Source organism: Macaca fascicularis, chromosome 19 (genome assembly GCF_037993035.2).
Source record: "Macaca fascicularis isolate 582-1 chromosome 19, T2T-MFA8v1.1".
Taxonomy (NCBI): Eukaryota; Metazoa; Chordata; class Mammalia; order Primates; family Cercopithecidae; genus Macaca; species Macaca fascicularis.
In genome coordinates, this window is record NC_088393.1 from 52,577,153 (window position 1) to 52,648,579 (window position 71,427).

At 47.4% G+C, this 71,427-nt stretch overlaps 1 protein-coding gene across 9 annotated transcripts; it reads left to right on the top strand.

Annotated features, from left to right (window-relative positions):
- Positions 1-16,600: 16,600 nt before the first annotated feature.
- On the top strand, positions 16,601-43,827 carry LOC102131217 (poliovirus receptor homolog). 9 transcript variants are annotated; one of them, XR_012427673.1, is made up of 11 exons: positions 16,601-16,852; positions 19,610-19,957; positions 21,947-22,243; positions 26,007-26,124; positions 30,021-30,169; positions 30,998-31,120; positions 33,517-33,548; positions 33,946-34,592; positions 36,350-36,927; positions 37,020-37,364; positions 41,808-43,827. XR_012427673.1 is itself a non-coding variant. In XM_065534586.1 (8 exons), the coding sequence occupies exons 1-8, from the start codon at positions 16,786-16,788 to the stop codon at positions 34,015-34,017; spliced, it is 1,206 nt and encodes a 401-aa protein (XP_065390658.1). In that variant the 5' UTR covers positions 16,601-16,785; the 3' UTR covers positions 34,018-35,755. The 9 variants fall into 9 exon arrangements, 2 of the variants coding, with proteins under 2 accessions (XP_065390658.1, XP_065390660.1); XR_012427674.1 differs by lacking the exons at positions 36,350-36,927; positions 37,020-37,364 and having other exon boundaries at positions 43,331-43,827; XR_006694257.2 differs by lacking the exons at positions 36,350-36,927; positions 37,020-37,364; positions 41,808-43,827 and adding an exon at positions 35,035-35,755.
- The last annotated feature ends 27,600 nt before the right edge of the window (positions 43,828-71,427 follow it).

A 71,427-nucleotide genomic window follows, 5' to 3' on the forward strand; every position in this document is an offset into this window, starting at 1 on the left:
CCAATGTGCAAGGGAGACCAGACCGACTCCACTCTAGCCGAGGAGCCCCTGGCTGGGCTGCCTCTGGTCCATAATATGTAGCTCCTTATATCAAGTCTGAGCATTATCTTCCAACCCACAGAGTTCTTGAATGATGGAGCCCAGCCTCTTGATGGGTATTGGCACTCAAGTTGGGCTCCTGGGAATCCCACATGCCCACACCCCTCTCCCATGATGGGGGAGAATCTCCTCCCTGGACCCTCTCTGTGGAGGCATCGGAATCTCTGGAGCAGCAACAGGGCTGCAAGAGAAGCTTGGACTTCTCCGGAAACTGTGTCTGCATGGCCAGTACATGTTTTCACTTCCCATGGGTGTTTATATGAGTGAAGGGCAGAAGTAGAGTATTAAGAGAATAAGCATCCTAAAAGCCTCCCTGAATCACCAATGTCCTCCACAGTCCCTATGACCTTTAACTCCTCAGCTCCCCTCACCCAGGGAAATTCCAGTCAAGTGGACTGAACCACACGAGTTGCCAAATGACTTCAGGGAAGTTTAAGCCCCTTTCAGATGCACTAGTTAATCATGTATTGCCAGTTATCCTCAAGCTCCCCAAGCCTTCCAGCCATCTCCAATAACTTCATAGAAACCATTGGTTGCTAATGATCACGGAGTCCGGGACTCCCTTGAAAATGCAGTGAAAGTTGTGTGATCCTGGACTGAAGCTTCAGGCCCTTCCTCAGAATATGCAGATGCATGCACAACTCTTCACCCAATGTCAGGGATCCTTTCCAAGGAAATTTATACCCAGACACATCATCATCCAACTGTGGAAAATCAAACACAAAGAAAAATCTTGAAAGCATCCAGAGAAAACTAAACACATGACTTATACCAAAACAACAATTCAGATGATGGCAGATTTCTCATCAGGAACCACAGTGGCCAGAAAAAAAGTGGCACTTTTTTTTTTTAAGTGAAAGTAAATTTATTAAGAAAGAAAAGGAATAGGCCAGGTGCAGTGGCTCACGCCTGTAATCCCAGCACTTTGGGAGGCCAAGGCAGACAGATCTCTTGAGGCCAGGAGTTCGAGAGCAGCCTGGGTAACATGGAGAAACCTCATCTCTACAAAAAATACAAAAATTAGCTGAGCATGGTGGGGCATGCCTGTAATCTCAGCCACTTGGGAGGCTAAGGCAGGAGAATTAGGAGGCAGAAGTTGCAGTGAGTCAAGACTGTTCCACTGTAATCCAGCCTGGGCCACAGCGTAAGACTCTGTCTCAAAAAAGAAAGAAGAAAGAAAGAGAGGAAGAAAGGAAAAAAGAAAAGAAAAGAGAGAGAGAGAGAGAGAGAAAGAAAGAAAGAAAGAAAGAAAGAAAGAAAGAAAGAAAGAAAGAAAGAAAGAAAGAAGAAAGAAAAGAAAAGAGAAAGGGAGAAAGAGAAAAAGAGAAGAAAGAAAGAAAGGAGAAAAGAAAGAATGAATGAAGGAAGGAAGGAAGGAAGGAAAGAAAGAAAGAAAGAGAGAGAGAGAGAGAAAGAAAGAAAGAAAGAAAGAAAGGGCCGGGCGCGGTGGCTCAAGCCTGTAATCCCAGCACTTTGGGAGGCCGAGACGGGCGGATCACGAGGTCAGAACATCGAGACCATCCTGGCTAACACGGTGAAACCCCGTCTCTACTAAAACTACAAAAAAACTAGCCGGGCGAGGTAGCGGGCGCCTGTAGTCCCAGCTACTCGGGAGGCTGAGGCAGGAGAATGGCGTGAACCCGGGAGGCGGAGCTTGCAGTGAGCTGAGATCCGGCCACTGCACTCCAGCCCCGGCGACAGAGCGAGACTCTGTCTCAAAAAAAAAAAAAAAAAAAAAGGAAGAAAGAAAAGAAAGAAAGAAAGAAAGAAAGAAAGAAAGAAAGAAAGAAAGAAAGAAAGAAAGAAGGAAAGAGAGAGAGAGAGAAGGGAAGGGAGGGGAGAGGAGAGGAGAGGAGAGGAGAGGAAAGGAAAGGAAGAAAAGGAATAAAAGAATGGCTTACTAGGCCGGGCGCCGTGGCTCAAGCCTGTAATCCCAGCACTTTGGGAGGCCGAGGCGGGCGGATCACGAGGTCAGGAGATTGAGACCATCCTGGTCAACACGGTGAAACCCCGTCTCTACTAAAAAATACAAAAAACTAGCCGGGCGAGGTGGCCTGCGCCTGTAGTCTCAGCTACTCAGGAGGCTGAGGCAGGAGAATGGCGTAAACCCAGGAGGCGGAGCTTGCAGTGAGCCGAGATCCGGCCACCGCACTCCAGCCTGGGCGACAGAGTGAGACTCCGTCTCAAAAAAATTAAAAAATTTAAAAAAAGAATGGCTACTCTATAGGCAGAGCAATGGCATGGGCTGCTCAACTGAGCACTTTGGGAGGCCGAGACGGGCGGATCACGAGGTCAGGAGATCGAGACCATCCTGGCTAACACGGTGAAACCCCGTCTCTACTAAAATACAAAAAAAAACTAGCCGGGCGAGGTGGCGGGCGCCTGTACTCCCAGCTACTTGGGAGGCTGAGGCAGGAGAATGGCGTGAACCCGGGAGGCGGGGCTTGCAGTGAGCTGAGATCCGGCCACTGCACTCCAGCCTGGGCAACAGAGCCAGACTCCGTCTCAAAAAAAAAAAAAAGAAAAGGATGGCTACTCTATAGGCAAAGCAATGGCATGGGCTGCTCAACTGAGTATATTTACAGTTACTTCTTGATTATATGCCAAACAAAGGGTGGATTATTCATGAGTTTTCCTGGAAAGGGGTGGGCAATTCCTGGAACTGAGGGTTCCTCCCCACTTTAGACCATATGAGGTAACTGCTAGATGTTGCCATGGCATTTCTAAACTGTCATGGTGCTTGTGGGCGTATCTTTTTGCACGCTAATGTATTATAATTAGCACATAATGAGCAATGAGCATGACCAGAGGTCACTTTTGTTACCATCTTGCTTTTGGTGGGGTTTGGCTGGTTTCTTTACCACATCCTGTATCATCAGCGAAGTCTTTATGATCTGCATCTTGGTGGCATATTTTTTAAGTGCTGAAAGGAAAGAACTGTCAACCAGAATTCTGAATCAAGTGAAAGCATTCTTTGGGTTTAGGAGTGAAGGCGAACATTGTGGTTAGCTCAATTTCACCTTGAATATTGCTTAAATCCCATATGCATGCAGTGAATGTGGTTTTATATATAAAATGTTGTACAGCAGTAGCTGTGTGCATATAGTGTGTACAGAGATGCTCAGTACCCAACAGGACAAATCTGCAAAATACAGCTTCACCACTGAGCCATAGATGGAGCTGCTGCCTCAAATTAGAGCTCTCTTTCCACCTGTTTCTATAGTTAAAATTTCGTGAATTAAATGTGTGTATGATGCAAGTCTACTGCATTTCCTTTACTAAAGAGAAGCTGCAAGAACCAGTGATCCTGTCTCTTTATACTCATGCCCTCATCTAATTCCTTCCCCCTGAGTTGTGGGCTGCACCCAGTGACTCATTTCTAAGGAATGAAGTACAGCAGAAAGTGATGGCTGTCACTTCTCAGATCGGGTCACAAAATGGCTGTTGCTTCTATTTTCAACTTCTCTCTCACTCTGTCTTGAATCACTTTCTGAGGGGAAACCTACCTGCCAGTAGCCAATGCCATCTGAGTGAGCTTGGGAGCAGAACAATCACCCCATACCCTCATCTCAAGTTGAGCTTTTGAATGACACTGCGGCCCCCGTCCAGTAGCTTGATTGCATCAGAGGGAAGAGACATGGCTAAGCTGAGCCCAGATTCTTGACTCAAAGAGACTATAAAATAACAAATATTTTATTGTTTTAAGCCACTACATTTTGGAGTAATTAGTCATACATCAATAAATAACTAAAACAGGTGGCCTCCTGGGACACAGAGGAGGATGGAGAAGGTTGAATATCAGAGAGCATATCGTAGGGACAAAAGCACAGAGTCCCCATCACAGGTTATCATGTGAGCCCAGAAACACAAGCATCTAACATCTCATCAATAATACGTTCCCACACACCACCAATACTTTTACCAAAAAAAGTCCTAATAGCTAATAGGACTATTAGCTTGCATTTTCTAAAATTGACTCCATATGGCTCTCCTTTGGTGGGAAAGGAAAAAGAAAAGTTGTCTCTGTCATTAACTTAATGTGATGTGTCCAATTTTATTTTATATTTTATTTTATTTTATTTATTTTTTGGAGCAGGGTTTCACTCTGTCACCCAGGCTGGAGTGCAGTGGCACAATCTCAGCTCACTGCAACTACTACCTCCTGGGTTGAAGCAATTCTCATGCCTCACCCTCCTGAGTAGCTAGGATTATAGGCACAAGCCACCATGCCCAGGTCATTTTTTTGTATTTTTAGTAGAGATAGGGTTTTACCATGTTGGCCAGGCTGGTCTCGAACTCCTGACCTCAAATGATCCACCCGCCTCAGCCTCCCAAAGTGCTGGGATTACAGGCGTGAGCCATCACGCCTGGCTGATGTGTCAAATTTTAGATGAGGACACAGAGAACAGGGTAGAGGAGCTGAACTTTAATAATCATTCTCATATCAAATAGAGAAACCACATCATTACGGTTTAAATGCTTGTCTCCTTCAAAATTCATGTTGAAACATAATAGGCAATGTGGCAGTATAGAAAGGTGAAACCTTCGGGGCGATTGGGTCATGTGGGTTCTGCTCTGATGAATGGATTAATCCATTTATGGATTAATGGGTTAATATATTAATAGGTTATTATGAGAGTGGCATTAGTAGCTTAAAAGAAGAGGAAGAGAGACCTGAGCTAGCGTGGCCCCTTGTCATGTGATGCCCTGTGCTCTAAAGACTGCAGGGAGTCCACACCAGCAAGAAGGCTCCCACGAGATGTGGCCCCTTAACCTTGGATTTCTCAGCCTCTATGACTGTAAGAAATAAGTTTCTTTTCAGATATTATGTTATAAGCAACAATTAGAAAATCTTTACATCCACCTAGGACCTGGCAGCCCACTCTGTGGCTTCAAAATGTCCCGCCTTTCTGAGCTAAACCAGTGTATACCTTACATGTACCAATTTATGTCTTTGCCTATAATTTCTGTCTCCCTAAAATGTATAAAACTAAGTTATAACCCAACTGCTTGGGCACATGTTCTCAGGATTTCTTGAAGCTGTGTCATGGATCATGATCCTTAACTGTGGCAAAATGAAATTCTAAATTGATTGAGACCTGTCTTAGATACTTCTTGGTTTGCAGCTGCAACCAAACGTCAGTCAGAGTTGCCTCTCATCTGAGGCTCAACTGGGGAAGTATCTGCCTGGAAACCAGGGTGTTGGTAAGGGAGGAGACCACTCCTCTGTAAAGAAAAGAAAGAGAGATCAGACTATTACTGTGTCTATGTAGAAAAGGAAGATATAAGAAATTCCATTTTGATCTGTACTAAGAAAATTGTTTTGCCTTGAGATGCTGTTAATCTGTAACTTTAGCTCCAACCCTGTGCTCACAGAAACATGTGCTGTATGGAATCAAGGTTTAAGGGATCTAGGACTGTGCAGGATGTGCCTTGTTAACAATATGTTTGCAGGCAGTATGCTTGGTAAAGTCATCGCCATTCTCCTTTCTCGATTAACCAGGGACACAATGCACTGCGGAAAGCCGCAGGGACCTCTGCCCAAGAAAGCCTGGGTATTGTCCAAGGTTTCTCCCCACTGAGACAGCCTGAGATATGGCCTCGTGGGAAGGGAAAGAACTGACCGTCCCCCAGTCCGACACCCATACAGGGTCTACGCTGAGGAGGATTAGTAAAAGAGGAAGGCCTCTTGTGGTTGAGGTAAGAGGAAGGCCTCCATCTCCTGCATGCCCCTGGGAACAGAACGTCTCAGGGTAAAACCCCATTGTACATTCGTTCTATTCTGAGATAGGAGAAAACTGCCCTGTGGCTGGAGGCGAGATATGGTGGTAGCAATGCTGCTATGCTACTCCTTACTACACTGAGATGTTTGGGTGGACAGTAGCATAAATCTGGCCCACATGCACATCCAGGCACAGTACCTTCCCATGAACTTATTTGTGATACAGATTCTTTTGCTCACATGTTTTCCTACTGACCTTCTCCCCACTATCACCCTGTCCTCCTGCAGCATTCCTCTTGCCAAGATAGTGAAAATAGTAATCAATAAATACTGAGGGAACTCAGAGACCAGGGCTGGTGCGGGTCCTCTGTATGCTGAGTGCTGGTGCCCTGGGCCCACTGTTCTTTCTCTATACTTTGTCTCTGTGCCTTATTTTTTTTCTCAGTCTCTCGTCCCACCTGACGAGAAATACCCACAGGTGGGGGGGCGCTGGCCCCCTTCAGACAATAACCCAACCGCTTAGGCACATGTTCTCAGGAATTCCTGAGGCCGTGTCATGGATCATGATCCTTAACCATGGCAAAATAAAATGCTAAATTGACTGAGACCTGTCTTAGATACTTTTTGGTTTGCAGCTGCAACCAAATGTCAGCCAGAGTTGCTGTCTCATCTGAGGCTCAACTGGGGAAGGATCTGCTTGGAAACCAGGGTGTTGGTAAGTGAGGAGACCACCCCTCATATTGTCTTATGCCCAATTTCTGCCTCTAAAGAAAGAAGAAGTAAAAACTAAAAGGCAGAAAGGAAATCCACAGGCAGACAGCCCAGCACCACACACTGGGCCTGGTAGTTAAAGATCGACCCCTGACCTAACTGGTTATGTTACCTATAGATTGCAGACATTGTATGGAAAAGCATTGTTAAAATCCCTGTCCATGACAGGCCCCTCATGGCATCTCCCAGAATCCGGTTCCCATCTTTATCAAACTTAGAGTGACACTGATTAGCCCAATGCTTTTCTTTTTTACCTTTTGGACATATTTCAGACTCACCAGTTTTCTTTTTTCCCCTATCTGGCAGCCTGACTCGCTGATTATTTCTACATTCTTTTTCAATATGAATAGCTTATTTAAATTCTTTGAGCAATTTAAAAGGAAAAGGCTCAAATGTAGCTATATTTCCCTGTTGATCTGTGGGGTGTATTCTAACAGGGAACTGCCAAGCCTCTAAATCACCTTCTCTTCTAGCTTGCTGGATTCCTGCCTAAATAGAACTGATAGTGGTTGCTCAAGGCACTGCTCAAACAGTCACTGGGGCGACTACTTTTCGCCCAGTGTCCTCCAGAATAGAAAGATCTGGAGGGTCAGGCCACTGTTTATGGCCAGTTTTGGGGTCGGTTTATGGCCAGATTTTCGGGGGCCTGGTACCAACAGAATCACTTGAACCTGGGAGGTGGAGGTTGCAGTGAGCCAAAATAGTGCCACTGCACTCTAGCCTGGGCAACAGAGTCAGACTGTCTCCATAAAAAAGAAAAAAAAAAGAAAACCAGGGATATGATTATACTTCCCTCCAAAGACAGGAGTGAGGATTAAGTAAAATGGTGAGAGTTATAAGCTATTAACAGTGCCTGGAATATGATGAGCCTTCAATAAACCTCAGCCATGTGATGATGATGATTGTATCAGTTTGCTCCAGCTACTGTAACAAAATGCCACAGACTGGGGGGCTTAAACAACAAAAATTTATTTTCTCACAGTTCTGGAGGCTGGAAGTCCAAGATCAAGGTGGCAGCCAGTTTGATGTCCCATAGTGCCCCTCTCCATGGCTTGCAGAAGGCCACCTTCTTGCTGTGTCATCACGTGACCTTTTGTCTATGTTCATCCCTGATGTCTCTCTTCTTATAAAGACACCAGTCTTATTGGATCAGGACCCCACTCTCATGATCTCATTTAACTTTATTGTGTCTGAAGAATCTATCTCCAAATATAGTCACATTGGAGGGCTAGGAGTACATATTAATTTGGGGAGCAGATAATAATTCAGTCGATGATTCTCATTCTCTCTCTCTTCATCTCTCTCGCTCTCTCTCCACTGCAGGACTGACAGGCAGAGAATAGGAATATGCAGCTGAAATGTGGGCAACTCTCCTGTCAACTGAAGAGGTAATACCAGGAAGGGTGTGAAGGAAATCCTAGGTTTGGGAACAGAATGAGGTTCCCAGGCAGATACTCCATATGTGACTTCCTCCCTCCTGGTTCCCTGTTCATTTGCCTGTGAGATGTTCCACTCCTGTGGAGAGCTCCAGGAGCTGCTTTTCTCTCCATTTGCCGACTGCCAGCACCCCATCTGCCCAGCTCATCTAATTCCTAGAAGCTGCCTAAACAAGCAGCCTATATTTCATAAACCTCTTGGGATCCATGCAAAAGAAACTCACTGAAGTAGCTCAGGAAAAACTAAAATGAACAGTTTCATCTAAGGACCTATGAAATTTTTCAGCAATCCATAGGTGTGACAGTCAGCATTTGCTTTGTAACAAACTACCTCCCTAAAACTCAGTGGCCTGAAACAACAGCCATTTATTTAGCTTGGAATTTCATGAGTTATCCATTTGGGCTGGGCTCAGCTGGATAGTTCTGGTCTCTGTAGGGCTCACTCCTGCATCTGGGGTCAGCTGGCAGATTGCCCCAGGTCTGTCTGGACTAGGATAGCCTCATAGCTGGGACAACTGGCCTCTCCTTCATGTTGTCTCTCATCCTGTAGCAGGGTGACCCAAGCTTGTTCACATGGCAGAGGCAGGATTCTAAGAGTAAGAGCAGAAACTGCAAGGCCCCTTAAGTCTCAAGCTCAAAAGGGACATGCCATCACTTCTGCCACAGAAAGGACTTCATTGGCCAAAGTCACATGACTGGCCAAATTCAAGGGATGGGGAAGTTGACTCCATCTCTTACTAGGAAGGGAAAAATCTGTGGCCATTTTTGCAATCTACCAAGAAATGTGGAAGTACACACAGCTCTCTCTGCCAGCCTCCCTGACCCACACACTTCACCCCCACCTCAAGCCCTTACAATTCCTTTCCTCCTGCACGTGGAATTCACAGTTCTCTGTCTCTCTCTGCAGATGGGCACTTTGTACTTCTCTATCCACGTGGGAAAAGACCCCATCCCACAGCTTCCAAGTCTACAACATCCAACATCTCTGTTCAAGGGAACAACCCAACTTAACCAGACTCCCTTTGCCCTGTTTCTGAAACACTTCAAGAAAGCATCTGATGGGTTGACTCGGTGCCATCCTTGGTCCCATCACTGTGACACGTTGTGCAAGCAAAGCATCAGAGGCTCATCCCTGTCTGTGGGAGCTCAGTGCTCAGCAAACAGGGGGGAGGTTTTACCTTGGAAATTGGCCAGACCCCAAAATATGTCTTTTACACATACTGCTCTTTTTTTTCTCTTTTTCAAAAAGAACCAAAAACTAAATAAAAACACCACCACTTCTGAGTGGTTTCTCATGAAGCCTCTCTTCCTGAGAGTGGGAGAGGCATGTTTGCAAATAAGATCAACCTTTGAGCTTTGCGCTGTTCGAGTTTAATACTTCTCCATATGAGGATGGCAGGCACAGGGCACACAAATATGGCTGAAACTCCTCTGGGGGATATATCTCACATTTGAGGAACATTCGGTACTTCTGTGACCAATGCAGAACCACCTAACATGGCATCTGCTTACCAATAATAGTAGCAGAACTGAGTCCAAGTCTTGTCTGTTGAGGGTTCTCCATGTGCCAGCCACTGACTATTCACCTTACATGATTAATATGTCATGCTAGGCCAGGCACAGTGGCTCACACCTGTAATCCCACTACTTTGGGAGGCCGAGGCAGGTGGATCACCTGAGGTCAGGAGTTCAGACCAGCCTGGCCAACATAGTGAAACCCCGTCTACTTAAAATACAAAAATCAGCCGGGCATGGGGGCACGTGCCTATAATCCCAGCTACCCAGGAGGCTGAGGCAGGAGAATAACTTGAACCCAGGAGGCAGAAGTTTCAGTGAGCCGAGATCATGGCCACTGCGCTCCAGCCTGGGTGAGGGAGTGACACTATCTCAAAAAAATAAAATAAAATAAGTAAGAGATGTTAGCCAGGCACAGTGATTCACGCCTATAATCCCAGCATTTTGGGAGGCCAAGGCAGGCAGATCACCTGAGGTCAGGAATTCAAGACCAGCATGACAACATGATGAAACCCTGCCCCTTGTTATCACAGGAGTGGGGATGTGGCTTGCGTGCTGCCTAATCTTGCCTAGAACTAAGTATACCTGCTGTTCTTTTGCTTCTGGCTTAACCTTTGGTTACCCTAATTCCCTATTCTCCTGCCTCAAGAGGTGGCCACAGCAGCCCTGGACCTGCCCTCCTAGGGCTTATAGTAAAGTGAGGGAGACAGACCTGTTCCCAGTGATGACCCAGAGTCATCACTCCCCTCTGGGAGGCCAGCAGGGGAGTCTTAATCGAGACTGGAGGATCCAGGAGGGCTTCCTGGCAGGGGAGGGGTCAGCTGTACTAGAGAACACATTAAGATCATTAATAATAAGAGCAGCCAGATGGCCAGGCATGGTGCGTCACGCCTGTAATCCCAGCACTTTGGGAGGCCGAGGCGGGCAGATCACAAGGTCAGGAGATCGAGACCATCCTGGCTAACACAGTGAAACCCTGTCTCTACTAAAAATACGAAAAAAAAATTAGCCGGGCATGGTGGCGGGCACCTGTAATCCCAGCTACTCAGGAGGCTGAGGCAGGAGAATGGCATGAACCCGGGAGGCAGAGCTTGCAGTGAGCCAAGATCATGCCACAGCACTGCAGCCTGGGTGTCAGAGCAAGACGAAAGAAAAGAAAAGAAAAGAAAAGAAAAGGAAAGAAAAGAAAAGAAAAGCAAGCAAGCAAGAAAGCAAGCAAGGAAGAAAGCAAGCAAGAAGAAAGCAAGAAAGCAAGCAAGAAAGCAAGCAGGAAAGCAGGAAAGAAGGAAAGAAGGAAAGAGCAGCCAGGTCTCTCTGGTTGGAGTTGGTGCTTAGGAAAAATAAAATTTTAAAATTAAAATTTTTTTTGGCTGGGCGCAGTGGCTCACACCTGTAATTCTAGCACTTTGGGAGGCCGAGGCAGGTGGATTGACTGAGCTCAGGAGTTCAAGACCAGCCTGGCCAACATGGTGAAGCCTTGTCTGCTAAAAATACAAAAAAATTAGCCAGACGTGGTGGTGCGTGCCTATAATCCCAGCTACTTGGGAGACTGAGGCATGAGAATCTCTTGAACCCAGGAGGAAGAGGTTGCAGTGAACCAAGATTACGCCACTGCACTTCAGCCTGGGCAACAGAGCGAGACTTGGCCACAAATAAAAAAATTTTTTTAATTGTTTAAACAGCAGCCAGGTGTCCATAGTGATATTTGTCAGGCATTGCACCAAAGAACTTTAATGCATTGTTCTCAGTCTTCCCACCTCAGCCTGCCGAAGTGCTGAGATTTCAGGTCTGAGCCACTGTGCCATGCTATGCCCATTTTTCAGATGAAGAATCATAAACCCCAGGAGATATCAATAATAATTGCTGCCATTTATTGACCAGCTAAATAAATAACTTTTTAAACCATTTAATTTATTTCTTTTTTCTTTTCTTTTTTTTTTTTTTTTTTCCTGAAACAGGGTCTCACTCTCTCGCCCAGACTGGAGTGCAGTGGCACAACCTTGGCTCACCGCAACCTCCACCTCAAGTGATTCGGCCTCCCAAGTAGCTGGGATTCCAGGTGCGCACCACTACCACCCAGCTAATTTTTGTGTTTTTAGTACAGACGGGGTTTCACCATGTTGGCCAGGCTGGTCTTGAACTTCTGACCTCAAATGTGTGGGGGAAAGAAAGAGATCAGACTGTTACTGTGTCTATGTAGAAAAAGGAAGACATAAGAAACTCCATTTTGATCTGTACGAAGAAAAATTCTTCCGCCTTGAGATGCTGTTAATCCGTAACCCTAGCCCCAACCCTGTGCTCGCAGAAACATGTTCTGTATTGATTCAAGTTTAATGGATTTAGTGCTGTGCAGGATGTGCTTTGTAAAAATGTGTTTGCGGGGAGTATACTTGGTAAAAGTCGCCACCATTCTCCAGTCTCGAGTACTCAGGGACACAATGCATTCTGGAAGGCTGCAGGGACCTCTGCCCAAGAAAGCCTGGGTATTGTCCAAGGTTTCCCCACACTGAGACAGCCTGAGATATGGCCTCGTGGGAAGGGAAAGACCTGACCGTCCCCCAGCCTGACACCCGTAATGGGTCTGTGCTGAGGAGGATTAGTGAAAGAGGAAGGCCTCTTTTCAGTTGAGATAAGAGGAAGGCATCTGTCTCCTGCTCATCCCTGGGAATGGAAGATCTTGGTATAAAACCTGATCACACATTCTGTTTACTGAGATAGGAGAAAACCATCTTACGACTGGAGGTGAGACATGCTGGCAGCAATACTGCTCTTTACTGCACTGAGATGTTTATGTCAAGTCACACATAAATCTGGCCTACGTGCACATCTAGGCACAGCACCTTTTCTTAAACTTATTTATGACACAGAGTCCTTTCTCATATGCTTTCATGCTGACCCCCTCCCCATCATTACCCTATAGTCCTGCCACATGCCCCTCACCAAGTTAGTAGGGATAGTGATCAATAAATACTGAGGGAACTCAGAGACCAGTGCCGGTGCAGGTCCTCACTTGCTGAGCGCCGGTCCCCTGGGCCCACTTTTCTTCCTCTATACTTTGTCTCTGTGCCTTATTTCTTTTCTCAGTCTCTCATCTCCACCTTGGGAGAAACACCCACGGGGTGGAGGGGCAGGCCCCCTTCAAAATGATCCACCCACCTCAGCCTCCCAAAGTGCTGGGATTACAGGCATGAGCCACCACGCCCAGCCACATATAACTTGTTTCTAAATAACTTATTTAACTAACACCACATGTTTTCACGAGCCCGTATTTTGTGGATGAGAAAAAAGAGGCAAGAGAAGCGATACCAGTTACTTAGGATTCCCAGCTACCAATTGGTGGAAGCAGAATTTGAACCAAGGGAGTCTCTGGAGCCCTCGTTCCCCATCTCCTCTTCTTGCTCTCCATGTCTTTCTCTCTTTCTCCCCCTGCTCCAAGTCCTCCTACATCACACCCTTCTGGACAAAGCTTCACATCTGACATTTTCTTTTTTGGGGTGGACAGAGTCTCACTCTGTCACCCAGGCTGGAGTACAGTGGCGCAATCATGGCTCACTGCAGCTTCAAACTCCGGGGCTTGAGCGATCCTCCAGCCTCAGCCTCCCAAGTAGCTGGGACTACAGGTATGTGCCACCACGCCTGGCTAATTTTCTTTTAATTTTTGTAGAGATGCAGGGGGTGGGGGCATATCTGAAATTTTTAAACCTTCCCTGACTGCCGTGAGCATTCCTGGGTAGAAGCCACTCCACGCCCTTACTTTGCTGGCATGGTTGCAGGACAGCAATTTGGCAATATCCTCTAGACCACAAATGTGCATGCCCTTTGGCCCAGGAAATCAGCTTCTGGGAATAAATATGACAGACACTGTCACATACATGGGAAATGCCATGGACATGATGACCCAGGGAAGCACGGTTTGCAAGTACAAAAGGGCGGAAATACCCAAAAGAGGCCATCCCTGGAAGACAGTTTCAAAAATGATGGTGCATTCATGTAATGGAATACTACACATTTGTGAATGAATGAATGAACAAATGAATGAATGAGGTAGCTCAATATATCTGCCTATGGGAAAATCACCAAGATATGTTGCTAAGTGAAAAACAGAAAGAGAACAATGCCACCATTTTATTTTTTTATTGGGAGACGGAAGAATAAGGAAATGGATTCATATTTGTTTAATTATACAAGCTTCTTGATGATCCTTTTGGATCCAGAAGTTTGAAAACCACAGCATCAAGAGGATGTCCATTGGGCATGGTGGCTCACACCTATAATCCCAGCACTTTGGGAGGCTGAGGAAGGTGGATCACCTAAGCTCAGTCTGGCCAACATGGTGAAACCCCATCTCTACTAAAAACACAAAAAAATTAGCTGGCTATGGTGGTGCAGGACTGTAATTCCAGCTACTTGGGAGGCTGAGGCGCAAGAATCACTTGAGCCTGGGAGGCAGAGGCTGCTGTGAACCGAGATCACGCCATTGCACTCCAGCCTGGGAGACAGAGCGAGAGTCTGTCTCAAAACAAACAAACTAACAAACACACAAAAAAATAGGATGCCCATTGGAGATCTCCATTCACTATTTTTTCAGATGATATTTCAGCACTTGAGTGAAGAAAATGTCTGGTCCAAACACTCAAGGAATTTAGACTCTTGACAGAGAAACACACAGAAGCAAGCAGATATGCCCAGAACCAAACTTGCTTTTTCTTCTGAGCCTGCTTCTTCAGAGCAGCCTCTGACCCTCCAGGTCCCTGAGAGGAGGCCCTGGAGACAGGAGCTGGGGAGTCCAGAGAGGTGAGGGAAACCCAGATGGTGATGGCATCGTCCAGAGAAGGAACATAACAATGGCCACAGATTCCCAATTTGGAAATAACTCAGCAGAACGAGAGTGACAGAAAATTCAGAGATTTCCAAGAGACCAGCCTCCATGTTTCCATAGAAATTCACCTATGTACATCCAGGGTGAGAGACCCCAAGCATCAGATATGTCATACACAAGCATCAGATCTAAGTTAGAGAGGGCACCCGGGGACAGAAAGCTTCAAGCCAGCCAAAAGCCGTAAGAGGGATTTTACAGAAAGATAATAATGTGGGGCTGGGCACCGTGGCTCATGCCTGCAACCCCAGCACTTTGGGAAGCTAAGGTGGGAGGATTGCTCTAGGCTAGGAATTCAAGACCAGCCTGAGTAACATAGCGAGACCCTGTCTTTACAATAAATTTAAAAACTAGCTGGGCGTGTTCGCATATGCCCATGGTCCCAACTACCCAGGAGGCTGAGGTGGAGTTGAGCCCAGGAGGTGGAGGCTGCAATGAGCCATGATGGCGCCACTGCACTCCAGCCTCAGTGAAATAGTGAGACCCTGTCTAAAAAAAAATAAAAATAAAAAGGATATAAGGATGTCAGAGAACAGGGACCAGAGCTGTTAGTCGGCCTCACGGAGACCCTGGCCAGGACAGACACCTCTGGGGACCAGGAAGTCTCTCAGGTTCTATCTCTTAGGATTTGGCTCTCTGAATCTCTCACCTCTCATTTCTCTCTCATCTCGCTGTCTATGCTGTGTCTCTATCTCTTTCAATCTTTCTGTCTCCCAGCCCTTATCTCTGAGTGTGTCTGTTTCTCTCTCTCTTTCTCCCTCCCTCTCGCTCTCTCCCTTCTTCCTCCCTCCCTCTCTCTCCCTCTTTCCCTCCCTCCCTCTCTCTCTCTCTCCCTCCTTCCCTTCCTCTCTCTCTCTCCCTCTCCTTCCCTCCCTCCTCTCCTCTCCCTACTGCAGGTTGGTCTATAACCCTTATCTCCCCCAGACCTGCTGGAGTTCTGGTATTAATCTGTTTATGGTCTGTTTCCCTCCACTAGAACATGGTCTTCATTAAAGGCAGAGATTTTTGTGTCTTATTTTCTGCTGTATCCCCAGCGCCTGGGATACTGACTGGCTCAATAAATATACGTTGAGTGAAGAATGAATGAATTACCATTCTCATGAACATTATTATTTGATGGCAACTGTAAAGCAACAATAACAATAATTGTCACTGCCACTGCTGCTATTGTTGGTATATCTGCTTTTTATTTATTACACACTATGTCCCCGAAATTGAGCTAAGCAGTTCCTTGCTAAGCAGTTCCTTTACAGACCACGCTGTATGCCCTTTTTTCTTTCTTTCTTTCTTTTTTTTTTTTGACAGAGTCTCGCTCTGTCACCCAGGCTGGAGTGCAGAGGCCTGATCTTGGCTCACTGCAACCTCCACCTCCCAGGTTCAAGTGATTTTCCTCAGACTCCCTAGTAGCTGGAATTATAGGCATGTGCCACCATGCCAGCTAATTTTTGTATTTTTAGTAAAGATGGGTTTGTGTCATGTTGGCCAGGCTGGCCTTGAACTCCTGACCTCAGCTGATCCTCCTGCCTCGGCCTCCCAAAGTGCTGGAATTACAGGGATCAGCCACTGCGCCTGCGCCCCAGCCCCCAACCTTTTTGTTTTGTTTTGTTTTGTTTGTTTGTTTTTGAGACAGGTCTGGCTCTGTCACCCAAGCTGTAGTGCGGTGGCGCGAGGGTGGCTCACCGCAGCCTCTAACTCCTGGGCTCACACAGTCCTTCCGCCTCAGCCTCCCAAATTGCTGAGCCACCGCGCCCTACTATGCCCATTTTTCAGATAAAGAATCTGAGGGCCCTCGAGGAGAAACCACTTGCTCAACATGAGCCCAGGTCTTGTCTGACCCCAAAGCCCATGGGTTTAGGCTGGGTGGAAGGACAGCCTGGCGGGCTCAGGATCTGTCGCATCACAAGTTGAAACCTCAGCTCTGCCACTTGGCAACCGCGAGTCGTTAGTAAGCTGCTGAATCTCTCCGCGTGCCTCCGTTTCCTCACCTGGGATGTGGGCGTCCTCACACGGGAAGCCACCTCTTCTAGAGCGCGCTGAGGGAGCGAGCGCGCGTCTGTAGCGGGACTGAGCGCCCGGAGAGACCTGCGCAGGCGCACGCGCGCCGGGGCGTGGTGAAGGCGCAGCCTGGGTGACGCCTCCGCGCCTGAGGGGACTCGCCGTCAACTCCCCTCCCCTCCCGTCACTTGTCTGGAACTTGAAGAAGTGGGTATTCTTCTTCCCACCCCAGGCACTGACGGAGCGGCCCCCCGGAGATTCCAGGACCTGAGCTCCGGGAGCTGGACTCGCAGCGGCCGCGGCAGAGCGAGCGGCGCCGGGAAGCGAGAAGGAGACGCCCGCCGGAGGCCCAGCTGCCCGGGGCAACTCATATGGCCGCCGCATGGCCGCCGCTGCTGCTGGCGCTACTGGCGCTGTCCTGGCCACCCCCAGGAACCGGTGAGTGACCCCCGCGCAGTCCGGCGGCCCCTCTCTCGCTCCCAGCTCCGCATCCAGGCCGGGTACTCGGCCCCTGGGTCCCCGAAGATGACGGCGCCACCCACCCCCCATCTCTGCCCCGGGGTTTGAAGGAACACGGGGCGAGGGCAGGACCCTCCTCGTAGCCATCCGGAGAGCGGTCGGAGTTGGGTTTAGAACTTCCTCGAAATTGGCAGCAACACAGGGTGGGCACAAGACCCTCCTCTGGGCCCCTCGGAAAGCGGATGGAGTTGGGTGCGGACATTTCCCAAAAAGGCAAGAGAATCTCGGAAAATCAGCAGATGGTGACTCATGCGGGATTACCTTACCCAGGTTCCTGCTCAGCACACCCAGGCCATAACCCAGCAGCCTGCTGGCGGGCTGGGTCTGGACGGAGAGGATGGTTGAAGTTGGGGAGGCGGACAGTGGGTGACACTTGACACCGTTACCCCTCTGACCCCCAATGTCTGACTCCAGGGGACTGGCCATTCATTCATTCTTTCATTCTTTTTTTTGAGACAGTCTCACTCCATCATCCAGGCTGGAGTGCAGTGTCCTGATCTTGGCTCACTGCAGCCTCCTCCTCCCGGGTTCAAGCGATTCTCCTGCTTCAGTCTCCCGAGTAACTCGGATTACAGACATGTGCCACCATGCCTGGCTAATATTTTTGTATTTTTAGCAGACAGGATTTCACCATGTTGGCCAGGCTGGTCTCAAACTCCTGATGAATATATATATTATATATTATTGTTATATATTATAATAATATATATTATATATTATGTATTATGTATATATATTATAATAATATATATTATATATTATGTATTATATAACAATAATATATAATAATATACAATATATTTCTTAAATATATATTAAATATATTATATATTTATAACATTTATATAATAAATAATATATATTTTGTTATACATTTAATGAGGAAATATTTATTTTATTATTTATTTATATATTTTATGTGTGTGTATATATACGTATATATATAGTGTGGGTGTGTGTATGTGTGTGTATGAGAGAGAGAGACAAGGTCTTGCTCTGTTGCCCAGGCTGGAGTGCAGTGGCACAATCTGGGCTCACTGCAACCTGGACTTCCCAGGCTCAAGCTATCCTCACTGTGGCTTCTGGAGTAGCTGGGATTATAGGTGCTCACCACCACACCTGGCTAATTTTTTTGTATTTTTGGTAGAGATAGGGTTTCGCTATGCTGCCCAGGCTGATTGCAGCCAAACACAGTGGCTCATGCCTGTAATCCCAACACTTTGGGAGGCTGACGTGGGAGGATCACTTGAGCTTAGGAATTCAAAACCAGCCTGGGCAACATAGCAAGACCCCATCTCTATAAAAATAATTAACTAAATAAAAATTTGAAAATAGAAAAGAATACATAGGACTATGTTTATTAGTGTCAATAAGCGCTGACACATGTCAAGGACCTACTATGTGCTAGGGCCCTTAGCAGAAAGATTTTTATATAGGACCTGGGGGGTTAGAGGTCAGTCTCTGACCACCCAAGTTCAAATCCCACCTCTGCCACTAAACCTCTGTATGACTTGGAGGATGCTATACTCTGTGTCGGTTTCCCTGTCTGTAAAGTGATGTTAACAGTAGTGCTGGCCTCAGGGGGCTATTTGAGGATTAAATGCCAAGATATATGTGAAGCACCCAGAATAGCCCCTGATCTGTGTCAGCGCCCTGTGAGTGTGCACTGTTCTAAGTCTCATTGTACAAACTAGGAAAAAGAATCAGACAGGTTAAGTAACCGGCCTGAAGCCTCACTATAATTGCCTTCCTCTTGTGCCACGATCCCCCACATTCTTCCAGCCAGGACCTACCCGGAGTAATAATACAGCTTTTCATGGATTTGAACATCGAGGATTTCTCCCTATTTTCTACATTGAGGGTATTCTAACCCCTAATGGCAATTGTGCTGTAAATAACGACAGTCATGGTATGTGAAAGCTACGACACCGGTGTGATGAAAAAGTTCAGGGCCAGGTGCGGTGGCTCACACCTGTAATCCCAGCACTTTGGGAGGCCGAAGCAGGAGGAACACTTGAGGTCAGGAGTTCAAGACCAGCCTGGCCAACATGGTGAAACCTCATCTCTGCTAAAAATATATAAAAAATTAGCCGGGTGTGGTGGTGGGAGCCTGTCATCCCAGCTACACGGAAAGCTGAGGCAGGAGAACTGCTTGAACTCCGGAGGCAGAGCTTGCAATGAGCAGAGATCGTGCCACTGCACTCCACCTAGGCGACACAGCGAGACTCCATCTCAAAAAAAAGAAAAGAAAAAGTCTGGAGCTATATAGTGGTGACAGTTGCACAACATTGTGAAATGTGTGTAGTGCCACTGAACTGTATGCTTTAAATGGCTTAAATGGTAAATTTAGTTTTTAACCACATATTTACCATAATTTTTAAAATCAGTGATGTTGAGATTGAGGGAAATACGGTAATAACAGAAGAAATATGGTAATAAATAGCCAAAGTGAAGGAGCAAGGCCAAGTTGCAGACCATCCCAGATGCCCTTACCCTCCTCGCCTGCCATGACCCCAACTAGTGCCCCAGTCCCCCCTCCCCCCACACCCCACCGTCCACCAGGGCTCCAGGGCCCCAGCGTGCAATTGCACGCCCAGGTGCCCGGGCTCCCGGAGCCCCTCCCTATCTAGCCCAGGAATGCCCCGGGTCTGACACCTTCTCTTCGGTTCTCCGCAGGGGACATCGTCGTGCAGGCGCCCACCCAGGTGCCCGGCTTCTTGGGCGACTCCGTGACGCTGCCCTGCTACCTACAGGTGCCCGGCATGGAGGAGACTCATGTGTCACAGCTGACTTGGTCGCGGCATGGTGAATCCGGCAGCATGGCCATCTTCCACCCAACGCAGGGCCCCAAGTATTCGGAGCCCAAACGGCTGGAATTCGTGGCCACCAGACTGGGCACGGAGCTGCGGGATGCCTCGCTGAGGATGTTCGGGTTGCGCGTCGAGGATGAAGGCAGCTACACCTGTGTGTTCTTCATCTTCCCGCAGGGCAAAAGGAGCGTGGATATCTGGCTCAGAGTGCTTGGTGAGCAGGGGTTTTGGGGAGGCTGAATGAAAGGCGGAGACTTGGTGGGAGGATCAGGGAAGTCGGCAGAGTGGGGAGGCCAGAGTGGGGAGGCCGGGGAGGCCAGGGAGGGAGGGAGATTCCCTCCACAGCAGATTCCCTGGGGACAAAAGGAGATGGGGGTGGGGTCAGGGGAGCGCATGGGGGGAGGGGCTGCAGGGCAGGAAGGCAGCAGAGATCTCCTGGCGTAAGGACCCCCAATCTTGGGGTCAGAACACCCTGAGGCAGAGGGAGGGGTATATTGGAAAAGGAGTTTGGAGGGAACCCGGAAGGGAGGAGGCCTGGGTGGCCTCTTCTTGGCCCCGCCTTTCCTCATCTGTAAAAGGGTTGGTGACAATAGTATCACCCTTGGAAAGCTGTCCTCAGTGTCCCGGTGCAGCCTTAGAGCTTCACCGCTGGCCCATGTGAGCCCCTTAGAGCTGTCAGTTACTGTTACTTTATTTGGTGAAAAAGGAGAAAGTTGAAACAGACAGACAGGAAAGCAAGGATCCTGATACCCAAAAGAGGAGGGGATCTGCTTTCATTTTCATGAGCTCCATGAGGCCCTCCTCTTGGAACTTGAGCAAGAAATCTCTGTGCCTCAGTTTCCTCATCTGTGGGATGGGGATCACCATGAGGATTCAAGAAAACTGACCCTGTTTTTTTTTGAGCCAGAGTTTAGCTCTGTCGCCCAGGCTGGAGTGCAGTAGTGTGGTCACAGCAGGTCCTCACTGCAGCCTGGAACTCCTGCGCGCAAGGGATGTTCCTGCGCTCCCTGTAGCTGGAATTACAGGAATGTGCCACCACGCCCAACTTGTTTTTGTTTTGTTTTATTTTGTTTTGTTTTGTTTTGTTTAAGCTTATGTGCCAAGAACTATTCCAGGCCTGTGCATGAGAAACTCATGAAATGTCAAGGGCTTGGAATTGTGCCTGGCACACAACACCCGACCACAGGCAGCTGTTGTCACTCCAGCAAGCCTGGGATTCCAGGTATCATGGTTTAGGATGAGGGTAAAACAGAAACAGCGAGTCAAGTTAAGGAGAAATCTTCGGTAAAGAATACAGGTAATGATGGGGAAGCAAGTTCCAGGTTTGGGAATCACCAGGATGATGATTAAGAGATGGTCAAGGTGGTTTTGGAGTCAGACAGACCTTATGTGAAAGCCTAGCTCTGCTGCTTACAGCTGTGTCACCGTGGGCAAGTCACTTCCCTTCTCAACTTCAGGGCTTAGGCTTCCTCTCCTCCACTGAGCCCCAGACTAGGATAATCCCCTTTGGGTTTCCCCTTCCCAGCCCTGCCCTCTCCGAGTCATCACTGCCTAGGAAAGAGTCTGTCTGCCCCCTTGGACTGTACCCATGAGGGCAGAACCAGGGCTATTTTGGTCACTGCTGGGCCCCAGCACTTTCCAGCAAACAGTATTTATGGAGCACTTATTATGTGCCATTCTGACAGCTTCACCTGCATATTCTTATTGCCTATGGTGCCATCACTACCCCTGTCGACAGACAAGGAAACTGAGGCACAGACTTGCCCAAGACCACCCAGCTGCTCAGGGACACAGCAGGGGTTTAAACCATGCCATCCTTTTTTTTTTTCTTTTTCTTTTTTTGAGACAGAATCTCACTCTGTTGCCCAGGCTGGAGAGCAGTGACACAATCTCGGCTCACTGCAACCTCCACCTCTCAAGTTCAAGCAATTCTCCGGCCTCAGCCTCCCAAGTAACTGGGATTACTGGTGTGTGCCACCACACCCTGGCTCATTTTTAGTAGAGACAGTTTCCCCGTGTTGGCCAGGCTGGTCTCGAACTCCTGACCTCAAGTGATCCACCAACCTCAGCCTCCCAAAGTTCTGGGATTATAGGCATGAGCCACCCCGCCCAGCCACCATGCCATCCTGTACCCTTAATGAATGCCTCCTTCTACCACAGAGGGGTTCATTGAATGACCTGTTGCTTTTGTTCCTCTTCCCAGCCAAGCCACAGAACACAGCTGAGGTTCAGAAGGTCCAGCTCACTGGAAAGCCAGTGCCTGTGGCCCGCTGCGTCTCCACAGGGGGTCGCCCGCCGGCCCATATCACCTGGCACTCAGACCTGGGCGGGATGCCCAATACCAGCCAGGCGCCAGGGTTCCTGTCTGGCACAGTCACTGTCACCAGCCTCTGGATTTTGGTGCCCTCAAGCCAGGTGGACGGCAAGAGTGTGACCTGCAAGGTGGAGCACGAGGGCTTTGAGAAGCCTCAGCTGCTGACTGTGAACCTCACCGTCTACTGTGAGTGTGCCCGAGTCAGTGACGGCAAGATCCACTGCCAGGCTGCCCCCACCACTGTCTACACTGACTCCCCAAGGCACTGTAGGCATTGCTTCCTTCATCTGCACTGGCTCCCCTGACTCTTGTCTACACGACCCACCCCCATTGTCTGCACCAGCTCCCCTGGGCCGTAAACAACACTGTCCCTATTGCCTACACCAATTTACTCGGGCCATAGTCAATGCTGGTACCCAGATTGTCTGCCCTGGCTCCTCTAGCCACTGTCTGCACGGATACCCCACACTCTGTTGACTCCCTTGAGCACAGTCTACACTGCCCCCAAACTGCCTACACCTGCTTCCCCAGGCAACTATCCACAATGACCTTCCCCACATTGCTACACTGGTTCTCCTGGCCACAATCAGCACTGCCGCCCTTCTTGTCTACACCCACTCCCTTGTCCATTTCTTTCTTTTTTTCTTTCTTTTTTTTTTTTGAAATAAGTTCTCACTCTGTCACCCAGGCTGAAGTACAGTGGCACAGTCTCGGCTCACTGTAACCTCTGCCTCCCAAGTTCAGGTGGTTCTCCTACCTCAGCCTCCCAAATAGCTGGGATTACAGGTGCATGCCACCACACCTGGCTAATTTTTGTATTTTTAGTAGACAGGGTTTCACCATGTTGGCCAGGCTGTTCTCAAACTCCTGACCTCAGGTGATCTGCCTGCCTCGGCCTCCCAAAGTGTGCTGGAATTATAGGCATGAGCCATCGTGCGTGGCCTTTTTTTTTTTTTTTTCCCTTTGGACAGGTTCTCGCTCTGTCAACCAGGCTGGAGTGTAGGGGCATGATCATGGCTCCTATAGCCTCAACCTTCCAGGCTCAAGCGATCCTCCTCCCTCAGCCTCCCAAGTAACTGGGACTACAGGTACAGCCACCATGCCCAGCTAATTTTACAATTTTTTGTAGAGAGAGTTTTGCTATGTTGCCCAGGCTGGTGTCAAACTCCTAGGCTCAAGTGATCCTCCCACCCCAGTCTCCCGAAGTGCTGAGATTACAGGCGTGAGCCACTGCATCTAGCCTCTTGTCCATTTTCTACACTGCCTTACCATTGTCTACATTGGCTCTTCTGGGCCGCAGACAGCACTATCCCCATTGTCTACACCAGCTATTTCGGCCATCAGCTGTGGGGTGTTTTCACTGTCTCACATGGTGTCTACACTGGCTCCTGTGACCACTGTCTACATAAACACCCCACTTTTTCTACACTGGTTCTCCTAGGCACTCTCTAAAGTGCCCTTCGACACTGTCTACACTGACTCCCTGGAGAACTGTCTGCATTCACCTCCCACATTGTATCAACCAGTTCCCCTGAGCCACGATCGACCATCTCTGCCAGGTGCTGGCTGCATTGATCTTCCCACGTTGTTTGTGCTGGCTCCCCTCAGCAGTGTCTGCAGAGTCCCCCAGTGTAGTCTCCATGCTCCTCTGCCCAATGTTGTCTACACTGGCTCACTTACAGGCTATGGAGTCTCACCCCACATCACCACACTGGCCTCCTTGTGTTCTGTCTGCACGGCCCCTGACAGCATCTGTCCTGGTTCTCCTGCACGGCGTTACTTCCAGCAGCTCCCTCACGGCGTCATCGACATTGACACCCACACGTTTATCTCCACCGACAGCCCCAGGGACTCTCTAACCAGTGCTGTCTAACAGAAATAGCACGCAAGCTGCATATAGGATTTTAAATTCTCCAGCAGCCACCCCATTAAAAAAATTAAAAGAAAGAGGCCAGGCACGGTGGCTCACGCCAGCACTTTGGGAGGCTGAGGCAGGTGGCTCACCTGAGGTCAGGCATTCAAGACCAGCCTGACCAATGTGGTAAAACTCCGTCTTTACTAAAAAATGCAGAAATTAGCCAGGCATGGTGACAGGTGTCTGTGATCCCAGCTACTGGCCAGGCTGAGGCAGGAGAATCACTTGAACCTGGGAGGCAGAGGTTGCAGTGAGCGAGATCGTGCCATTGCACTCCAGCCTGGGCAACAGAGCAAGACTCCATCTCAAAAACAAAAAAAGAAAAAAAAAGAGATGAAATTTATTTGTTTCTTTATTTATCTATTTATTTATTTGAGGCGGGGTCTTACTGTGTCACCCAGACTGGAGTGCGGTGGCACAGCTCACTGCAGCCTCAACCTCCTGGGCTTAAGTGATCCTCCCACTTCAGCCTCAGTCTCCTGAGTAGCTGGGACTACAGGCGTGTGACACCATGCCCAGCTAATTTTGTGTGTGTGTGTGTGTTTGATGGAGTCTTGCTCTGTCACCCAGGCTAGAGTGCAGTGGCGCGATATCAGCTCACTGCAGCCTCCGCCTCTCAGATTCAAGTGATTCTCCTGCCTCAGCCTCCCGAGTAGCTGGGATTACAGGCCCTGGCTACAGTGCCTGGCTAATTTTTGTATTTGTAGTAGAGACGGGGTTTCACCATGTTGGCCAGGCTGGTCTCAAACTCCTGACCTCATGATCCCCATACCTTGGCCTCCCAAAGTGCTGGGATTACAGATGTGAGCCACCACACCTGGCCTTTTAAAATTTTTTTGTAGGGACAGGATATCCCTATGTTGCCCAGGCTGGTCTCGAACTCCTGGGCTCAAGTGATCCTCCTGCTTCAACCCTCCAAGGTACTGGAATTACAGGCATGAGCCACTGTGCCTGGCCAAAGTTAATTTTCATAATTGCCTTTACGTACCCCAATATACCCAAAATATTATTTCAACTTGTAATTTTTTTAAATTATTCTTGAGATCTTTCCCATTTGTTTTGCCCTAGTAAAGCCTTTGAAATTTGGTGTGTATTTTGGCCTGGCTATATTTCGGGTGCTCAGTAGTCACATGTGGCCAGTAAGTGCCACATTGGACAGCTAGACTAAGGTCCCACATCGTCTACACTGGCTCATCCAAATACTGTCTACACACACACACACAGGGCCTGTCTTAATTTCACCAGCTCCCGGGGGCACACTCTATATGTGGGGGTGATCTCACCCCCACCACAACATTTCAACACTGGCCTGACAATATAGCATCTACTGTAATATTCCAACACCCTGTCTACACTGAGCCCATCAGTAATATCTACACAAGCTCTTCTAGGCATCATTCATACTGTTCCTCCCATCATTGTCTATACTGCCTACTCCCCCGCCAGGCAAGTGGTACACAGATTCCCTCAGGTACTGTCTATCCTGGAGTCCCTCAACACTGTCACTGGGTCTGAGCGAGGAGGAGATCTACACTGACTCCTACCCCTCACCCCCCAAAAAACCCTGTCCCATTGGGGCCTGTCCCCTGAGGACATCGAAAGGCCCTCACTGTCAATCACATCGGGGATGGCTGAGCAGCAGCCTAGAGCAGGGTTATCCAGGACTCTTTCCCGCAGGACTTGTCGGAGCCTTGAATACACTGCCGTGTGTTATGAGTGGTCATTGCCTATGAGTGACAAAAGGAGGAGGCCTTTTCCCGCAGGACACCCAAGACATGCCTGGTCCGGGCCACCCAGGAAAGCTAGTGGAGAAAAGCAGGTCCTCAGAAGCCCTCTCCATGTGCCCACTGACCACAGACTCCCAGGCTTCTGCTCTCTGCGGCACCCCATCTCCCTAGACGACTCCTAGGCCTCTGCAGCTCCCGCTGTTTTCCAAATATCCCCAGGCCTTTTCCTGCAGTGATGTGAATCCCACGTAGCCCTCGGCTCCCCAAAGTCTCCCTGTCTCTGAACCTCTGTGTCCATTTCCTGCAGACCCCCCAGAGGTATCCTTCTCTGGCTATGATAACAACTGGTACCTCAGCCAGAATGAGGCCACCCTGACCTGCGACGCTCGCAGCAACCCAGAGCCCACAGGCTACAACTGGAGCACGTGAGTCCTGGGTCTCAGGGAGGAGGGCCTGGGGGTGTGGATTTGTGGGTCTGAGGGAGGAGACGCTGGGGGCCTGGACTCGGGACTGAGGGAGGAGGGGCTGGACCTGGACCCCTGGGTCTGAGGGAGGAGAGGCTAGGGGCCTGGAATCCTGGTCTAAGAGAGCAGGGGGATTCAGAAAAGAAAAAAAGAGGAGGGAAGAGATGCCCAGTGGGGGGCATCTCTGTTTTGCAGTTGAGGCGTTTAGCAGGTGGTTTAATCCTGGCTGGTGGATGCACCTGCTCTTGGGGTGTGCCTGCTCTGTGCCCGGTACTTCCCCCGAATCCCACGTGACCCCATGCTGTGCAGAGTCAGCAGCTGTTGTCATGCCCAGGTTAAAGACCAGCCACGAGAGGGCAGAAGCGGCCCTTGAATCAGCCCTGGCTCCAAAGCTGGTCCTCCGCCTCTTGGCCAAGCTTGTCTAACCTGCAGGCCGCATAATTTGTAAACTTTCTTAAATCATTATGAGATTTTTTGTTTGCAATTTTTTTTTAGCTCATCAGCTATCATTAGTGTTAGTGTATTTTATGTATGGCCCAAGAGAGTTCTTCTTCTTCCAGTGTGGCCCAGGGAAGCCAAAAGATTGGACACCCCCACGCTAGACTGTAACCACCTCACCATCACCTTGTGTAACCTACTTGGTTATCTCTGGATGGAGCAAGTACTATCCCCATTGTCTAGATGAGAAAGTTGAGGCTCACAGCAATAAGATTTCCCCAGATTCATACTGAAGCTGGGGTCAAGAGCAGGGTAAGAGAAAGGCAAAGGGATAATACAAAATTTTATAATGCATAATTTTACATAATTTACATAATTTTACTGAACCACCTTTTGTTTTTTTAAGAAGGGACTCTGTCGCCGAGGCTGGAGTGCAGTGGTGTGATCATAGCTCACTGCAGCCTGGACCTCCCTGGGCTCAGATGATCCTTCTGCCTCAGCCTCCTGAGTAGCTGGGACTACAGGCACACACTACCACACTCAGCTAATTTTGTTGTATTTTTTTGCAGAGACAGGGTTTCGCCACATTGCCCAGGCTGGTCTCCAACTCCTGGGCTCAAGCAATCAACCCACCTCAGCCTCCCAAAGTGCTGGGATTGCAGGTGTGAGCCACCTCGCCCAGCCTTACATCTTTTTCCTTATTACAAAACTAACTTGTATCCACTGTAGAAATATCAAACAATTTAGTTATGAGCAAAAAGAAGAAAGAAGCACCTATAGTCAAGTGTACCCAGCCACCTCCAGAAATAACCAGTGACCCCTTATTATACATCCTTCTGTCTTCTTTCTCTCTGTTTCTAAACAAAGACTGGAATTATGCTATACATATAATTTTGAAACTTTTCCTGTATCTTGTGAATACCTTTCCATGTCAAAGCACAGAGATCCACACTCCATTTTCCCCCACGTTGTATTAGGAAGACTGTCAAACATACCGAAAAGTCAGGAATTTTCCAGTGAGCACCTAAGATTCCACCACGTGGATTCCCCCACTAACATTTTACTGTGCTTGCTTTATCATGTTTCTGTGATTCCTTCAGTCCCTCTATTCATCCATCAATCATATTATGCACTTCAGAGCACCCCCAGCTCCCCTGCTTTTTTTTTTTTTTTTTTTTTTTTTTTTTTTTTTTTTGACACAGGGCCTCACTCTGTTGCTCAGGCTGGAATGCAGTGGCACAATCACAGCTCACTGCAGCCTTGAACTCCTGGGCTCAAGTGATCCTCTAGCTTCAGCCTCCCAGATAGCTGGGACTACAGGCACACACCACCATGCCTGGCTAACCTGGCCCCTTTTTCAATGTTCCTGGGATTCCATCACTTTTTAAAAAAAAAAACAAAAACACAATTTTAAGAATAGAGACAGGATCTCACTATGTTGCCCAGGCTGGTCTTGAACTCCTGTACTCAAGCAGTCCTCTCGCCTGGGCCTCCCAAAGCGCAGGGAAGGGATTCCAACATATGTGGATGACATCAGTTATTTAACCAGTCCCCAGTAGAGGACACAGATGTCATTTTCCATTTTCTTTTCTTTTTTTTTTTTTTTTTGAGACGGAGTCTCACTCTGTAGCCCAGGCTGGAGTGCAGTGGCCGGATCTCACCTCACTGCAAGCTCCGCCTCCCGGGTTCACGCCATTCTCTGGCCTCAGCCTCCCAAGTAGCTGGGACTACAGGCGCCCGCCACCTCGCCCGGCTAGTTTTTTGTATTTCTTAGTAGAGACGGGGTTTCACCGTGTTAGCCAGGATGGTCTCGATCTCCTGACCTCGTGATCCACCCGTCTCGGCCTCCCAAAGTGCTGGGATTACAGGCTTGAGCCACCGCGCCCGGCCCATTTTCCATTTTCTACTCTGCAAACGCCATGGTGGTAACCATCCCCAGTGGTCACTTGTCAGCAGTTGTCAGTGGAAGGAATTGCTGGTCAAAGGTTTCGATTGGTGTGATGGTGCCTTTACTGTCCTGCCTCAGAGTGCCACAATTCAGGCTCTTGAGCCGGATGGCTGCGTTTGCATCCCAGCTCTGCAGAGTGCGCAAAGCCCGATGCTTCCATCTCCTCCACCTCTGTTCATTAAACCAGTGTTCCTTGACTACTTACTGTAGTAAGTAAGCCAGGTGCAACTAACCGACGTACGCGGGTCAATAAAACAGACCAAATTTCTTCCCCCTATGGAGCTTCCATTCTAATGGTGAAAGAAACAAGAAGCAAGATAAAGTCATGAGGTGTGTAGTGTGTGCGCAATGGTGATAAATACCGTGGAAAAGATAAAGCAGAGAAGGGAATGGGACTGGGTGCCATGGCTCATGCCTGTAATCCCAGCAGTTTGGGAGGCAGAGATGGGAGGATCACTTGAGGCTAGGAGTTCGAGGCTAGGAGTTTGAGACCAGCCTGGCCAACATGGCAAAACCCTGTCTCTACCAAAAAACATACAAAAATTGGCCGGGTGTGGTGGCACGCACCTGTAGTCCCAGCTACTCAGGAGGCTGAGGTGGGGAGATTCTGTGCACCCAGAAGATGGAGGTTGCAGTGAGCCAAGATGGCGCCACTGCACTCCAACCTGGGTGACAGAGTGAGACCCTGTCTCAAAAAAAAAGAAAATAAGAAAAGAGAGAAGGGGATGGGAAGGGTGATCATCGCAGTTGAAATAGGGTGGCCAAGTGAGGTGTTACTAAGGTGACATCCCAGCAGAGGCCTGAAGGAGATGAGGGTGAGCTCTGCGGGTACCTGGGGGGAAAGCATTCGGGCAGAGGGAACGGCATGGGCAAACCCGTTTCTATCCATCCTGCATAAGCAAACACACTGGACACCTAACTGGAGAGTTTGAGGACCAACGAGGAGGCCACTGTGGATGCAGAGGCGGGAGCAAAGCGGAAAGTAATGGAAAACATGGGCAGAGGTAGCAGGGACCAGATCATGTGGGGCCTGTGACAGGAGAAGACTTCGGTTTAACTCTGAGCCAGGCTAAGCCGCCAGAGGGTACTGAGCTGAGGGATGGGAACTGACTTAGGGTTCACAGGCGACCTCTGGTGGCCATGTGGGGAAAAGATGAGGGGGCCAGGGCAGAAACAGCCCAGTGTGGAGGCGGCTGCTGGGGGCCCGGATGCACCGCGCCAGAGCAGGGAGGTGGCCCTGGAAGCCCTGAGGAGCGGTGGGATTCTGGGTAGATCTTAAGGTGGGGCCAACAGGATTGGCTAATGGGTTGGGTGTGGGCGTGAGAGGAAGGGAAGAGTTGGGGGGCCTCCAGAGTTGCTCTCCGCTTATGCCATAGAGGGTGTGAGGGTTCCTGGCACGCAGTGAGTGCTCAATCACTGTCACTCCGGACCTGCAGCCGAGGCCACCTCCTCACCTTTCTGTCACTCCCAGGACCATGGGTCCCCTGCCACCCTTCGCTGTGGCCCAGGGCGCCCAGCTCCTGATCCGTCCTGTGGACAAACCAATCAACACAACTTTCATCTGCAACGTCACCAATGCCCTAGGAGCTCGCCAGGCAGAACTGACCATCCAGGTCAAAGGTGAGGAACTCCCTGAGTCGGGAGAACAGGGACCAAAGGAAGAGGTCGAGGCAGGGTTCCCTCTCCAGTGCTCTCTGGCTCCCATCCTTCTCCTAAGCCTTCTCACAAAAGGACCAGTGGGGCCAGTTGTACTCCCCTGTTAACTCCATACCTATACCACTGGTACCGTTGTTCAGCTGCCTGAATACACTCCCTCCACACACACAGGTTGGGATAGATGTGGAATCCCTCTCTCTCAGGGACTCAGGCCTTTCCAAATGTATTAGGCAGACCTCTATCAATTGCAATTGACAGAAACACAAAGTAGTCTAAACAAAAAAACAACACAGGACTTTATTGAAAATTCACCTTCAGTTTATGGTTAGACCCAGGGGCTCCAACCATGTAACCTAGGAACTTTTATTTTATACTTCCCTTGTCTCTGCTTTTTGTTATACTGGCTTTATTCCCAGGCAGCCTTTGAAGCAAGATGGCCCTCAGCAGCAACAGGCTCACATCCTACCAGAATAGCAACAGCAGGAGGAAAAAACACACCACTTTCAATAACTGTAGCCAAAGTCCCAGGGCTGGCTCTCATTAGCTCAGCTTAGGCCACAGCCCACCTATGAACCAATCATAGCAGCCAGGGAGAATAGAATGTTCTGATTGGCCAGGCCTGTGTCAAAGTCCCATTCTAGGAACCAGAGGTTGGGATCCAGTCCACCTGAATTAAATAGACTGAGGCAGGTGGAGTGGCGGCTCTCCAAGGAAATTTGAGATGCCATTTCAAGAATGAGGGATAAACCCCAAGAGTTTTCTTACCTAAATGCCTGTTTCCTTCTCTTTCAGAGCGACCTCCCAGTGAGCACTCAGGCATGTCCAGTAACATCATCATCTTCCTGATTCTGGGAATCGTGATTCTTCTGACCCTCGTGGGGATCGGGCTTTATTTCTGTCAGTCCAGATATTCCTGTGAGTTCCTTTGGCATCATCATCTGTCTCCCTCGAGTGATCATCACCAGAGCTGCCATAATTGAGCACCTACTATGTGCTGGGCTCTGTGCTGAGTCCTTCCCATGTGCTTCTCACTGAATCATCACCCCACTGCCATGAGGTTTGACCGATGAGGGTGCAGAGCCATTCACTGGTTCGTTGATTACATTTACAAATCTTATTTACAGAGTGGGAGAAGAGCATATAGGGCCTTAAGGCCATGGTAGGGACTTTGAAATTTAATTCAGGTGATGTGGGAGTCCCTGCCAGATGGATAGAGGGTGAAATAATGCCTAACCCCTCAGCCTTACTCCATGTGCCTTGTTCAGGAGTGACTCCTAGGAGAAGTTGGCAGGAACTGGCACCTCTGATCCTCAGCTCTAAAAGGGTCTGATGCTGTCACACCTCAAGAGATTTGCACAGGCCGTTCCCCTGCCTGGAGCACCCTCCCATGGCTCCTTCTGGAGAAGTGTGCCAGCTAATTCTGTTATCAAAGGAGCGATACTTTGCTGAGCACCGTCTACGTGCCACTTTGTGTGTGTAACCCCCTCGATTTCAATTTCTACTTTTTTTATTTTTTTATTATTTATTTTATTTTTGAGACAGGCTCTCACTCTGTCGCCCAGGCTGGAGTGCAGTGGTGCGATCTCGGCTTGCTAAAGCCTCCACCTCCCAGGTGCAAGCGATTCTCGTGCCTCAGCCTCCCGAGTAGCTGGGATTACAGGCCTGCACCACTGTGCAGAGCTAATTTTTGTATTTTTAGGAGAGACGGGGTTTTGCCATGTTGGCCAGGGTGGTCTCGACCTCCTGGCCTCATGTGATCTACCTGCCTCAGCCTCCCAAAGAGCTGGGATTACAGGCGTGAGCCACCACACCTGGCCTATACAATCTCCTTGAATGCTCACAAGCACCCAGCAAAGTGGTTCTCCCATGAGCCCCGTTTTACAGAGGAAGAAATATTTGCTTGACAGATGAAGTTACCTGCTAATGGTCAAATAGCTGGAAAGTGGTTGATGGAGAGAAGAAGCCAGATCTTTGACTACCAAGCTTTTCCCTCAACCACTAAACAAAGCTGCTGCCTCACATCCCGGACAGATGCTGCCTGTTCCAGGAAGCCCTCCCTGACCCCCAAGCGTGGGCCAAGCATCTACTAGGCTCTCCCACCCCAGCCTTGCCCATTCTGGGTCATCACTGTGGGGGACTTGTTTGTCTTCCCCAGTGGACTGTGAGCCCCAAGAGAGCAGACCTGAGGCTGTCACTGTCATGACTATGTCCCCAGGACCACCTACCACTGGGCTGGGCATAAAAGAGGCACTCGAGGAAGTGTTTGCTGCGTGATTCAATGTGTCAACTCCAGAGCCAGACTGCCTGTGGGCCCTCGAGCTACTGTTTGATTAGTGATGTCACCATAGGCAAATAGCTTAATCTGTATGACTCAGTTTCCTCATCTGTAAAATCGGGTGATGGTACCTAATAATACAGTAAAACACTTAACACAGCAGGTGCCACATTGTAAGCCACATGCTGGGTATGTATTCACTATGATTGTTATTGCTATTATTACTATTATTGTTATTATTAACATAAACTGCACAAGAGCAGGCTTTTTTTTTTTTTTTTTTCTGAGACAAGATCTCACTCTGTTGCCCGGACTGGAGTAGTGCAGTTGTGTGATCTTGGCTTACTGCAGCCTCAACCTCCCAGGCTCAGGTGATTCTCCCACCTCAGCCTCTCGAGTAGCTGGGATTATAGGCATGCGCTCCCACGCCTGGCTAATTTTTAAATTTTTTTAGTAGAGATGGAGTTTCTCTGTGTTGCCCAAGCTGGTCTCAAACTCCTAGACTCCAGCAATCTGCCCACCTCAGCCTCCCAGAGTGCTGGAATTACAGGCGTGAGCCACCACGCCTGGCCAAGAACAGGCATTTTTATCTCTTTTGTTCACAGCTGTGTCCCCAGCACCTAAAATGTACCTGGCACAAAATAGACATTTACCATTTGCTGAATAATAACTACTATTTGCTAAATACACCCCTGTTGAATAGTCCAGGAAACTGAAACACAGAGAGGTTAAGTCACTTGTCCAAGTTCACACAGCTCCTAAGAAATGGAATTTGAACCCATCCATCTGGTTCTAGAGCCAGGCTCGATATTTATGGATATTTAATAACCAAGTGAATAACTGGATGACCAGATCCTTACAGAGCACCCCCGCCATCCCTGTCTCACACACGTGTATACCATTAAGGGAAATGGCGCCCGCATGTAATAGCAGAGGCAGAACTTGACATTTTCAGGGCCCTGACACCCAGGCATGTCTTCTTCCCATGCTTCCCAGCATTATGCCTTCCTGACGACTTCCCCTCCTATTTCCCCAGGTAAGGAGCATGCCAGCGCCTCGGCTAATGGCGTAAGTGCAGTGCTGGAGCTAAGGAGGGTGTGGGGTCTGCACGAACTACAGACCAGACGTCTCCAGATGCCCGCAAGAGCCTGGGTCTTTTCTCCTGGTGCCCCAAGCAGCATTTCCCAACCCTTCCTGCTGGGCAGAATCCGCTGTAGAGTTTGCTAAGACGCAGCCCCAGACAGTCTGGTCTGTGATAGGGCCAGGGAATCTGCATTTTAATATCCACCGTCCCCCGACCCGGCCTCAATTCCACCCTTGGCCACACCTTGAGAAGCACCGCGCTGGCTTCCAGGGAGAGGGGAGGGGATGGGCCTGCCGTTCTTTGCACATTGGGCTTCCGTGGAAAGATATTTGATTTTGTTCAAAAGAGCCCTGAGGCTAAAGTGTGAAAACCCTCTTCTAGTATATCTCCTATTCAGATGTGAGCAGAGAGGCCAGCTTTTGCCAGGATCCACAGACAGAGGGCACAAGGTGACACCGTCGGGACTGAGCAGGGAGAGAGACTGGAGCTGGCAAGGACATGGGCCTCCGGAGTTGGACCCCGCCCCAATGGATGAAGACCCCCTCCAAAGAGACCAGCCTCCCTCCCTGTGCCAGACCTCAAAACGAGGGGGGCAGGTGCAAGTTCAGAGGTCTCCAAGACCACCCTCTGTTCATTTGCTAGAAGGACTCACTAGACTCAGGAAAGCTGTTAGGCTCACAGTTACAGCTTGTTACAGTAAAAAGATAGGGATTAAGATCAGCACAGGGAGGAGGTGCACAGCCCACACTCCAGGAGAGATGAGGCGCCGGCTACCAGCTGCTGTCTCCCAGTGGAGCCATAGAGGCAGCACCTGATTCTCACAGCAACACACGTGATGACGTGCAAGTACTGCCAACCAGAGCAGCTCACTCGAGATCTTCGTGTCCAGAGTTTTGTTTGTCTTGAGACAGGGTCTGGCTCTGTTGGCCCACTGGAGTGCATTGGTGAAATCACAGCTCATTGCAGCCTTGACTTCTCAACTCCAAGTCATCCTCCCACCTCAGCCTCCTGAGTAGCTACGACTACAGGTATGTGCCACCATGTCTGGCTAATCTTTTTATTTTTTGTAGAGATGAGGTCTCCCTGTGTTGCCCAGGCTAGTCTTGAACTCTTGGCTTCAAGTGATACTTCTGCCTTGGCCTCCCAAAGTGCTGAATTAAGCAGCTCACCACCCACATGACTAACCTCATACATCAAGCCAATATCATGTGGCCCAAGACCCCCACCATAAATCACATCATTTATGATGTGGCCCAGAGTGGCCCAAGACTCTCAGATCAGCTACCAGCAGGATATTCCAAGGGCTTGGAGATGAATGCCCAGGAGCTGAGGATAAAGGGCCTCATCTTTGTTTGGGCAAGGTTAAGCCTCTACTGCATAGCAGACCACACAGAAGGGTGTGGACCGCTAGACAATTTTGGTAAAAATTTGGCCTCTGGCCTTGACCTTCCAATTCTCTGTATCCGTCAGATCTCTGTGGTTACAAGAAACAGCCACTGACCCTGGTCACCAGAGGCTGCAACTCAGGCCGCAAGCAGCTGCCTGGGGTGTGTCCAAGGAGCAGAGACAACTACTGGACGTGAACTTGAAGAAGGTAGTCAGCTGCAGCCACTTTCGGCCAGCATCTGCAGCCAGCAAGCTGGGACTGGCAGGAAATAACCCACAAAAGAAGCAAATGCTATTTCCAGCTCCAGGGGGAGGGGATGCAGGGAGAGGCGGCACTGCAGTTGCTCAGGACACGCTCCTTTAGGACCAAGATGGATGCGACCCAAGACCCAGGAGGCCGAGCTGCTCAGATGCAACTGACAAGTTTACTTTAAAAAGGTCTATGATCTTGAGGGCAGACACCAGAATTCTTCTTATAAAGAAAACTGTTTGGGAAAATACCTCGAGGGAGAAAAGATCTTGGGCCAAGATGCTGAATGAGAATGCAAAGCCTGAGCTGCTCTGCAAGAGAAAATAAGCGGGACGGAGGATTTGCTGTGGACAGAGATGGAAGAGTGGGGAACAGAGAAGTGTGAGGAAGAGATACAAACCAGCAGGATGGCAGGGGCAAAGGGTTCAAGGGGTGATGAGGCCAGTGGGACCCCACAGAGTTGGGGAGACCAAGGAAACTTGGTTGCTTTGGTGGCACATAAGCTCCTTGTCTTTCTCCAGCGCCCAAAATCTCATTAAAATTTATTTACCTCCAGTGGCTGTGTGCAATGGGGTCTCTTGTGGAAATGAAGGAGGAGATGGGTTTCGTGTGTAGCATCACCACATGGGATGGAACCAGAGACATGGAAGCAAGATGCTAAATGAAGAAGGCTGTGAGGGCTGGGGTTCTCAGGCACCTTAGGAACAGCCTGTCTTTTTTTTTCTCTCTCTCCAAAAAAATTTTTTAAGAGACAGTGTCTACTGTCACCCAGGCTAGAGTGCAGTGACATGATCATAGCTCATTGTAGCCTCTTAACTCCGAGGATCAAGCAATTCTCCCACCTCAGCCTCCCAAGTAGCTGGGACCACAGGTGCCCCTCACCATGCCAAGCTAATTTTTTAAAATTAGATAGTACAGAAACTTCCCAAAACTGGAAGTTATAAAAAGACATGAGGGATACGTTCTAATTTGTGTTTAGAGTATAATGGTCCAGCTCCATTGTTTTGCACGTGGATATCCAGTTTTACACAACACTATGAATGTAATGAATGCCACTGAATCATATACTCAAAAATAGCTAAAATGGCAGGCGGTGCCAGGCCTTTTCTGCAGTTTCTAGAGTACAATCTATGTCTTTGCCTTTTCCAGCTTTTAGAGGCCACCTGCGTTCCTCAGCTCATAGATCCTTCCTCACATCACTCCGACTTCTGCTTCCCTCACTACATCACCTTCTCTGACTCTGATCCTTCTGCTTCTCGCTTATAAGAACCCGTGTGATTACATTGGGTCTAACCTGGATAATCCAGGATGGTCTCCTCATCTCAAGATTCTTAACTAACTACATATGTAAAGTCCCTTTTGCCATGCAATGTAATATAGTCTCAGATTCAATGGATTCTGAGAGGACCGTCTTTGGAGCAGGAGGAGAAGGCATATTATTCTGCCTACCACACTTAAACTTCATTTAGCTGCCAAGTAAGAAGTGCATTCATCCTGGGACAGCTATGCTGGAGAGGCCACATGGAGGCACCTCACGCCCCCACTGAGCTCCCAGGCAGCAACCAACACCAGAAGCAAGTCACAGAGTGAGCCATTTTGGACATCATCCCAGCCAAGGCTTCAGGTGACTGTAGTATAGCCCTGGCCACCATCTGACCGCAGCTACATAGAGACCCCAAGCAAGTCCTGTCCAGCAGACCACTTCCCAAATCCCCCACCCACAAAATGTGAGTGAACTAGAAGGGATGTTGTTAAATATGGGGGTAATTGGCTAGTCCACAATAGTAACCAGAATTTGGAATTTTTTTCTTTTTTTCAGTTCTAGACCTTTAATCTATACTTGACTTGAATACAACACTGAGCATTTTCTTTAAACCTCAGAAGAGGTTAAAAGAAGTTAAAATTCAGAGAGGAGAAAACTCGAGGATGAAGAAGTTTCCCTAGACACTCAGCCAACGTCACCGGCTTCATTTTCCCCTGTCTTGTTATGAAAGATTTGGTACACACACAGGATCTGTATAATGGAGTATGTGCAGTTTACAAAATGATAATGGTACAGGAGGATTTGTTTTCTAAACCCAAATAGTGGAGAGAACAAAATGCAATGAGGAAGAAGCCTCCATTTCAGAACCCACAGGCCCTGCCCGACTGCCCACCTGACCAGGTAATTCGTGGCTTTGCTTTTTGGCAGCAACGCCACCTGGCGGCCATACCACTCACTGCAGCTCCAGGCACAGGTACACTATCGCGGTCGCCAGGTAGTGTGCAGGGCTGCCTCTGCTGCAGTGGCTCGGCAGACAGTGCGCCTTTGTCTGCTCAGTGTCTCCTCCAGTCCATACCAAAAGCACTGTCTCCTCCAGGGTCAAGCTCCCGGGGAGGTAGCTAGGACCAGGTGGGGATCAGAGTGGGGAAACAGCAGCAGGATGAGGTGTCCAGATTCTGCCCCACTACCCAGGACAGTGACTCAGACTCTTCAGGCTGGAACTACAGGCTGCACGGATTCCTGGTGAGATGGGGGTTCAACCTGACTTGGAGTGGTCAGGACTAGCCAGTGGGTATCTGGGGTAGGTGGGCTCTTGGAGATCTGAATGATAAATGCAATGGCCAATCTGCTGTTAGCCGAGGCAAAAGCACAGTACAACTTACTCGGAGGCAGTGGATCAATGGGAGTTGTGGGTGGCATGAAACGGAGGCTGAATGAGAAGCAAAGAGGCCAATGCACTGTGCAGTCTACTCCATTGAGCATCCATGTCCTCTGCAGGTGTGAGAACTTTCTATATAAATTAGAAGTATTGTCTTCATTATCATCATTATTGTTCATTAGTCTTAATTCTCATCCTCATTAGGCATCAGGCTTCCCAGTTCCGTAACTACTTGAGGGGTTCTTCCTGCCCACTGTATGAAGAAAGACCATGGTAGTAAAGAAACAGTTTAGTAGACATGAGGCTGGCCACACCACATGGGAGGTGGAGTTTGAACTCAAATCATCTCCTAGAAAGATATCTCAAAAGGCCAGTCATCAGTAGTGTTGTTGTTTTCAGGAGTAACTGGGGAAGTTGCATATCTTATAGCCTCTGAAATAATGTCTGCACCTTAACAGGACTCAGCCTTCTCTCCCCCTCAGCTGGATGGCCTCCTGTTACAGGAAAAGAGTCCCCATCCAGCAAGACCCCAAGAGAGGGTTCTTGGATCTCACACAAGAAGGAATTCAGGGCAAGTCCGTGGTGCAAAGCAAAAGCGAGTTTATTAAGGAAGTACAATGGTGAAAGGACAGTTACTGCATAGGCAAGAGTAGGGCGTTCCTGAAAGTAAGAGGAGGAATGCATCTACCCTAGGTATGATGCTGCTATCAAGCAAAGATATAGCTTGTACTCTAGAAACAGGGAGATGTGCTCTGCTACAAGGGTTTGTGATAAAGGATTAATTTTCTTAATTACTGTATTTTGCAAGATACTATTATCTTTAAAGTAAAATTAAATTAGGGATGCCTTTGTTCTCCAGATATTGACATATCGGGACACTCTCAAGTCTAGGTCTGTTTTATTCCCTTAACCATAAACATCTAGAGGCTAGGAATGCCTCACTTTCTGAGAATGAACCCCAGCAAGTCCCAGCCTCATTTTCCTAGCCCTTATTCAAAATGGAGTCGCTGTGGTTCAGACGCCTCTGACACTCCTATTAGCTTTTGGGCAAGACCTACTATTTAAACTGTAGCCTAAATGTCTTCCAAAGCTAACTTGGCCCAATAGCCCAGGAATAATTAAGGGAAGGGCAAGATGGGGGTTGGATTAGTGTTATAATTTTCTCACTGATACATCTTTTGCAAAGGCAGTTTCAGTTCCCAAGATAGGAAAAGTCGCCACCTCCTGGAACAAGAAGGAATGCAGTTACACTGCAGGAGGACAGGAACCGTCCAACTCTTCTTTGGAGTTGAGACTGCTCTGAGTGTCCCTAACATAAAACAGTATTGAAGTGTTGGGGCAGCAAAAAAAATTTTTTGGGGGGTGGCATGGAAAGATAATAGGCGATGTTTCTCAGAGCTGCTTTGAGCGGGATTGGGGCAGCGTGGGAACCTAGAGTGGGAGAGATTAAGTTGAAGGAAGATTTTGTGGTAAGGGGTGATATTGTGGGGTTGTTAGAAGAAACATTTGTCATATAGAATTATTGGTGATGGCCTGGATATGGTTTTGCACGAAGTTGAAGGAAGATTTTGTAGTTAGGGGTGACATTGTGGGGTTGTTAGAAGAAACATTTGTCATATAGAATTATGGTGATGGCCTGGATACGGTTTTGTATGAACTGAAAAACTAAACGGAATAAGAGAAGGAGAAAAACAGGTATTAAAGGACTAAGAATTGGGAGGACCCAGGACATCCAATTAGAGAGTGCCCAAGGCGGTTCAGCGTAATTACTTGTTTGGTTGGTGAGTTTTCAGACTCTATCCAAGTTTTTGGGGTGCAGTTCAAGTTGGGCTGTAGCAAGTTCCTGGGGGAGGTGGGCCTGGAGGAACACCTGGCCACTGCGATTTCGGTGTTTGGAAGTTCTTGTGTGCTGGAGATGCAGCTGGGGTTTCTCTCACAGTGGAGGCAAGGATTTGCAACTCAGAAATATGTTGCTACTTGGCTGCCTCTACTCTATTATTGTACACCTTGAAAGGGAAGTTAATTAAGTCCTGTTGTGGGGTTTGAGGGCCGGAATTTAATTTTTGGAGCTTTATTTAATGTTGGGAGCAGTCTAGGTAATAAAATGAAATGTATATTGAGAATAAGACAGCCTTTTGACCTTTCAGGGTCTAGGGCTGTAAAGTGTCTCAGGGTTCCTGCTAAACAGGCCATGAACTGGGCTGGCTTTTCCATATTTGATGAAAAAGAACCTAGACACTAACTGATTTGGGAGAGGTCGGATAAAGTAAAAGGAGCATTAACCTTGACTCTGCCTTTAGCTCCAGCCATCTTTTTAAGAGGAAATTGCTGGGCAGGTGGCGAAACGAAATTATAAGCCAGACTGGGTGTGAGGAGGGGAGGTGATAAAAGGATTATAGGGTGGAGGAGCAGAGGCTGAGGAAGAATTGGGAACTAGCTCAGCCTGGCTAGGAGGGGAGAGGTCAGATGGGTCTGTAGAAAAGGAAGATTAGAAAGACTCAGTGACGCTTGGGGTTGGGACTGAGAGGACAGGTGGGAGGGAAAGAAGTAGGATTTGGGACAAGTTGCATTGGGAACGGAGACTAAGGAGGGACTGATGTGTAAAAGAATGCCTGGATATCAGGCATCTCAGACCGTTTGCCCATTTTATGACAAGCATTATTTAGATCTTGTAGGATGGAAAAATTGAAAGTGCCATTTTCTGGCTATTTGGAACCACTGTCAAATTTGTATTGGGGTCAAGCAGCATTGCAGAAGAAAATAAGGCATTTAGGTTTTAGGTCAGGTGTGAGTTGAAGAGGTTTTAGGTTTTTAAGAACACAGGCTAAGGGAGAAGAAGGGGTAATGGAGGGAGGAAGCTTGCCCATAGTGAAGGAGGCAAGCCCAGAGAAAAGAGAGAGTAGAGCCATGGAGAGAAAGGGTCAGGGGGTTCTTGCCCCCCAGGAAAGTGGAGAAGGGGTAGAGGCACGGAAAGTAGGGGTTGGGGGGGTTCATGCCTCCTAGGAAAGTGAAGAAGGGGTAGAGACATGGAGAGAAGGGGTTGGGGGGTTCTTGCTTCCCAGAAAAGCAGAGAAGGAGTAGAGACACTGAGAGAAGGGGTCGGGAGGATTCTTGGCCCCTAGAACAGTGGTACTTGCCGCTAAGGATGAAGGACCAAGGCAGGCATCCCTGAGTAGTCAGACACCTCTGAAATGTGGGTGAATAATCATGCAGGCGTCCCCGCGTGATTAAACACCAAGGGAAGACTGTCTTCCCAAGTCCGTGACCGGCGCCAGAGTTTTGGGTCCATGGATAAAACGTGTCTCCTGTCTCTATGAGAAAAGGAAAGGAACTGAAATTAAGAGAAGGGAGAGATTGAAGTGTGGCACAAAGATAGAAAGGAGAAAGAGATTAAGGGATAGTGAGAGAGGTTGGAGAAGAGAGTAAAAAGAGGCCACTTACCTGATTTAAAATTGATGTGATGTTCCTTGGGCTGGTTGGTCTGAGGACCTGAGGCCATAGGTGGATCTTTCTCACAGAGCAAGGAACAGGAGGACAGGAGATTGATCTCCCAGGGGAGGTCCCCTGATCCGAGTCATGGCACCAAAATTTCACTCGCGTCCATGTGAAGAGACCGCCAAACAGGCTTTGTGTGAGCAACAAGGTTGTTTATTTCACCCGGGTGCAGGCAGACTGAGTACGAAAAGAGAGTCAGTGAAGGGAGATAGGGGTGGGGCCGTTTTATAAGATTTGGGTAGGTAAAGGAAAATTACAGTCAAAGGGGGGTTGTTCTCTGGCGGGCAGGAGAGGGGGTCACAAGGTGCTCAGTGGGGGAGTTTTTTGAGACAGGATGAGCCAGGAGAAGGAATTTCACAAGGTAATGTCATCAGTTAAGGCAAGGACTGGCCATTTTCACTTCTTTTGTGGTGGAATGTCATCAGTTAAGACAGGAACAAGCCATTTTCACTTCTTTTGTGATTCTTCAGTTACTTCAGGCCATCTGGATACGTGCAGGTCACAGGGGATGTGATGGCTTAGCTTGGGCTCAGAGGCCTGACAGTCCCCATCTGCCACTGAGACAGCCAGCGTGGGATCTGGGAGTTGCCCATTTCAAGCAAGCCCCTCACATCTCTGAGCATCAGTTTCCCCATCAGTAAAATGGACACAACCACACCTACCTCATATCGATATTCAGAAGACAAAATGGAACAGTCTATTGCTACATAACAGTATTACCACAAATTTGACTGCTTAAAACAACAGACATATCATCTCAAAGTTTCTATAGATCAGGAGACGAGGCATGGCTTAACTGGGGCCTCTGTTCCAGGGTCTCCCCAGGTTGTGCAAACCAAAAATAAACTTCTCAGCGCCCTCACCCCAGCCCACCTGCCACCTCCCCATCTGACTGAATAGATTCTCTTCTCAGCCAAGAGAGCCTGTTGGAACCTGAAAAACTAGTCAGACTGTGACAGGAACGGGGAGATGTTAGGCATGCCCCATTATACTCTCCTCCCTTTGGAATCCACGCAAAAGTGACCAGCATTAACATGAAGATAGAGATCCGGAGACTGACAGAACAGACCCTTGATACCAATAAGATACCACCTCCAACCTGACTCTAGTATAGCATCACACGACAGGTAACAGGCCCTAAAAGGAAATCAAAGTATTCTACCCCAAAATATATTTATTTGATATATTTTAAAATGGCCCTGCAAAGCTCTCTCTTCTAGGGAAAATTCGCATTCTATAGAGAATCTTCTTTTTAGGCTAGAGTGTAGTGGCACAATCTAGGCTCACTGCAACCTCCGCCTCCCAGGTTCAAGCCATTCTCCTGCCTCAGCCTCCGTAGTAGCTGGGACTATAGGCGCATGCTGCCACGCCCAGCTAATTTTTTGTATTTTTAGTAGAGACGGGGTTTCATCGTGTTAGCCAGGATGGTCTCAATCTCCTGACCTCATGATCCACATGCCTCAGCCTCCCAAAGAGCTGGGATTACAGGCGTGAGCCACCACACCCAGCTGAGAATCTTTTAATAGGTCCCTCCAGAGTTTAACACCTTTGATAAGAGACATTCACATCTATTCTCTCTGAAGCCTGCTACCTGGAAGATTCATCTATGTGACAAGAGCCTTGACCTTTACAACCCAGCCCCCCATTTACCTTAACTCAAGCTGATTTCAACTCTCCAGGCAGAACTTAACTCTTTCAACCAATTGCCAATTAGAAAATCTTTAAATCCACCTATGACCTGGCAGCCCACTCTGCAGCTTCAAGATGTCCTGCCTTTCTGAGCTAAAGCAATGTATACCTTACATGTAGCAATTTATGTCTTTGCCTATAATTTCTGTCTCCCTAACATGTATAAAACTAAGTGGTGACCCAACTGCTTGGACACATGTTCTCAGGACTTCCTGAGGCTGTGTCATGGATCACAATCCTCAACTGTGGCAAAATAAAATTCTAAATTGATTGAGACCTGTCTTAGCTATTTCTTGGTTTGCAGCTGCAGCCAAATGTCTACCAGAGTTGCTGTCTCATTTGAGGCTCAACTGGAGAAGAATCTACTTGGAAACCCAGGTGTTGGTAAGTAAGGAGACCACCCCTCATATTGTCTTATGCCCAATTTCTGCCTCCAAAGAAAGAAGAAGTAAAAACTAAAAGGCAGAAATGAAATCCACAGGCAGACAGCCCAGTGCCACACCTTGGGCCTGGTAGTTAAAGATCGATCCCTGACCTAACTGGTTATGTTATTCATAGATTCCAGACATTGTATGGAAAAGCACTGTGAAAATCCCTGTCCTGATCTGTGCCATTCTGATTACCAGTATGTGCAGCCCCCAGTCATGTACCCACTGCTTAATCAATCACGACCCTCTCATGCAGACCCTCTTAGAGTTGTAAGCCCTTAAAAGGGACAGGAATTGCTCACTCAGGGAGCTTGGTTTTTGGAGATGTGAGTCTTGCAGAAGCTCCTGGCCGAATAAAGCCTTCCTTCTTTAACTTGGTGTCTGAGGCATTTTGTCTGCAGCTTGTCCTGCTACACTGGCAACATTCAACTGTTGTAGGACTGAGGACCTCCATTTCTTGCTGGATTTTGCCTGGGGGCTGCCTTCAGTCCCTTGGCACATGAGCCTCCCAACATGGCCACTTGTTTCCTCAAAGCCGGCAAGGGAGAGAGTCTCCTGGAAAGATGAGAGTTACAACTTTGTGTCACAGAATTGCGAGAGGTGTTTGAACCAGAGCAACTAATACAGGAGATAGAAATTATTTAGGTAGATAGTCAGGGCAAAAGAGTTCTCAGCAGAACTTCCCTTCTAACAAAATGGAGCCCAAGAAATCATTTTTCCTAACAGAGCAGCCTGAAAAATTGGGCTGCAAACATAAGGAAGCTAGAAGCTTGCATGGGGGAGTGCCAGCAGCTGCACCAATAGAAAAAGGGCTACCTGAAAGGGGGTCCCACACACTGGGACCTGTCAGGAGGTGGGGGGAAGGCGGGGAGAACATTAGGACAAATACCTAATGTATGCGGGGCTTATAACCTAGATGACAGGTTGATAGGTACAGCAAATCACCATGGCACATGTATACCTATGTAACAAACCTGCATGTTCTGCACAGTCATGCACGTCCATGTGAAGTGACCACCAAACAGGTTTTGTGTGAGCAATAAAGCTTTTTAATCACCTGGGTGCAGGCAGACTGAGTCCGAAAAAGGAGTCAGCAAAGGGAGATAGGGGTTTTATAGGATTTGGGTACGTAGTGGAAAATTACAGTTAAAGGGGATTATTCTCTTGCAGGAAGGGGCAGGGGTCACAAGGTGCTTGGAGGGGAGCTCCAGAGACTTATTGTCCAGGAGAAGGAATGTCACAAGATAATGTCATCAGTTAAGACACAAACTGGCCATTTTCACTTCTTTTGTTGTTCTACAATTGCCTCAGACCATCTGGATGTATACATGCGGGCCTGAGCTCAGAGACCTGACATGCACATGTATCCCAGAACTTAAAGTAAGATAAAAATAAATTTAAAAAAAAAAGAAAGAAAAGGGCTACCTGGGGACAGGCATGTCCACCATGGAAGCTCCATCTTCCTTTTTTGTTAGCAAGTACACAGTAAGAAAGAAATGGACAACATGGTGTAGCTCAGGCTGAAAACCCACCTGCATAATAAAAGACTGGGGTGGGGGCTGCCAGAAATTCACACCCTATGCAAATGGAATACCTGGTCTTAACCAGCTTTTCACACCCTATGTAGAGCAGATACTGCCTCCACACCAGCTAATCTATAAAACTCCCTGCATTTCACCATGGACCAGCGACCATTTTTCTGGGACCCCTCTCTGTAACAGACAGCTAGTCTCTTTCTTTCACCTATTAAACTTCCACTCTCAACCTCACTCTTTGTGTGTCTGTGTCCTTGTTCTCCATGGCTGTGAGACAACGAACCTCAGGTGTCACCCCAGAAACAAGGCCATTTCACAACTTCATCTTCTATAGGAGCTGGGTAAAATAAGGCTGAGACTTACTGGGCTACATTCCCAAGAGGTTAGGTGTTTGTAGTCACAGGATGAGATAGGAGGCCAGCATAAGACACAGGTCATAAAGATCTTGCTGATAAAATGAAATGTGGTAAAGAAGCCGGCCAAAACCAAGATGGTGGGTGACAAGACTGACCTCTGGTTGTCCTGACTACTCTAATTATAACACATTAGCATGCTAAAAGACACTCCCACCAGCACCATTACGGTTTACAAATGCCATGGCAATGTCCAGAAGTTATCCTATATGGTCTGAAAAGAGGAAGAACCCTCAGTTCCAGGAAATCCCTGCCCCTTTCCTGGAATACTCATGAATAATCCACCCCTTGCTTAGCATATAATCAAAGAGTAACTATAAGTATACTCAACTGAGGAGCCCATGCCACTGCTGTGCCTATGGAGTAGTTACTGTTTACTCCCTTACTTTCTTAAAAAACTTACTTTCACTTTACTGTATGGACTTGCCCAAATTTGTTCTTGCGCGAGGTCCAAGAACCTACTCTTCGGATCTGGATCAGGATCCCTTTCTGGTAACAGAACCATATACATCTATCACCTTTGCCATATTCTACCTTGGGGCCAACTCAGAGTCTGTTCCACACAATGGGAAAAGCCCACAGCCCAGAGCTGGACACCTAATGACCACTCACTAAACAGTAGCTGGAATACATTTTACACCTTTGAAACAGCCTCACTGTCTGGGGTAATACTCGAGGTTCGTTGTCTCATGGCCACAGAAGTCAAGGACGCAGACACACAAAGAGCGAGGTTGAGAATGGAAGTTTAATAGGCAAAAGAAAGAGACTAGCCTCTGCTACAGAGAGGGATCCCAGAAAAATGGGTTGCTGGTCCATGGTGAAATGTAGGAGGTTTTTTAGATTAGCTGGTGGGGAGGCACTGTCTGATCTACATAGGGCATAAACAAATGGTTAGAACAAGGTGTGCTATTTGCATAGGGAGTGAATTTCTGGCAGCCCCCACCCCAATCTTTTATTATGCAGGTGGGTTCTCTGCCTGAGCTGAGCCATGTTGCCAATTTCTTTCTTACTGTACACGTGCTAACAAAAAAGGGAAGATAGAGCTTCCATGGTGAACATGCCTGCCCCCCAAGGAGTCCATTTATTTATTATTTATTTATTTATTTATTTATACAGAGTTTTGTTCTTGCCGCCCAGGCTGGAGTGCAATGGTGTGATCTCGGCTCACTGCAACCTCTGCCTCCCGGGTTCAAGTGATTCTTCTGCCTCAGCCTCCTGAGTAGCTGGGATTACAGCTGCCAGCATTCCCTATGCAAGCTTCCAGCTTGCTTATCCATGTTTGTAGCTCGATTTTTCAGGCTGTTCTTTGTTAGAAAAAAAAAAAAAAGATTTCTTGGGCTGTTTTTTGTTATAAGGGAAGCCCTATGGAGGACTCTTTTACCCCCACTATCTGCCTAAATAATTTCTTTCTACCTCCTGTATCACCTTCATGGTGGAAAAATTGAGAAATTCAGATTAATTAAAAAGATAAATTGCAAACCTCCATAATCACACTGTGGAGAGCTATTTAATTCCAGTTAACATTTTGCTAACTGGCATATTCTTCTAGTCTTCTCTCTTCACATATTTATATGCACACTTTATTATTTTACAAAAGAATCCCCTTCACATCTCTGGGTCTCATGTTCCCCATCTGTAAAATGGACACAACCACACCCAACTCACAGCCCCATTCTGAAGATAAAATAGGACGTGCCTGCTGGCATTGCTGCTTTTTAAAATACTTAACCTCTTTTAACTCTATAGTGTGAAACCATTCCACCCATCAAATATTTAACAACTGGACCATCACCGCTACACAATGTGTAGAACCCCATTGTCCGGGTGGATTAAGCAGGTCGTGTTAACCATCCCCACTTTTGGGGATACATGCCACCATGCCTGGCTAATGTAGGGTCCAGCCCCACAGCATCAGTGAGTTTTTCTCCCCGTGTGTGGAGACGAGAGATTGTAGAAATAAAGACACAAGACAAAGAGATAAAAGAAAAGAGAGCTGGGCCCGGGGGACCACTACCACCAAGACGTGGAGACCAGTAGTGGCCCCGAATGCCAGGCTACGCTGATATTTATTGGATACAAGACAAAGGGGCAGGGTAAGCAGTGTTAGCCATCTCCAATGATAGGTAAGGTCACGTGGGTCACATGTCCACTGGACAGGGGCCCCTTCCTTGCCTGGCAGCCAAGGCAGAGAGAGAGAGGAGAGAGACCATTATTTCTGCATATCAGAGACTTTTAGTACTTTCACTGATTTTGCTACTGTTATCTAAAAGGCAGAGCCAGGTGTACAGGATGGAACATGAAAGTGGACCAGGAGCATGACCACTGAAGCGCAGCATCACAGGGAGATGGTTAGGCCTCCGGATAACTGCGGGCAGGCCTGACTGATGTCAGGTCTTCCAGAAGAGGTGGAGGAGTAGAGTCTTCTCTGAACTGAATAGAGTCTGCTCAGTTGTGGGTGTTTTTCCTTGACACTGATGCTACCGCTAGACCACGGTCTGCTTGGCAACGGGCATCTTCCCAGACGCTGGTGTTACCACTAGACCAAGGAGCCCTCTGGTGGCCCTGTCCAGGCATAACAGATGGCTCACACTCTTGTCTTCTGGTCACTTCTCACAATGTCCCCTCAGTTCCTATCTCCATATGGCCTGGGTTTTCCTCGGTTATGATTGTAGAGCGAGGATTATTATAATACTGGAATAAAGAGTAATTGCTACAAACTAATGATTAATGATATTCATATGTAATCATATCTATGATCTATATCTTGTATAACTATTCTTATTTTGTATATTTTATTATACTGGAACAGTTCACGCCCTCGGTCTCTTGTCTCGGCACCTGGGTGGCTTGCCTCCCACAGCTAATTTTTGTATTTTTAGTAGAGACAGGGTTTCACCATGTTGGCCAGGCTGGTCTCGAACTCCTGGCTTCAAGTGATGTGCCTGCCTCAGCCTCCCAAAGTGCTGGAATTACAAGCATGAGCCACTGTGCCCGGCCTCAAAAATTCTTTTAAAATAGGCTGAGTGTGGTGGCACACACCTGTGGTCATGGGAGGCTGAGGTAAGAGTATCTCTTGAGCCCAGGAATTTGAGGTTACAATGAGATGATTGCTCCACTGCACTCCAACCTGGGTGACAGAGCAACACTATGTCAAATAAATAAATAAATAAATAAAACAAAAAAAAAACTTAGCGAGCACTCCTGCCAGTTGGAACTCAGCTGATCCTTCATAGTTGAACGTTGAATGAATGAATGAATTAATTAATTAATTAAGCCAGGCACTGTGCTGGGTGCTGGAGATGTGGCAGGGTGCAGGACCAAGTCCCTGCCCTTGAGGAGCTGACATCCAGCCGGGAGACAGCCAATGAACAAGGCAAATGGGCAAATTACAGGGTCTGTCTGAGGATGGTCGATGCTATGGAGAAGGCAGGAACGGGGAAGGGAGATGAGAAATGTTAGAATGCTAGGAGGTTGGGGAGGGGTTCTCTGAGGAGGAGATGCTTGAGCAGACCTGGAGGAGGTGAGGGAAGAAGCCAGGGCAGATCTGGGAGAGGACCGTCTAGACGGAGGGAGGGCGTCCCAGGGCAGAGGTCCACCTGGAGCTGGAGGGTAGCCTGGCTGTGTGAGGAACAGGGAGTAGAGGGTGTAGCTGGAGGAAAGTGAGTGAGGGGAGAGGGTAAAAGGAGAGGGCGGAGAACTGCAGGGCGAGAGGGGGTGAGTGTGGATTATATAGTCACTGTGGACTTTGGCTTTGACTCAGCCTGAGACTGGAGGCTTTGAGCAAAGAAGGGGCGAGATATGATTTAGGCTGTTTGTTTGTTTGAATGTTTTTGAGATAGTGTCTCACCCTGTCACCCAGGCTGGAGTGTAGTGGCAGGATCGCAGTATCATGGCTCAAGCAGCTTCAACCTCCTAGACTCAGGTGATCCTCCCACCTCAGCCTCCCAGGTGCGTGCCTGTAGAAAATATTTGCAAATCATATTTCTTCTTTCTTTCTTTCTTTCTCTTTCTTTCTTTCTTTCTTTCTTTCTTTCTTTCTTTCTTTCCTTCCTTCCTTTCTTTCTTTCTCTCTCTCTTTCTCTGTCTTTTTTCTTTCTTTCCTTCTTTCGATCTCTCTCTTTCACTCTTTCTTTCTTTCTTTCTTTCCTTCCTTCCTTCCTTCCTTCCTTCCTTCCTTCCCTCTTTCCTTCTTTCCTTTTCTTTTGAGAAAGGGTCTTGCTCTGTCACCCAGGCTGGAGGGCAGTGGTGCAATCATAGCTCACTACAGCCTTAAACTCCTGGGCTCAAACAATCCTCCCACCTTAGCCTCCCAAGTAGCTGGGACGACAGGTGTGTGCCACCCCATGCCTGGCTAATTTTTAGATTTTTGTGGAGATGAGATCTCACTACATTGCTCAGGCTGGTCTCAAACTCCTGGGCTCAAGCAATTCTCCCAACTCAGCCTCACAAAGTGCTGGGATTACAGATGTGAGTCACCATGCCCAGCTGCAAATCATATTTCTGATAAGAGATTGATATCCAGAATATATAGAAAACTTCCAGAACGCAACAATTTAAAAAAAACACAAATTTTTTAATGGGCAAAAAGAACTTGCATAGACATTTCTCCAAAGAACATAATAAATGGCCAATAAGCACATGACAAGATACTCAACCATCACTAATCATTACAGGAAGACACATCTAAACTACAATGAGATATTGCCTCGCAGCTATTAGAATGGCCACTATCACAAAAACAGAAAATAACAAGAATTGGCGAGGATATGGAGCAATTGGAAACCTTGTGTGCTGTTGGTGGGAACGTAACCTAGTATGGCTGTTGTGGAAGACAGTATGGTGGCTCCTCAAAAAATTAAAAATAGAGGTTGGGTGTGGTGGCTCATGCCTCTAATCCCAGCACTTTGGGAGGCACTTTGAGAGAGAGAGGGACACTGAGAGGTCCCTGAGGGGATTTGAGCCTCTGGTTCTGGGTGTCTCTATGCTCTCCTGTCTTGGAACTCATTTATAACAACTTTCCCTTTGTGTGTAAACTGCCTCAAGTTGGACTCCTGCCATCTAGACCCAAAAGACCCTTAAGAGTTACACCTGCCCTGACAGGATGCATCCTGCACTCCTCCTCCCAGAGAGAGCATTCTGTTAAGACTAGCTTCAGCTACAAGTAACAGAAAACCCCAAAATCAAATGTCCTCAACAAGATGGAAGTTTCTCTTTGACATAAATGGAGTCTGGAGATAGAGAGTTCGGGGCAAGTGTGGCAGTTTCATAATCCTGGGGACGCAGCCCCCTTCAATTATTATTGGTCTGTCATCTTCAGTACGTAACTTGGGGTCCAAGATGGCTGCCAGAGCTCCAGCCATCATATCCACAATCTGGTCAGTAGTGAAAGGATTAGGAACAAAAGTTGTCCTTAAGGCCAGTCCTGGCAGCCTCATATAACACTTCCACTTCTATCTGTTGGCCAAAATTCAGCCACATGGCCACACTTAGCTCCAGGGAACCTAGAGAACATATTTTTTGCTGAACTCCCATGCATCCATTTAAAAATCAGGGTATGCATTACCAAGGACGTAGAGGACATAGACATCAGAAGCATCTCTTCTGAAACCTTATTCCTTCTGCAGAGATGGTGGGCATCCTAAACCTTCAGCCCCTGAGGGTCTCTAAACTGAAAAGTTTCCTGACAGACATTTGGAGAACTGATTCCACCAAAAACTACCCACAGTGGGCCAGTGGATGTCACTCACCTGGAGCAGATGGCGACCTGGGAAACAGGCCCAAGGCCAAGCAGCCATTCATCTCCTCTTGGAGCCCAGCCAGAATAAACTCTTGATAAGAATCCTAGCCCCAGCCAAGACCAGGTCCCTGCCCTGCCCAGCTGGGAGCCAACGTGAATCAACAATTCACTCTTCCCGTGTGGCAACCACAGGGAGTGTTTACCTGGTGATCTTCGGGAACTGTAAATGGGGTGGGTTCTGATCTTCTTCACCTCCCCAACCCAGAGATGAAAGATCCAGTCTTGCACCCCCATCTAGATGAGCCCTCATCCCACCCCTGTCCTCACCCAAAATACATGCCTCCACCACCAGGGGACGCCATTCACACAGAGCACAATAAATGGCTCCCATCAAGGTGGGCAAGGCAGTGGTCCTGATTCTGGTCCACAGCCAACTGGGATGAGAAGGGGGTGTAAGAACTAGCTTGAGTGGGGTATCGCCCCTGTATCCACTTCCAGAGAAGGGCAGGGCAAGGTGGAGCAGGATGAGATAGAACAATAATAATAGTACTATATATCATTCACATAAGATAGATTACTCTTGTTACAGCCCAAATGACAGAGTCATAGACAAGCAACAGGAAGAATTTGGTGGCAAATGGAGGACAGTCTAGGAGAAGAGCAGAGGGCAGCCTGGCCCAGATAGCACATAACTATTCTCTCAGGCATACCTGTTAGGGTCCTGACCAGCTCTCTAGATGAGTGGGAATTGGGAGTTGGGAGCAGAAACCTTTGGGTATTCTTTGGACAGTTGGAGAAAAGGGAAAGAAGAATGGGCATGAGACCAGGTTCTGGCCAATGCCAAGTGACAGGAAGTCTGCTGGGGGCTGATGGGAGAGATTTTATTGGATCTTGAAGAGAACTAGGAGCAGCAATTCCCCTTTTGTGTCTATGGATGTGGCTGGCCACCATCTTGGACTGGGAGGGAAGTCACCATGAGAGGACAACCTGCTGAGGCTGGGGTAGGAAGATGAAGAACCTGGATCCTTGGTGTTATTACTGAGCCACTGTATCGACCAACATGGGAACTGCCCTTTCATTGGAATCCCTGCTACATAGGATAATACATGTCAGTGTTTTAAACCACTTTGAATTGAGTTATCAATTTTGTATGGCCAAAAGCATCCAAAAGTCATATTTGAGGGGCTGGTTTTCTCGTTGAAACATAGCCCAGTCTCATTTAAGCATAGGATGGGATGAGGAACAGGAACACAGGAGGCAGGGAGGAATGTCCCTGAAAATGTTTGTTAATGTGGGGTCGACACCAAGAGGCAGAGGGGAAACTCAAGTAAAACTTGAAGACTGCAAGTTGTCACCATTGTAGACGTCTCAGCTTTGCAAGAAGTCAAGAGTTTTCCAAATGCCACTCTTCAAGAGACAATTGGGCAGATGTGGATATTATTCCAAGAGATGGGAAAACCTAATGTCATCATTAACCTTTGAATGAGATACAGCTGAAAGTGACAGGTTCTTCAGTCCAAATGACTGGCCCAGATTCTCAGGCATCCTAGCACAACACAACCAAAGTTTGCACTCTTCTTTCCTGCTTTGTTTATTTATCTTGGGGATGCAAAACGCTGCATGCATCATCTTCTATTTATTAGTAATCCTGGTACTCCTATTTCCTTTCCCATATTGTTACATTTTTACTGTATTAGAGCCGCTTCTTTGTTCTCCTCTCAGGACTAAAAAATGTGATTGCAAGAGTTTGCCTTGAAACTCTAGGCTGTTGTAACTCCTGGAAATAAAAAATCTCAGCAGCCTAAAGAAGAGAAAATCATTCTCTCTTCTGCAACTATAGAAAAGCAGATGCTCTTTCCCTCATAAAACCTTCCTTGTAAATGTGGTTCTCACAAAGGAGTCCTATAAGACACCCAGACTTCAGAGACTGCTGTTGCTGCATCCTGCGAGAGCCACCTCTAACTTCCCAAAGCTGGGCTGATTGTCTTCATTTATAATTTGTTATTCCTGGTAATGACACTCCTTTTTCCTAAAAAGTACAAAGAATTATGAGTTTTCATTGGCCATTCTCCCTTCCTCCACCCTCATAGAACTAAAAAGACCACCCAGGACTCTGCTAGATATTTTTATTAAAACATAAAGATAATGTAACAGTCTTCTCTCATTTAAACGAATATTTTCCTTTATGCTGATATATGGACGGTGGCTGAAAACAGCAAGATGAGAAAATTGCTTTCATTTGGAATGCTATTGCACTTGTGTTTCCCAAGATATTTCAGGGGTCAGTCTGTTGTTAGGACATTCTTGTGCTTCTAATTTGATTGAAGATTGAATTAACTCAAATTCTTTTTTGTTTGTTTTTTACTTTTTAAATTTTTTTTTAAAGACGGGGTCTCACTCTGCCTCCTGGGACTGGCTGGGACTGGAGTGCAGTGACAGGGATCATAACTCACTGCAGCCTCGGACTCATGGGCTCAAGCAATCCTCCCACCTCAGCCTCCTGAGTATCTGGGACTACAGGCATGCACCATACCCAGCTAACTTTTTTTTAAATAGATGAAGTCTCACTGTGTTGCCCAGGCTGATCAGGAACTCCTGGTCTCAGGCAATCCTCCCACCTTGGCCTCCCAAAGCACTGGGATTACAGATGTGAGACCCTGCACCTGGCCTAATTCAATTTCTCAGAAGGCGAAGGGAACAGATCCATCCCTGGGACAGACATCTGAGTGTCCTCTGATGGAAAAGAGAAAGGACTCTGACTCCATTAGGCCCCCACGATGACCTGAAGCTGCAAAACTGACCCATCAGAGGAGCTGTTGTCTCCACCATCACAGGCAGGTGGGGAATCAAAAAGCTGCTGTTTTGCTACTACTGGAATTGTCAGCTCCAGACCTATGCGGGGCTTGCTGAATTCACACAGGCAAGAGCCTCTCAAAACACACAAAGCTAGTCACTGGTGGTGATACAGGAGATAGAAATGATTTAGGCAGATAGTAAGGGCAACAGAGTCCTTGGTGGAATTTCTCTTTTAACAAAAACCAGCCCCAAAATCATTTCTTTTCTAAACAAAGAGCAGCCTGAAAAATCGAGCTGCAGAAATAGATAAGCAAGCTGGAAGCTTGCATGGGTGAATGCCGGCAGCTGTGCCAATAGAAAAGGGCTACCTGGAAGCCAGGTATGTTCAACATGGAGGCTCCATCTTTCCTTTCCTTTGTTACCACATGTGCGGTTAAAAAAAAAAAAAAAAAAAAAAAAAAGGCAGGCACATGGCACTGGCAAGGTAGACAACCTATCCACATAATGAAGCTGGGTGGGGCAGCCAGCTTCTTTGCGCACTATGCAAACGGCACGCTTAGTCCTAACCAGTTCATCATGTGCTATGCAAATGGCACACCTGGTCTGACCAATCTTTCGTGCCCTATGTAAATCAGACACTGCCTCCTCAACTTCATCTATAAAACCTTCTGCATTTCACTGCCGAAGTGGCAACTTATTTTCTCCAGGACCCCTCTCTGCGCAGAGAGCTCTTCTCTTTCTTTCTTTTTTTTTTTTTTTTTTTTTTTTTTTTTTTTTTTTTTTTTTGAGACGGAGTCTCGCTGTGTCACCCAGGCTGGAGTGCAGTGGCGCGATCTCGGCTCACTGCAAGCTCCGCCTCCCGGGTTTACTGCCATTCTCCTGCCTCAGCCTCCGAGTAGCTGGGACTACAGGCGCCCGCCACCACGCCCGGCTAGTTTTTTGTATTTTTAGTAGAGACGGGGTTTCACCATGTTAGCCAGGATGGTCTCGATCTCCTGACTTCGTGATCCACCCGCCTCGGCCTCCCAAAGTACTGGGATTACAGGCTTGAGCCACCGCGCCCGGCCTTCTTTCTTTCACCTACTAAATTTCCCCTCTTTATCTCACTCTGGCGGTCCATGTCTTAGTTTTCTGTGACTGTGAGACAACGAATCTCGGATATTTACCCCAGACAATGACACTGCTTCAGTGGTATCTCAAAAATATATATATAAACCGGGTGCAGTGGCTTACGCTTGTAATCCCAACACTTTGGGAGGCCAAGGTAGGCAGATCATGTGAGGTCAGGAGTTCGAGACCAGCCTGGCCAAAATGGCAAAACCCCATCTCCACTAAAAATATAAAAAATTAGCCAGACGTGGTGGTGGGTGCCTGTAATCCCAGCTACACAGGAGGCTGAGGCAGGAGAATTGCTTGAACCTGGGATGCAGAGGTTGCAGTGAGCCAAGATCGCAATCACGCCACTGCACTCCAGCCTGGGCAAGAGAGTGAGACTCTGTCACAAAAGAAAAAAAAAAGAACCTTGGTCTCCACAACAACTTATCTTATCCCAGACACTCCTTTCTATTGATTCCAGGTCTTGAGATGATAACTTAACTCTTTCAACCAATTGCTAATCAGAAAATCTTTGAATCCGTTTATGACCTGTAACCCCTCTGCCCCACTTCTAGTTGTCCTACCTCTCCGGGCTGAATCAGTGTGTACCTTACATGTACTGATTGATGTCTGCCTATAACTTCTGTCCCCTTAAAATGTACAAAATCAAGCTGTAATCCAACCATCTTGGGCACACATTCTCAGGATATCCTGAGGCTGTGTCATAGGGCATGGTCCTCACATTTGGCTAAGAATAAATATCTTCAAATATTTTCAAGCTTAGCTTTTTTCATCAACAAATTACATCCTTAGTCCTGGCCAGAAGTCAGAACCAATTGAGAGAGAGAGACAGATCAGCATGTCATCAGTATTTCCTTTTTTTTTTTTTTTTTTTTTTTTGAGCCGGAGTCTCGCTCTGTCGCCCAGGCTGGAGTGCAGCGGCTGGATCTCAGCTCACTGCAAGCTCCGCCTCCCGGGTTCACGCCATTCTCCTGCCTCAGCCTCCTGAGTAGCTGGGACTACAGGCGCCCGCCACCTCACCCGGCTAGTTTTTTGTATTTTTTAGTAGAGACGGGGTTTCACTGTGTTAGCCAGGATGGTCTTGATCTCCTGACCTCGTGATCTGCCCGTCTCGGCCTCCCAAAGTGCTGGGATTACAGGCTTGAGCCACCGTGCCTGGCCATCAGTATTTCCTAAGCAATATGCAGTATCAGGGAATGTGGCCAAGCTGTGGAGCCCAATGGGTTTGTCATCACCTCCCTTGCCTCCTGTCACCTCCAATCTAAATATCTTAACATCAGATGTAAGTTTGGATGCTGGTGATAGATTAAAAATAACAGTGGTTTAAATTCCATAGAAATGCATTTTTCTCTGTCCTGTAACAGTCCTAGCTGGTATGCACCTCTGCTTTGTGAGGGTATCATGAGTCCGTGCTCTTCCATCTTGTTCTCTGCTATCCCTATGATGCTGAGCTTGTAAACCAAAAATATAATTCAACGCCGCCACCTACCGCACACCTAAACCATCTCAATGGACTGCCTCCTCAGCCAGGCCACCCCAAATTTAACCTGAAAGACTGGTTCAGCCCATGACGGGTGGGATGGGGGTAGGGGTCGAACGTGCTGAAGCAGGGTTGTTCGTCTTGGATAATACCCGAGATTCGTTGCCTCACACCAACAAAATCAAGGACGTGGACACACAAGGAGTGAGGTTAGGAGCAGAGGTTTAATAGGTGAAATATAGAGAAAATTTTGCTGTCTTCTGCATTGAGAGGGGATCCCAAGAGGGTTTTCTGGTCCACAGTGAAGTGCAGGAGGTTTTATAGATGAATTTGAAAAGGCAGTGTCTGATTTACATAGGGCATGAAAGATTGGTTCAACCAGGTGTGCCATTTGCATGGCATGCAAAGAACTGGATGGGGCTAGGTGTATCTTTTTTTTTTTTTATATATACTTTAAGTTCTGGGGTACTAGGTGTACCTTTTACATAGCTGCTGAAAAAACTGGCCACCACACCCCAATCTTTTATTATGCAGATGGGCTCTCTACCTGGCTGGTGCCATGCCACCTGCTTGCTTTACTGTACATGTGGTGACAAAGAAAAGGGAAGATGGAGCCTCCATGTTGAACATATCTGGCCTCCAGGTAGCCCTTTTCTATTGGCACAGCTGCCGGCATTCACCCAAGCGAGCTTCTAGTTTGCTTGTCTATGTTTACAGCTCAATTTTTCAAGATGCTCTTTGTAGAAAAGACGTGACTTTGGGGCTGCTTTTTGTTAAAAGGGAAATTCCACCAAGGACTCTGTTGCCCTTACTATCTGCCTAAATAATTTTCTAGCTCCTATATCAGTGCCTCATTATGGCCTCATCCCTTTTGGAGTTCAGGAAAAACAGACCAGCATTTAACATCAACACAGACCTGAAGTCTGATAAGAAACATTTGCAATTTATTCTCTCTGAAGGCTGCTACCTGGAGGCTTCGTTTGCATCATAAAACGCTGATCTCCATGATCTCTTATCATAACTCAGACATTCCTTTCTATAGATGATAACTCTTTCAACCAATTGCCAATCGAAAAATTTTTAAATCTACCTATATGGAAGCCCCTCCCTCACCACTTTGAGTTATCCCACCTTTCTGGACTGAACCAATGTATATCTTAAATGTTTTGATTGATGTCTCATGTCTCCCTAAAATGTATAAAACAAAGCTACACCCCAACCATCTTGGTCATATGTTTTCAGGATCACCTGAGGGCTGTGTCATGGGCTATGGTCACTCATATTTAGCTCAGAATAAATCTCTTAAAATATTTTACAGGGCCAGGCACAGTGGCTCATGCCTGTAATCCCAGCACTTTGGGAGGCCAAGGTGGGCAGATCACCTGAGGTAAGGAGTTCGAGACCAGACTGGCCAACATGGTGAAACCCCGTCTCTACTGAAAATAAAAAAACTTAGCTGGGCGTTGTGGTGCATGCCTGTAATCCCAGCTACTCGGGAGGCTGAGGCATAAGAATTGTTTGAACCTGGGAGGTAGAGGTTGCGGTAATCCAAGATTGTACCACTGTAGTCCAGCCTGGGCAACAGAGCAAGACTCTGTCTCAAAAAACATGTATATATTAGAGGACTTGACTCTTTTCATCGACATGCTTGTTTCCAGGGCCCCTACCATGTACCCATGCTTGTTCCCAGGTCACCCTAGCATGTCCCCACTTCCACCTGAAAGAAGGGAAAACAAGAAAGGGAGACCTTTATTGAAGGGCATGACCCAGAAATGGCACACAACTCTTCTGTTCACATACCATTCACCAGAATGTGCTCACATGACCACAGCTGCTGCAAGGAAGGCTGGGAAATTTAGTCTTTATTCCAGGCAACCATGGGCCAAACTTAAACTCCTCTAACTATGAAAGGACTCATAGATTGGGGAGGCACCACTGGCTTCTCTGCCATATATATTTACAACCCCAATAGTTGCTACCTCTGCTAGTGCAAGTACATTGTCACACGGTACGAGGAAGCAGACCAAACTGTAGTCTTTCTGGAGACAGGTAAATCCAAAAAATGGGAGAAGGAGAGGATCTGAACCAAGTAAGCTCATTTTCTTCTCCCAAACTTACCAATCTCATAGCAGGGGACAAAAGCCAACAGCCTTATTCCAACTTCAGATTTCTAACTGGAGCATGATTAATATTTTAGCTGAGACAAGTTTCTGTTATATGGGACAGTCCCACCTATTATTGCAGGAGGTTTTGCCCAATAAATGTCACTACTGTTTCATCCTCAGGCACTGTGACAACCAAACTATAGGAAGATGGGCTGGGCACAGTGGCTCATGCCTCTAATCCCAGTGCTTTGGGAGGCTGAGGTGGGAGGATTACTTGAGGCCCCAAGTTCAAAACCAGCCTGAGCAACAAAATGAGATCCCATCTGTACCAAATAAATAAATAAATAAGTAAAATTGTACGAAGATATTTCCAAAACCTCCAGGAGGGGCAGGGGATGCCTTAGACTGGGAATGATAGGGGCATTTGTAATCACACCAGACCAATCTGATTCAACTTTTATGTAACAAAATTGTGAGTTGTTTTTCAGTTGCCATGGACTCCCAGATTGAAGGTCCGTAATTTAAGCATGCCCAGGTGAACCAAATGTGTAACCTTGAGTGGAACCTAAGTACTCAGACTGAGAAGTGAGGATTGAATTAAGAAGCGGACACTGGATGGTGGGATCCAGGATCCAATCACATCGAGCCCTGGCATCACCCCAGGGCAGGGTCCAATCAAATCATATCTCCCCACATCACCTCATTACAAGATCCAATCAGATCATGCCTCCCTGCAAATAATTACGAATATAGTACGAGAAACACTGAGGTTTGGGAAATGTTCACAATAAGGCAAGATCCAATCAGATCATGCTCATTACCCTTTTGACTATAAAACCTGTCCCAACCCCTAGCTCAGGGAGACATATTTGAGCCTGACTTCTGTCTCCTTGCTTAACAGCCTTGCAATACACTTTTCTCTCTACAAAATCCCAAGGTTGGCTAGGTACAGTGGCTCTTGCCTGTAATCCCAGCACTTTGGGAGACCAAGGCGGGCGGATCACGAAGTCAGGAGATCAAGACCATCCTTGCTAACACGGTGAAACCCCGTCCCTACTAAAAATACAAAAAATTACCCGGGCATGGTGGTGAGTGTCTGTAGTCCCAGCTACTCCGGAGGCTGAGGCAGGGGAATGGCATGAACCCGGGAGGCGGAGCTTGCAGTGAACCAAGATCGTCCCACCACACTCCAGCCTGGGTGACAGACTCAGACTCTATCAAAAAAAAAAAAAAAAAAAAAAAAAAAAATTCCCAAGGCTTTGGTGTGTGGCTTTCCATTGTGTACAGGCAAACAGACCTAGCTCAGGTCGGTGACACATCCTTCTCACAGAGATGTGAGAAATGCAGGATTCCCTCACACAGGGCAGGAGGAATGATGACTGATGATCTAGGGACTCAAGGAGCCGGGAGAACAGGTCTTGACCTTGAATGTCAGTAAATTCATTGTCTGAGGATGGGAGGAAGGAAGTGAGGCTGGCTCACAAGTTCATGGGTGAGGGCAGGAAATAAAATGTGTTCAGACCCAACAAGTGAAATTTAACCAGAGGAAGCCGAGCTGGTTCTCGGGTATAACTATGAGAGTGATCTAGGCTTTGTATATGGCTGTAAAGGCTGGAATGACTGCTGAGAAAATTGGAACCAGGAACTGACCAAGGAGATATAAACGGATTTCCAGAGGTTGCTGAGGGTCTGTTTGAAGCTGGGCACATGGATTTGTGGAATATGATGAGGTTTTTTTTTTTTTTTTAGATAACCCAATCAATCTTTTATATTTTTTAATTTATAGTACCCCCTCTTTTTTTGCCTTTGTTAAATGCTCAGACATGCCGCAGTACCAAGCATTATCAATACCAGCTCACATTCCTTTCCTTATTAAAAAAAATAATAATAACTTTCTAACTTATTACAAACACCCCTTCCCCTTTCCTCTCCACTTTCTTTTACGTGCCCACCTTATCTGAAAAAACACAAATGTTTAGCCAACCAAAATTAGTTTAAATTGTACAACCCAACCCCAGCCAATGGGGAAAGGGTACAGGAGCAAGACTTGCGTCAAAAATAGACTCTTGTGCCCCTTTGTTCAGGTATGCTCTCATGGCAACTGGCCAAAGAGACACGCCTCTGCACAAAAATAAAATTACTTTGCTAAAAATCCTTTGGTCAAGGGTTCAATTTCCTTAAAATTTTAAACGTTATTCCTAACAGATTCCAAGTGGTTCCAGGACGGAAGGACAAGTTGAACCTGTCCCTTCAACTTGGAATGCTCCTCCCACAGCCCACACTCTCACCCAACACCGACCTCTCTTCACCTATCACAGAGCCAAACTCAGGATTCAAGGTCCAAATCCCTAAGTCCAAATCCTGGTTCTGCCACTTACGTGCACATGACCTTGGACAATTCGTTTAACCTCCATGAATCTCTGTTTCCTCATGTAAAAAAATTGAAGCAATTTCTACCAGCTAGGGATGTTAGGAGATACAAATGACTTTAAAAGGTTGTTGCACTGGGCCGGGCACGGTGGCTCACGCCTGTAATCCCAGCACTTTGGGAGGCCGAGATGGGCAGATCACGAGGTCAGGAGATCAAGACCATCCTGGCTAACACGGTGAAACCCCGTCTCTACTAAAAATACAAAAAAAATTAGCCAGGCGCGGTGGCGGGCACCTGTAGTCTCAGCTACTCGGGAGGCTGAGGCAGGGGAATGGCGTGAACCTGGGAGGCGGAACTTGCAGTGAGCCGAGATCGCGCCACCGCACTCCAGCCTGGGCAACTGAGCAAGACGCCGTCTCAAAAAAAAAAAGGTTGTTGCACTTAAGACCACAGGCTCCAGAGCCTGATACCTGGGTCTGCCCATTGATTCGGCAGCTTTGTGGCCTGGATAAATCACTTAACCTCTCTGTGCCTCTGTTTCCTCTTCTGCAATAGGAGAACAGCAGCACCTGCCTCATAGTGTTGTTGAAAGGATAAAAGAGCTAAATGATGTAAAGTGTGAAGTTACATAAACGAATATATGTAAAGCTAATATATGCAAAGAGTAGGACCAGGCTCAGAGCCAAATTCTTCATAAATACTAGCAATTGTCATGACTATTTCCTCCATACGGGGCTCCTGTTCTTTTGGTGACACACCAAAAAATTCCACATGGTATGTGGACAGATATGTTTTATTTTCATTTTGTTACTGTCATCTATATTTAAATGTAATTAGCATATTCATAGATAATTTTGTGGATGTTATTGTTTAAAAAAAATGAGTGAACTTATTTTAGATGAGTCATTTTAAAGAAAAATATTGAGTAAAGAAAAGTGTAGCCGGAGGCCAGGCACAGTAGCTCACGCCTGTAATCCCAGCACTTCGGGAGGCCGAGGCAGGTGGATCACTTGAGATCATGAGTTCAAGACCAGCCTGGCCAACATGCTGAAACCCTGTTTCTATTAAAAATACAAAAATTATGGTGGTGGGTGCCTGTCATCCCAGCTACTTGGGAGGCTGAGGCAGGAGAATCACTGGAACCCAGGAGGCAGAGTTGAGATCACGCCACTGCACTCCAGCCTGGGTGACAGAGTGAGACTCTGTCTCAAAAGAAAAAAAAAAAGTGTAGCCAGGTGTAGAGGCTTAGGCCTATAATCCCGGCACTTTGGGAAGCCAAAGCAGGAGGATCACTTGCACCCAGGAGTTTGAGACCAGCCTGGGCAACATAGGAAGACCCCAACTCTACAAAAAAAATATTTTTAATTAGCCAGCCGTGGTGGTATGTGCCTGTAGTCCCAGCTACTCAGGAGGATGAGGCAGGAAGATCGCTTGAGCTGAGAGGTCAAGGCTGCAGTGAGCTGTGGTCACACCACCGCACTCCAGCCTGGGCTACAGAACGAGACACTGTCTCAAAAACAAAAGAGGAAAAAAAAAGTGTAGGTGATGTGTGCATATGGAAAGAATTACCAATGTGGTATGAGAAACACTGAGGTTTGAGAAATGTTTGCAATAAACAAAGTGGGACATCAGTTAAAGCTATGAAAAAGATCTTACTCAGTAACCACTGGCAGTAGGGGAAAGAGCTGAGCTCCATTCAGATTACTGCAGAGGTGGCTGGGTGTCTAGAAGGCAGAATGAGGGATGGGGAGAGAAGTGCACTGCAAGGAAAAATCATAAAAAGTTGGCTGGCTCATGCCTGCAATCCCAGCACTTTCAGAGGCCAAGGCAGGCAAATCACCTGAGGTTAGGTGTTCGAGACCAGACTTGCCAACATGGTGAAGCCCCATCTCTACTAAAAACCCCAAAACTAGCTGGGCATGGTGGTGTGCACCTGTAATCCCAGCTACTCAGGAGGCTGAGGCAGGAGAATCTCTTGAACCTGGGAGGCAGAGGTTGCAGTGAGTCAAGATCATGTCACTGTACTCCAGACTGGGCAACAGAGCGAGACTCCATCTTAAAAAAAAAATTGTACAGTGTCAGTAGGATTAGGCCAGCTGTGTCTGCTAGTTGGCAATTGTCATAGTTAGAATTCTATCCTCCCACAGAGACTGGGAAACGGAGGTCCTCTCCTTCTGATGATTCTATTTCAAAGGAATGGCTTTCAGATCCTCTAGAAACACCCCTGAGTTGTAGGGTATAGACACATATACACACACTTTTGAAAGAGGAAGGATTCACAATTGTAGGCCCTTTTTAGTAAATGTTCTGAAAAGGGAAATTAGGGGTATATTGCCAGATGTTGGCTCGGTCAGACAGTAAATTCTCCTGGCAAGGTAGAGCTTTCTCAGGTGGCATTTTAATGGGGGGCTGGAGTCATCCTAAGAACATGACCTTATTCTGCTAGACACCCTGCTAAAGTTTGATCATCTCTCTTTCTTTCCTTTTTTTTTTTTTTTTTTTTGACAGAGTCTCCTTCCATTGCCCAGGCTGGAGCACAGTAGCTCAATAATAATTCACTGTGGTCTCACACTCCTGAGCACAGGCAATCCTCCCACCTCAGCCTCCCAAGTAGCTAAGACTACAGGCGCATGCATGCCACCATGCCCAGCTAATTTTTTTATTTTTTTGTAGAAATGGGGTCTCGTTATGTTTCCCAGGCTGGTCTCAAACACCTGGCCTCAAGCAGTCCTCCCACCTCGGCCTCCCTAAGGGCTGAGATTTCAGGCATGAGCCACTACAACTGGCCTTGGTCATCTCTTAATGCAGAGGTTTGCATGGAGTTCTGCAGTTCTCAGAAACAGTGAGCTGCTAAGTTCTCCTCCTCCCACAGCGGTCAGCTTCACCATCTCTTCCCCAGAGTCTTCCCTTATTCAGCCTGAATCTCAGCTAGAGTAGAGAGTTAGATCCTTTCAAAGCTCTGTTTTCCATTTTTCCTTTTAATCAAAATGCTTTTTTTTGTTTTGTGTTTTCTTTTTTGTTTTTTTCTTTGTTTGTTTTGAGACCGAGTTTCACTCTTATTGCCCAGGCTGGAGTGCAATGGCCCGATCTTGGCTCACTGCAACTTCCGCCTCCCGGGTTCAAGCGATTCTCCTGCCTCAGCCTCCCGAGTAGCTGGAATTACAGGCATGCGCCACCACGCCCAGTTAATTTTGTATTTTTAGTAGAGACGAGGTTTTTCCATGTTGGTCAGTCTGGTCTCGAACTCTCGACCTCAGGTGATCCGCCTGCCTCAGCCTCCCAAAGTGCTGGGATTACAGGTGTGAGTCACCGCGCCTGGCCTCAATCAAAGTTCTTTTGGGATTTAAAGTAATCCCAAAACAAACTGACTTCAGGGGAAACAATGAGAATACACAGACCAGCATAGCACACAAGCTGAAGGATCAGCATGGATATCAGGCACAGCTGAATCTAGGTGTTTAAATGATGCCATTAGAAATCTCTCTTTCCGTGCACTGACTATGCTTTCATATGTGTTAGCCTCGTTTTTAGGCAACCTCTCTACTCATGATAGAAAGATGGCCCCCAGCAGCTACACACTGAGATCTCTTCAGCTCAGCAAACCCGGAAGCAAGAAAAAAATGCTTTTAGGCTGGGTGCGGTGTCTCACGCCTATAATCCCACCACTTTGGGAGGCCAAGGCAAGTGGGTCTTTGGAGGCCAGGAGTTCAAGACCAGCCTGGGCAACATAGTGAAAAACTGTCTCTACTAAAAATACAAAAAAAATTACCCAGGCATGGTGGCACATGCCTGTAATCCCAGCTAATCTGGAGGCTGAGGCATGAGAATCTCTTAAACCTGAGAGCTGGAGGTTGCAGTGAGCAGAGATCACGCACTGCACTCCAACTTGAGCAACAGAGCAAGGCTCTGTCTCTAAATAAATAAATAAAATTTTAGAAATAGAAAAAAAAAATTGCTTTATTCCCCAGAGTTCCAGAAAAATCCCTAAGAGACTGCTTCTCCTTGGCTTGTTTTGGGCGCCATGCCCAGCTCTCCAGAAATCACTGTTGTCGGGGGTTGAAGTGCTCTGATTGGTCAGTCCTGGGCCCCTCACCTCCCTGGAGCCATGAGGAGGTTGGTTTCCAAAAGAGAACTCCAGGTGCTGTTACTTGGATAAAAGAGAGCGCTGGCTCGGCAGAAACCCCAGATGGTTATTAATTGCATTGCAAATATTTACTTTTTGTCTACAGTGGTCTCCTGACCTAGCTAATCACTCCATCAGAGGACTTCAGACCAACCATAAAAGAAGCACTTTAGCAAATGCTAATAAAGGAATAACTGTGTCATCTGATGACAACTATTATTAGAGACTCATGGGTGAACCTTAGCCCCTGGGTGGAACCTGAACCTCTCTGGGAGGGAAAAGCATGAGCTTCTGCGTCAGACAGATCTGAGTTCAAGTCTGAACACTCCCATTTCACTCACTTGCTCTTTATTTATTCACTAAAAAGAAAACATGTAAGCTGGGTAGGTGGTTCATGCCTGTAATCCCAGCACTCTGGGAGGCTGAGACGGGAGGATCACTTGAGCCCAGAAGTTCGAGAGCAGCCTGGTTAATATAGTGAGACTCTATCTCTACCAAAAAAAAAAAAATTTTTTTAATTGGCTGGGAATGGTAGCGTGAACCTGTAGTCCCAGCTACTCAGGAGACTGAGGCAGGATTATTGCTTGAATCCAGAAGGTTAAAGCTGCAGTGACCTGTGACCGTGCCAGTGCACTCCAGCCTGGCTGATAGAGTGAGACCCCATCTCAAAAACAAAAACATGTATTGAGGACCTGTTATGTGCAAGGCACTGTTCTAGTCACTAGGGACACAGCCACAAGCCAGACAACATCCCTGCCCTCCTGGATCTGACATTCAAGTTGGAGAGGTGGGACTAAGGAAGGAGAGGCAGATAACACAAGTGGACAAAGAAATAAATCATCTAAGATAGCAGTCAATGATGTAAAGAAAACAAAACAGTGTGGTTTGCTAGCAAAGAGCTGGGGAACTGAGTTGCAGCAGGCATTAAGAAAGGCCTTTTTTGCCAGGCACGGTGGCTCACGCCTGTAATCCCAACACTTTGGGAGACCGAGGTGGGCGGATCACGAAGTCAGGAGATCGAGACCATCCTGGCTAACATAGTGAAACCCCGTCTCTACTAAAAATACAAAAAATTAGCCGAGCGTGGTGGCGGGCACCTGTTGTCCCAGCTACTTGGGAGGCTGAGGCAGGAGAATGGCATGAACCCAGGAGGCGGAGCTGGCAGTGAGTTGAGATCGTGCCGCTGCACTCCAGCCTGGGGGACAGAGCAAGACTCTGTCTCAAAAAACAAAACAAAACAAACAAAAAAAAGGCCTTTTTGAAAGGGTGATATGCGTGAATTAAGCCAAAATAATAAGATACAGTCAGCTTTGAGATTACATGAGTAAGGTTCTAAGGAGAGGGAACGGCTCATGCAAAGGCCCTGTGTTGGTGCCTCCAAAAACTGGTAGAAAGCCCCTGTGAATGACTGTGTGACAGTAGGTGAGTTACTCAGCCCCTGTGCATCATGGGAAAATGGAGATGCCCATATCGACCCCTCGAGGTTGGTATGAGGATTCAATTAGGCAACCGTGTTACAGGGTTAATGCTGTGTCCGGCATGTAGTAGGTGTTCAACAAACACCAGCTATTAGTTTGAGCATGATAATTATTATTCGAGGAGGAAAGAATAGACCCAGGGAGTGAGAAGGGTGAGGAAAAAGGAGCTAGTGTAGCTTATCCTTCTAGAATCTAAAATTCAGGATATAGTCTGAGCGAGGTCCTGATAATGGGATTCTAAACATGCCTCCAGGACATCCTAGACACCAAATTATAATTAGCATTAACTTCATAGTGACTGCCATTCATTGAATACCTACTACATGGCAAGGCACTACTCCAAGCGCCTCGTGTCCATGGCCCCGTCTGACTCTGGGGCAGGCACTATTATTAACGCCTCCATTTTACAGAGGAGAAAAGGTGTGGTTCAGAGTCCAGGGGAGAAGCCAGGAGGCCAGCAGAAAGCCCCGTCACCTCCTACCAGGTTGACCTTTGGCCATTCCTTAACTTTGACGTGAGTGATAGGAGCGGGCGATTCTGCTTCTCCCTCCATCTCCCCGTGGGGATTGTAGGGTGAGAGAATGAGAGCAAAGCCTCAGAGCCCCCTCCCCAGAGACACTGTCCCAGCCTGGTCCCCACCGACCACCACCACTGGCCCGATACTGGAGAAGGATGCGGCTGGAGGTGACTTCCGAGCCAACTTGGTAAGTCATGTGGGGAAGTGGCCAGGGTAGGGCATGGTCATCGTGGGCGGGGTCCTGCAGGGCGGGGCCAGGGCTGCAGACATGACTGTATAGGTCTATAAAGACCCCACATGTGACGAGGAGACCTTCTCTGCACAGTCCTTGGACAGAATACAAGATGAGGAGTCCTCTGGACATCAGCTCCAGCCACACCCCTGCCTGGAGGAAGCTGCTTTTAACAGGTGCGTTGGAGACAGTGGCTTCACCATGGGCCAGGGACAAGGAGGAGAGAGTCTCCTTACAAGTCCAAGTCGCCCCCACTCAGAGCTTCGACCCTGTCAGTTTGAGGCCCATGCAGCTCAGGCACCCAACTCATGGGAATTCTTGAATGTCACTCTGCCACAAGAGATGACCCTACTGGCTTCTTTTAGGAAGAAGGGAAGTGAGGTACAAAGAGGGGACCAGGTCACCTACTCAAGATGGCAGGGCTGGCAAGGGGCAGGATCAGAATTTGAGACCCCAGCCCAGCCCCCTTGCACCAGAATGCCCTGTCTCACCCCAGCAATCTGCAACCTAGTAATAATAAATATAAATAATAGCAATCATAAAATAATAACATCAGCCATAATAGAAGGTCACTGTAACTGAATAGGTCTATACACCAGCCTGTTTGGGGCTTTTGTTTTTTTGTTTTGTTTTGTTTTGTTTTGAGACAAGGTCTTGCTCTGTTGTCCAGGCCAGAGTGCAGGGGCCTGATAATGGCTCATTGCAGCTTCAACCTGCTGGGCTGAAGCCATTCTCCTGCCTCAGCGTCCTGCATAGCTGGGACCACAGGTATACGCCACCAAACCCAGCTAATTTTTTATTTTTAGTAGAGATGAGGTCTTACTATGTTGCCCAGGCTAGTCTCGAACTCCTGGGCTCAAGAGATCCTCCTGCCTCGGCCTCCCCAGGTGCCGGGATTACAGGCGTGAGCCACTGCACCCAGCCTGTCAGCCCGTTCTAAGTGCTTTTCTGTAGTAACATTTAAGTCTTATCACAACTCTTTGAGATCAGGGATGTGTGATCCCTATTTCACAGAAGGGGAAACTGAGGTTCAGAGAGGTCATGTGCCCTCTCCAGGTCCCACACTTGGAAGTGGCAAACTGAAGATTTGAAGCCAGATGGGCTGGCTTCCCAGACCACACTTTCCAGAGACCACACACATCTGCCTCTCAGATAGTGAATGAATTGCTTCCTTATCCAGGTCTTAAAAGTTCAGTTCTGAGCCGGGCGCGGTGGCTCAGGCCTGTAATCCCAGCACTCTGCGAGGCCAAGGTGGGCGGATCATCTGAGGCTGGGAGTTGAAGACCAGCCTGACCAACATGGAGAAACCCCGTCCCTACTAAAATCACAAAATTAGCCGGGCGTGGTGGCGCGTGCCTGTAATCCCAGCTACTTGGTAGGCTGAGGCAAGAGAATTGCTTGAACCCGGGAGGCGGAAGTTGTGGTGAGCTGTGATCGTGCCATTGCACTCCAGCCCGGGCAACAAGAGCGAAACTCCACCTTAAAAAAAAAAAAAAAAAAAAAAGTTCAGTTCCGTGTAATTTTAAAACCCCAAAGTCCACCTAGTTCAAAGCATTGCTCTGTCCCCAGCTCAGGCCTGTGTCTGGAAGGTGGAAAGGAACGCGGTAGGCCTCTTCCCTATTTCACCAGAGCCGTTGTCTTAGGCGTCTCTCAGGGCAGTAGGCAGAGGGGAGGAAGGAAAGAAAAGGAGGCTGGAAAGTTTCTCTTAGGCGGCTGTAGTTTTATGATGCAAACAAGGCATGCTGTGCGTTGCTGGCTCTTCCTGGGGTGGGGGCGGGGAGGGTGGGGTACTTTGGGAATTGGCTGTGCCACTGGATAAAATAGCAACCAGCTTTTAGAAAGTGGTTTACAACATGTTTGCAAAGTGAGGTGGGGGAGCTTACAAAACATTGTTCAAACAAAAACAAAGCAACTGTGCCGCAAACTTCAACTCTGTAAACACAAAATGTTCTCTTGATAACAGCAGGTGCCTGGAGAGTGTGATGAGGACAAGCGTAGGGGTGGAGGTCAAGGGAGATTTGGCTTTAGATGGGTCTACATTTTTTCCTAAGGAAAAGCTCTTGTATGATTAAAAATTAATTTTAAAAATTATGAAAAACCCTCAAAGAAAATATATTGCCCAAAGTGGTTATCTGAGTATTAAGCTTAAGGATTTGTTTTGCTGCTTTTTACCTTACTTTCCAAATTATTCTATAATGAGGAGCAAAGGTTGTTTTCTGTGATGCCTTGTAAGAATTGCTGAATGTAATTCTACTTTTTGTTTAAAAGAAATAGAAACAGCCGGGTGTGGTGGCTCACGCCTGTAATCCCAGCACTTTGGGAGGCCAAGGCAGGTGGATCACGAGGTCAGGAGATCAAGGCCATCCTGGCCGACATGGTGAAATCCTGTCTCTACTAAAATACAAAAAAATTAGCAGGGTGTGGTGGCGCATGCCTGTAGTCCCAGCTACTCAGGAGGCTGAGGCAAGGGAATCAATCGCTTGAACCCAGGACGGGGAGGTTGCAGTGAGCTGAGATTGCGCCACTGCATTCCAGCCTGGCAACACAGCAAGACTCCATCTCAAAAAAGAAAGACAGAAAGACAAGAAAGACAAGAAAGACAAGAAAGACAGAAAGACAGAAAGACAGACAGAAAGAAAGAAAGAAAGAAAGAGAAAGAAAGAAAGAAAGAAAGAAAGAAAGAAAGAAAGAAAGAAAGAAAGAAAGAAAGAAAGAAAAAGAAACATAAAGCTTAAAAAAAAAAATAGTAAGTTTCCAAAACATGGCCGGGTGCAGTGGCTCACGCCTGTAATCCCAGCACTTTGGGAGGCCAAGGCGGGAGGATCACCTGAGGTCGGGAGTTTGAGACCAGCCTGACTAACATGGAGAAACCCTGTCTTTACTAAAAATACAAAATTGGCCGGGCATGGTGGCACATGCCTATAATCCCAGCTACTAGGGAGGCTGAGGCAGGAGAATCACTTGAACCTGGGAGGCAGAGGTTGCGGTAAGCCGAGATCATGCCATTGCACTCCAGCCTGGGCAACAAGAGTGAAACTCCGTCTCAAAAAAAAAAAAAAGGTTCCAAAACATAGTGTTTATCTCTAGGTGTCTAAGTTTTATGGTATAAAAATGGATATATACATATATGAGTATATATGAGTAATACTATATATAGAGAGAGGGAGAGAGAAAAAGAGAGAGAGGGAGAAAGGTCTTGCTCTGTCACCCAGGCTGGAGTGCAGTGGCAGGATCATAGCTCACTGAAACCTCTAAGTTCTGGACTTGAGGAATCTTCCCACCTCAGCCTCCTAAGTAGCTGGGACTACAGGCGCGTGCCACCATGCCCAGCTAAGTTTTTATTTTTGTAGAGACGGGGCCTCACTCTGTTGCCCAGGCTAGTCTTGAACTTCTGGCTCAAGTAATCCTCCAGCCTTGGCCCCCCAAAGTGCTAGGATTACAGGTGTGAGCCAACACACCAGCCTACTCTTATATTTAAAAAAAACAACAAAAAAAATCCCATCAGGAGTGAAAGGATTAGGGTGTGGTGCCCAAGAGACGCAGGGTTTTCCTGGGAGATGACGAAAATGTTCTACAATTGATTGTGGTGATGGTTGCACATTTCTGTGAGTATGCTAAAAGCTCTTGAATTGTACACTTTGAATGAGTAAATAATTGGCTAAGAAAGTAGATTTTATGTGTTCTCGCCACAAAAAAAATAAGGACATGAGGTAATGCATATGTTAATTAGCTCACTTTAGTCATTCCGCAATGTATACATATCTTAAAACATCACACTGTACACCATAAAAATACACAATTTGTATTTGTTAATTTTAAAAAGAAAAAATAGAGGCAAGGTTATAACTTAATCAGTGTCCAGAACAAACATTATGTCACCCTTTAAAAATGTACCATTCACATTGAATTATAACCCACTACTATTTCAAAAGAAGGTGGTGAGAACATGTTGGGTGGGGGTGCTGGGTAGGAGTAAATGGATTGGTATGTGCATTAGCTCATTTTGTGTTGCTAAACAGGAATACCTGAGACTGGGTAATTTATTTTTTTTTAAAAAAAAGAAGATGTTG

What these genes read in the sequence shown, in the direction of transcription:
- LOC102131217 (XM_065534586.1), top strand. Translation starts at nt 16,786, where the DNA reads ATGGCCGCCGCATGGCCGCCGCTGCTGCTGGCGCTACTGGCGCTGTCC. An exon ending in CTGGCCACCCCCAGGAACCG is followed by an intron (nt 16,853 to 19,609) that starts GTGAGTGACCCC and finishes GGTTCTCCGCAG; the next exon opens with GGGACATCGTCGTGCAGGCG. An exon ending in TGTGAACCTCACCGTCTACT is followed by an intron (nt 22,244 to 26,006) that starts GTGAGTGTGCCC and finishes CATTTCCTGCAG; the next exon opens with ACCCCCCAGAGGTATCCTTC.